This window comes from Octopus bimaculoides, chromosome 2, assembly GCF_046866305.1.
Source record: "Octopus bimaculoides isolate indiv1 chromosome 2, ASM4686630v1, whole genome shotgun sequence".
Classification (NCBI taxonomy): Eukaryota; Metazoa; Mollusca; class Cephalopoda; order Octopoda; family Octopodidae; genus Octopus; species Octopus bimaculoides.
The window spans coordinates 168,319,161-168,391,249 of record NC_142929.1 but is presented as its reverse complement, the minus strand read 5'-3'; the positions used below and the strand labels follow the sequence as shown (position 1 = coordinate 168,391,249).

At 36.5% G+C, this 72,089-nt stretch overlaps 2 protein-coding genes across 6 annotated transcripts; both read left to right on the top strand.

Moving 5' to 3' along the window:
- Positions 1–22,440: 22,440 nt before the first annotated feature.
- On the top strand, positions 22,441–44,453 carry LOC106881526 (uncharacterized). Of its 5 annotated transcripts, none has more exons than XM_089348054.1 (9): positions 22,441–22,768; positions 23,928–25,463; positions 26,682–26,815; positions 27,999–28,117; positions 29,988–30,140; positions 32,585–32,730; positions 34,712–34,866; positions 37,062–37,203; positions 44,317–44,453. In XM_089348054.1, exons 1-9 carry the CDS (start codon positions 22,585–22,587, stop codon positions 44,319–44,321), a joined length of 2,574 nt encoding a protein of 857 aa, XP_089204180.1. In that variant the 5' UTR covers positions 22,441–22,584; the 3' UTR covers positions 44,322–44,453. The 5 variants fall into 5 exon arrangements, with proteins under 5 accessions (XP_089204180.1, XP_014787432.1, XP_014787431.1 ...); XM_014931946.3 differs by having other exon boundaries at positions 22,441–22,831; XM_014931945.3 differs by lacking the exon at positions 44,317–44,453 and adding an exon at positions 37,801–38,807.
- LOC106881522 (alpha-L-iduronidase) lies at positions 44,418–68,085 on the top strand. Its single transcript, XM_089348055.1, has 15 exons — positions 44,418–44,552; positions 45,477–45,620; positions 46,297–46,481; positions 48,747–48,842; positions 49,033–49,247; positions 49,934–50,034; positions 51,736–51,814; positions 52,794–53,046; positions 54,313–54,382; positions 56,285–56,418; positions 57,236–57,357; positions 58,903–59,028; positions 60,725–60,801; positions 64,591–64,700; positions 67,860–68,085. Exons 1-15 carry the CDS (start codon positions 44,431–44,433, stop codon positions 67,958–67,960), a joined length of 1,935 nt encoding a protein of 644 aa, XP_089204181.1. The 5' UTR covers positions 44,418–44,430; the 3' UTR covers positions 67,961–68,085.
- The last annotated feature ends 4,004 nt before the right edge of the window (positions 68,086–72,089 follow it).

Below are 72,089 nucleotides of genomic sequence, written 5' to 3'. Positions count from 1 at the left end.
TTTTACCTGTAGAAAAGAAACACTTCAAAAATAGTTTCTGTGTATCTGTGTGGAATTTATTCAATCAAAGATATTTTCTATTTTACCAGTGTCAAAATTCTAATCAAAGGTGTTTTTCCATAAATGTTTCTTCTTTTTTTTTTTTCTTCTATGTTTGTCTTTTTAGTATTATTTCCTTGAAGTTTGTGAATGTACCCTGCTGCCAAGAATCACACTTAGAATGTGTATGTGTATGTTATTCTAATTGATCTCTGCTGGTATGCAAGATCTTCCAATGCCGGTGCTCAACTTTAGAGAGTTATGGTTAGATTTGTGTATGTTTTTTTTTTTCTAATTACAGACACACTCTCTTCACTCTGTCTTTCCTCTTTTTTTTTTTTAGTAAAGGGGTGAGCTTTAAGTTTTAAATTTCAAATTCATAAAACCAAAATATATGCCTAAATAGAAACAGTACAGTGGGGATATAAAAATCTGGAATTAAAATTTTAGACTTAGACATTTATTAAAATATAATTAAAACTATGAAATTGCTTAATAGCTCAAATTAAAATGTTTATTGAACTTTAGTTTCTTCTCTGTTATTTTTATGTAAACAAAAAATGAGGTATCAATTAAAAAAAATTAAACACGTGGTTTCCCTAGTGTTCACAGCTATTACAAGGGAGATAATTATTTCTTCATAATATTTGTTGGGATTAGAAATTTGAATTGGGAATTAAGGAGTTATAAGGAAAAAATGCATAGAATTCACATATTTAATTTTTTTTTTATTCATTTACTCAATATGAAATTCTTAAAGTTTCTGGTCAGTGATTATCATGTGCAGCACTATTTCCTTATAAACCTTGAAAATAAATCTTTCCCCTTGATATATGTGTCTGTGTTACCATGTTTACCTGACACACGACAAACTCATATTAGCCTATACACACTTGTAACACAGTAGTGTATTGAACACTTATTTTTGCACCACAAAATAAACAAAAACAATATATAAATATATATGATAATTTAGAAATTTAATTCAGTATCTAAAGTAGAGTATTTATTTAAATTGAATACATATATAATGTATAATTATGTTAAGTTGAAATTATATTACAGATTAAAATAAAATTTATAACCTTTTTACCATTTCAAGTTATTTCTATCACTAAATTAACTGCTCATACTTTTGTTTAATGTCTTTACACACATGCATATATATATATATATGCGCACGCACACACACACACACACACACACACACACACACACACATTGAATGTTGTACAACAGGTATGGATAACTTTTTCCAAGAAGTGGACCACATGAGACATAGCTCATCACCAGGTGGGCCACACTATTAAAAAAATTCATGGTAATTTTTCGTTAGGCATGCCATTCAGAAAGTAGGGTGGGTTGCAGTTTGCCTGTAACTGCTCTACATTACATGTATTGAATATACTATTCAGTACCATGTTTAATTATATAAACAATGTCAAACCAAATCATATATTCTACACACACATGCAAACACAATGGCATTCCAATTGACCACAAAGTAATAAAACCAACCTGATGTATATGTTAAATTTGTGTACAAATGTGCCAGAATTTTAAAGGTCTTCCATTTCTCTAGTTTTCTCTTTGTCCTATTTCCTCTAAGTTCATGTGCACCTATCTGTAACTTCTGTCTAATGTGTTTGCTCTTGAAGTCTACCCAATAGTTATTGTTTGTATGCATATATCTACATTTGTAAACAAGTTCACAAACTTCAGCTTTGTCGTTTTTTTGTGTGTCTGTCTATCTGTCTCTCTTTATACATCAAACATGCATGAAGCTTCATAAAATAATAAAGATATAGTTGTGGAAAAATGTACAACTTGATAGTAGATTTTGTCACAAATTTTCTAGTTTTTGTGTTGTGTGTGTGTGTGTATGGCTGTATGTATGTGTGTGTGTGTGTTCATATTTAGTCCAATCCTGTCTAGTATGTACAGTATAGAAAACCCTTTTAGGTTGGTATATCTTAAAAACATTAGCAATAACTATTAATATGGAAGTGTTTTATCATCTTCCTGTATTGTATTAATGTTATATGTATAGTGTGTATCTTCTGTTACTGAATTTTTTTTTTTTAATATAAATCTACTTTGTGAGATATATCTAAAATGTAAATATATCTCTTGTAACCTACATCCCACACTTGTAATATATTAATATATTTTGGTTGTGAATTTCCCTGTGCCTACAAGATACTGAAAAAAATGTTTTAGCAATTAGCTATGCATCAGCCAGATTCAGATCATGAAAGATGTAGTCCTTACATCTAGAGCCTCTTTTTAAATTGCCTTGTTAACAGCGAGCTTCTGCTTTGACCTATGTTTCTTTTCCTCTGTTTATCATCATTAATTTTCAGCCTGCATCATGAATTTTCTCTCCCTCAACCTAATCAAAAATTCTTTTTAAATATAGATACACAACTTTTTTGCAACTTTTTCTATTTTTTTAAAGGCCCACTTGTATTTAATTTTAATTTTCTACAACTATTGAAATATGTATACCAACATGAGATGTAATTTTTTTTAGTTTGTAACTAATATTTATTTAACTTCTAGTAGTTAAATAATTGTAAACCTTAGACCAAAATGGAGTTTTCATTCTGTTATTTTTGTAATATTATAAATAACAGAAGCTGGGCATATTTCATCAAACGGTTGTGTCTTGATTGCTCTTTTCTATACAAACTGATATAAAACTGAGCATGAGCTTCATAAAGATTGTTTCTTGTACACTGAATAAAATAAACCATGACATTTACTATTGTTGAGAGGGTTTTCAAATGAACCTGTATTGCTGCATGATATACAGTTTACTGTAGAGGCAAGATAGCTGAGTAGTCATGAGTTCAAATCCTTTGCTTGTATTTCATTGTTTCAGGACATTTTATTGCATATTATCTTTGTTTGAGAGAATGTTCAGCCTCTAACCAGAGTACATTAGCTGAGATTATGATTTTGGTTATGAGTTGCAGCCCATTCCGTACATAACGCAAATAAATAAAACTATGTTGTGTCATATCTCAGAATGCCTGTGAAAGACATATCACTAATGTGTTGCTGTTATTCTCTCCAGTTCAGTATAATGTTTCACAAATTATGGATTGATTTCCTCTTCCTTATCTTTTTAACCATATTCTGGTTACTTCAAGCAGGAAGGAGACACCACTATCAAATATCAGAATCACTGTGTTACCATATAGAGTCCACGTAGTAACTTTCATCTTCTTATTTATCACACATAATCAAGTATAACTTGGTCGCTGAAAAAGAATTTTTCTTGAATTATAATGAAGAAACTTCAATTATGTTTTGCTGTTTTACTTGGTTGCAAGCCAAAGTGCCAACACAACCATGACCACAGCTATTGCAAAATATTGTTGGCAGTCCTGGTTCCAGCTTTCCTCTTCTTACCATTTCATCCAATTTGATTGCAATTTTTACTCCTTTATAACCTTCTGCCATAATTGGCCAACTGCTTCATTGACACATCATAAGATGACATCCTTTTCATAAAGTTTCTGGTGTTCTTTTCTACAGCTTCCACATTGCACCTCATTATAAAGTACAGCCTTAGTAATCATTGTGTCCTCTCTATGACCTTCCCAGTGCATCTGCAATTCCAGCAGGATAAACCAACACTAGGTTTATTTGTATGCTGGTGTAGGAAGCAGTTTATCAGCTTTTCATTGTGTTGATAAAACAATGTGCAGGTCTCAGCAGAATACAAGGCAGGCTAGTTCTACTGCTCAATATACTTTGTACTTTATTGCCAGTTTTGTGCCTTGTTGCTTCTACAACTAATTTTGGAGCTTTCTGAACAAGAACTGCCTGGTTATTTGAGCAGGATCTTGGGCAGCTACCACACTTTCATCTATCCACAGCCGTCACACTCACACTGCCAGTGTGCAGATTTCCAACCAGCAGCTTCTAGCTACTCGAGACTGATATTATTACCATTTATCTGTCACCTCTGAATGTTTAATGTTGCATGAGGATTGAAGGAGTATCTATATCTGCTCATGACTACATGGACACCTAAAAGCATCAAGCAAGAAGCACTACTACCAATATCAAAATTGCTGTTACTATAATCACCTCAAAGCTAAATTCTTCTCAACAAATTCTAGTAAAAACAAGGGTAAATCTTAATTCCAGGAAAGTATATTAAAATTGGTGTGAAAAGAATTCAACACTAGACTATCCAAACAACACTAGAGAATATTGCTTCATGATGTACATAATATTCAATAATATAAACATTTCTTCTTACAGAGAGAGAGAGAGACCCTAACATTTTTATCAGGAACTATAAAAAAAAAAAGATAGCAAAGTTTATAGAAATGTACAGATGATTTAACTAATTCAATGAAATGACTATTTTATTAATTTGAGTGGATGATAGAAAATGTTAGCCCTCATAGTATTTGAGCTCAGAAAATGAAGAGGCAAAAGAAAGGCATTTAGGTTAATGCTGTATTCTATAATTCCACTATCTTCTCATGAGCTGTAATGATTTAGTTTCAGACAGACAAATTTGAAAATTCATCATGTGCACAAACATGGTTTTGTGGTTAAGAAGCTTGCTTGGGGCAAATGTTTTCTACTATTGCCAGCAGTTGACCAAAGATTTTATGAGTGGATTTGGTGGAAGGAAACTGAAAAAAAGCCTGCTGTGTGTATATGTATGTATGTGTGTATGTATGAGTATTTCCAATTGTCTTCATGTGCTTTTCCTGGTTGTAAACGATAGCCTTACCATTAATGTCGACAGTCCCATTTACTTGCAGTCCACCACAAAAGTAATGTCTTGGCTGTTCAGTAGAATGGGGGATTATTACTTTACTAGGAAACAGCTGGGGCTTGGCATAAGGAAGAGTTGCTGGTTGTAGAAAACTGTCACAAGGTACACTTATCTGACCCATGTAAACATGGAAAAGTAGATATTAAAATAACGATGATGATCAGTTAAATATTGCACAAAAGGTATGAAATTAGCGAAAAAAAATTCAATTTTTCTTTTCTCACACTGCCTTCACCATAAATCATAAAAGTTTCAGACTTTTTTTTTTCACTCACTCAACACATCTATGTTGAGCATCAAAACAATGGTTGAATAACTGGATATCTTTCGTTAAGCCAGGCTTACTATATACAATCAAGCCTCTCTCAGCTGGATGACTTCTTGAGAGGTCTTCAAGGAATATCTTGTCAATCAGTTATTCTCTTTAATCTCTACTTTCATAAAATCCATCTTAAATACTACCTCACATGAGTTAGCACTTATTAATTTGATTCACCCTCATCCTACTAGGTCAGTATTCCCAAAACGGATTGAGAAAATTCTGGGGTTCTGTCAGATAAGATGTGTTTTATAATTTCTTTTAAAGGTATATACCATTTCAAAACAATGTATTTTATATGAATGTGTTCATCGTCATCATCATTTAGCATCTGTTTTCCATGCTAGCATGGGTTAAATGGTTTGACTGAAACTGGTAAGATAGAGAGCTGCACTAGGTTCCAATCTGATTTGGTATGGTTTCTACAACTGGATGCCCTTCCAAACCGCCAACCGCTCCAAGAGTGTAATGGGTGCTTCTTATGCGCCAGTTACGTGACACTGACATTGACCATAACTACGATTTCACTTGGCTTGACAAGTCTTCTCACTTCTGCATATTGCCAAAGTTTGATGTTATTAAAATTAAGATGTGTGTTACATAATTTTAAAAATGTTACATAAGGGTTCCACAATAAAATAACATCAGGACCCAAGGCACTAGATAGTGTTGTACATCAACTCCAATTGTTTTAACCCCTCATAAGTAAATTTGGGAGATCAAAATGGTGCAGTAGCCCTTCATATGTGTGAGCGCATTTGCACAACTCTGTCTCACACTACCTGACAATCAGTATTGATTTGTTAACATTCTGTAACTTAGCAGTTCAGCCGAAAGAGACTGACAATATAACCACCAAAATTAAAATAAGTTCAGGGGTTCATACAAAATTTTGTTAAAATTTATGAGCAATAAACTGGTTATGCTCAAAATATTTTTGATAAATTTTTTAATACAATTCCTAGTAATGTTTAATTACAAAACTGTAATAGGAATTTTTAAACATCGAATGGCTACGAAGGACTACTCGAGTAAAACAGGAATCAAGGGAGTCCATAGGTTTAAAAAATGGTTGACAACCTCTGAACTAAAGTCTTCAAGGATGTGTCCTAGCATGGCCACAGTCCAATTACAGAAATCAGTGAAAGAGTTTTAAAAAAATATGTGCAAGAAAGAATATATAAAAAAATACTCTCGAATATTTGTTAAGGAATACAATCAAAATTTGATTCTGGAAATGTCAAGACCACTACATATCTCCAATTTTCTACAATGTTAAGCAGATAAGACAAATACTCAAACCTAACTTTATTATATCCCCTGCAGTGGTTCCAGTACTAGTTAAAAGTTAATCAAACTAATGAAAACGGAAATATTGAAATAATTTTTCATTACGCATTAATCTTTATCGCATTCTCCCATCTTAAACAATTGAACTCCTTGAAGTGTACATGTGTGTGTAATGTTCAGCAACTTAAAGTGCTATTTCAACGAACAGGCAAATTCAGTTCAGTCGACTTTCCACTATTGTTTGGCCAAGGTCAACTCAATAGAGCAGACCTTTGATCAAAAGCATTCCAGCTACGACCATCCCATATTTTTAAAGTTATAACTAAAATTATATTATTCACAGAGTCCTTTCCTGATTTAAGATAATATGGAAACTTAGCTGCTCTTTCCAGCAAACTAGATGACCATTCAGAGGCTTCTTCGTTGACTCGTATTTGTGATATAGTCTGATTTCTCTTTGCATTTTCTTTTCAGTTCACGGCCATAATGCAGGAGCTTAGCATAAGATTGATACGCTCATTTAAGACATTTAAAGATTTGTGTCCCAGCATGACTGTATTGGAACGTCGCGAGGAAAATGCCTTGCAGTATTTGTGATGGTTGAGGTTCAAATCCCGCCGACACCACCTTCGCTTTTTATCCGTCTGGGGTCGGTAAAAAAAAATGAGGGACCACCCTTCGGGAAATTGTTCTGTTTGACGTGTCGAAGTGGGTACCAATCTACAGAAGTCCGTCATCGACTAAGCCCTCCCCTCAAAACTGTTGTTGTTCCTAAATCAGAAACAATAATCATTTTTTTAAATATTTTTTTCGGAAATATCAAAATGTTCCACTCAATAACTTCCACTTTAAGTGCAAAAATCTTTATTATATTCAACTCTAGAGATACTATGCTGTAAACACCGTTTTCGTTCGTAAACGTTATTTCTGTCAAAATAAAACAGATCGTAAACAGAAAGACAAACGTTAACTGTGAGATAGAAAGAGAGACAGATAGAAGAAATCAGCTAATGAGGAAAAGAAAGCCATTAAACCTGATACCGCAAGATAGGCAATACGAAGAGCTGCAACTCTAAAATGAATGAAACAAAAATAAAAGTAGAATAGCAGTGAAAGCGGGGGGGGGGGGGTCGGAGATTTGATAAGATAATAAAATTCACTCTTCAACAAAATATCTACGTTATATTTTGGTTTGTTTGCAGAAAAAAAATTACAGTAAACCTAATTATTGTTAAAATCCCTAAGTATTTTATATTCACTAATAACATTAGTGCTGTTTTGTAACACGATGTGTTAGAAACACCGAAAATGTTTATTTCTCAATTGACAGATGACGATGTGAATGCCCGGCAGCATTTCTCTCTATGTTATGGACGGAAATTTCGATACCTTTATATATATATATATATATATATTTCGGATTTTCTTTTCCAGTTCCAAAATTTAGACCAGTAAAACTTGAGAAATTGTCATTAACCATAACAAGGAAGTGGAGAAACAACGAAAAAAAAAAATTCTAAAAATTTTTTTAAAAACTGAAATTGAAAATCCAAATCGAATCGAACTTAAATGTATTGAAATTTGAATTTGAATCGATAAATTCCAGTTTTTAATTAATTTCAATTCCAGTTTAAATTTAAATCTAAAATTAGCTTTATTTTTTTCACATACTTTTAACTGTGAAAATGTTTTTAAATACCTTTTTAAATGTTCAAATTAACTAAGCTGCTTTAAAAACATGGAATGAAGAGTACAGACTCTCTCTCTCTCTCTCTCCCTCCTGACTCTATTAAAGAGGTCCGTCGCTAGATATATACATAAATTATATTCTTTAATTGACAGAAGCCAGTAAGTAATATTATTTCCAATCTGTTTACTTGGATTTCTTATCTGTTCTTTCATTTGCCTCTCCTCTAGATTGCTTAATCCATAACGGAGTTGAACTGTTTATTACATATATTTGTTTGTTAATCATTTTACTGAATTCCTCCGATATTTTTAAATATGGGGCGTCACAGAACTAATGAAGTATATTCCTACTTCACAATTGTTGGTTCTCACGAAAATGCAAAAGCGGCTTGTAATGTAATTGGTTGCACGATGGTTTTGAGACATCCTTGTGCTACTAATCTAATGAAACATCTGGAGAGACACCATAAAGCAGAATTCGAAATTCTTGCTAGAAGACGTGAAGCTGCAACGGGGAAAAGATTACTCCAGCTGGACGACAAAAAATCTCTTGATCACAGTCAAGCTAAAATCGCAAAAAATATCCATGACATATATTATTCAACAATAAACATCCCAATGGACATTAAAACGTTTAACAATGCTATGATTGAGTTGGTGACCCTGAATGGGAGACCTTTTTTTGCAGTTGAAGATAGTGGATTATGTAAATTAATTGATCCAATTAAACGAGCACTCAATACAGTAATGGATCGGAAGAAAATTTCAAATTTAGTTGATGAAAAAGCTGCAGAAATTGTGAATCAAATAAGTGGAGAACTGCAAAACAGAATGTTTTCATTGAAAATTGATATCGCATCTCATCTAGATAGATCTGTGCTGGCACTTAATGCCCAAGTCATTATTAAAGACTCTCTTCAAATAAGAACATTAGCAGTTACAGATTTCTCATCAGCTCATACTGGTGAAAACATCAAAGAAATAGTTATAAATGTGTTATCAAAATACAACTTGAGTTTAAATCAAGTATATTCTATGACTGTTGATTGTGCTAGAAACGATGACGGTACTGAAATTGCTAGTGAAGAAAATTATATAAGCAAGGTGGAAGATATAAAAATAGGCAGTAGTTTTTTTGTGAAGTGTGCTGCTCACGCTTTACAACTTGCAGTAAAAGATGCTCTAAATGGAGAACTGTATGCAAACACTATAGCCCATGCAAGGAATATTTCTAAAAAGCTTTCCACTCCAGTTATAATGAATATTTTAAAGGTGCAGAAATATCACATGCCCATTGTAGACGTGGTGACAGGATGGTGTTCGACATATAAAATGATTAACCGTTTAATGGAACTCCGGCCGTTTATTGAAGAGTTTGTTGAAATAATTGGAATCGATTTTAAGTTTTCTCTTAAATATTGGGTAGAGTTGCAGGAAATTATGCACGTATTAGAACCGGCTAAAAAAGCTATAGTAAGATTGCAAGAAGAAAACTTGACTCCCGGGGATTTCTATAAGGTGTGGTTTGTTTGCAAAAGTGAAATTTCAAAAATCGATTGTATGTTGGCTTACAACATCATAGAAGCAATGAATGCTAGGGAAAGTGAACTTCTTAAGAATGAAATAATATTAGCATCATTATATCTAGATCCAAGATTTAGTGTTATGCTATCTGAAGCAGAAGAAGAACGAGCAATAAGTCATTTGATCAGACTTAATGGAGCTTTAAGTGCAATGCACCCCAAACCAGAACTTGAGGTAGTTTCAGAACATATGGTATCTGCTACAACAGAAGATGAGTTGGAAAACATGCTTAGATTTGCTGCACAAAGCAAGAAAAGTTTAAATGCCACAAAAAAATCAATCTCATCTTCTCTTAGGGATTTTTCAAATACTGAAAGAATTCCTGCAGATAGCTGTTTAATTTCTTGGTGGAACACAATGAAGATAAAGTATGAAGACTTGTACAAATTAGCTATAGTTGTGCATGCTGTTCCAATGACACAAGTCAGTGTAAAACGGCTATTTTCTATTTTTGAAACTATTTTAAGTCCCCAGAGAAACAATTTAATTCATGAAAACCTTGAGAACATTTTAATAGTTCATTCTAATTTCCACATATAAACTTGTATAATATAGCCACATAAACTGTCTTAGTGTGGTTAAATAGGAAAAACTCGAATGAGTGATCCATATAAGTTTCATTCAACGCCAACTGCATCAAATCCTCAAAGCAGACCTACTTACCTTACGAATTAAGCTAGATTCACTTACTTTTTATAAAATATCTTTCAGTGAGGAAACAAGGTATTTGTTTCTTTTAAATTTTACTGGTGCAAAGTTAATGGTCACTTGGTTGTTCCATTAAAAAATATTCATTTTTCTGAAAGTTATGACCTCCCAAAGTCTGGGGGGTAAAACCCTGTAGTTATGCCCACCTCCCAAAGTCTGGGGGGTAAAACCCTGTAGTTATGCCGTTCCATGCCCTAACCATCAATCATGTGCACCCTCATCATAAATCAACTGTGAATCTTCGTCATAGAATCGCGTTCATTTTACTGAGCAGTATGCACGAACAATATTAATGACTAATATTTATTCAGTTATCCTGGGTCTAATTCAACCAATAGAGAGTATACGGAGGAGTTTCTGAAACAACTACTCGTTTGTTAGACCCTTAACGGCGGAGGTGAAGAATACGTACACCACCCATTTTCGGCGTGACAAAACCCTACACCGGGTGTACGTATTCTTTACTTTCGCCTTCTTAACATTTGTCATAAGTAGGGGGGGGGGATTATCAGGCACACCGAGAAAAGATATTTGTTCCAAATATACACCTGTGAAAATGATACCGAATCTCTGTCTCTCTTTTTGAGGCATTTTCTCTTCCATATTTTTAAGAGGTTTTTTGGGGGGTCTGACGATACGCCATAAAGCTAATCCCTTTATGGACGGGAAACCTAAGGTAATCCCGTAAACTGGCCTTCCTCATTTTTAATATATACTGCTCTACATCTTAGAGTGTGCTTCTTTCGGATCTATGCTTTTTACAGACTATATATATATATATATATATATATATATATATATATATATATATATTGAGGGTTCCGAAAAAAGGAATTAGTAAAAATTATAGTTAAACGGGTAGGCGTCTTATATTTGATTTTCCACTTCAATATTGTTTTACAAAATAAAGACAAAGGGAAAAAAAAGGCAAAAATGAAGAAAAGAGGAGAGGAGAAAAAGAGAAGAGGGGCAAAACACCAATGCACTACCAAGTGCTTCAATTGGTCACACCTCACATGATTCAACAAAACCTACTGAAGCAAGCCAGCACGCAGCATTACCACAGGCGATCTGGAAATTAAACATTAGAATCGAATGAATAAATAAAAAAAATCTATACACAGAATTAAAGCCTAAGTCAAAACTGAAATCGTTTTTCGTGGTTCAAGTCGAAACTTCAAATTTCAATTTCTAGTTCGGGTCAGTGGTTTGTTATTGTTTTAGAAACAAAACACCTTTTTTTCTGAACACTGAATCAAAACTGTAAAAGGCGGTTGATGCAGGAATATGCTTAATCGAAACTTTTAATCCAGTACTTTTGGTTAGAATAAACAGGAGTCTTTTGAAGATTTCGGTTCGGTTGTTTTGAAAAATCAAACTTGGTTCGGTTTATGTAAATGATATCCCGAGCCTCTGAGCTATCGTACAAATGAATTGTACATAGTTTAATCTAATTGTAATAGTTATGTAAATGTTTTCGTATTTGATGTATCAAAAAGCAAATTGGAAATAATTATGCAATGAAAAAAAGACAACATTAGTTTATATCATTTCGACAAGTACGTGAAACAGCTCATGTTTAGGTTTAATTAGACCTCCTCAGCTAGGTGTCTTCGTATTCACCGAAATGATGAGAATCACTCAGTCAATATGCAATTTTTAACACAAGTAGACGTCAAAAATTAGCATGAGATTATTAAAATAATACAAGTGATTAATCTAATATTTTTCCTCACCACATACTTATTTCTCATTAGATTTTTCATGTTTATTAAGATTGAAAATGTTGACACTAAATCAAATGCGGAAGGTGTCTCAGTGATGTTTTACAAATTTGTATTAAAGCAAACAATGTCATTCCTCAAAGGTTATTCCCAGTGTTTCGATGTAGCAATGCTACAAACATTACTGAAAAAAAATTTAGTTTAAAATATTAAATATTGTGCACGTTTAACAGCCCGCATTAGTTACTTTCAGATATCGGATCCCTGGTGAATTTTGTTTAAGAGTTATGTCCCTTATAACATTTAACATAACTTCCTGAAAACGTTTTTTTGTAACTAAAAAGGAATTTTAGAAATGATATTCTTTATTTGAAAATAGTTTTCCTTAGCATTTCTTTCGTTAAATTTCTCTAAAATGAATGGCAACAGATCTGGTTGTACTTTCAAACGGCTATATTGTAAATCAAAATGATACCATTGATTTCAAGCATGCTTAGGAGTCTATCCTACTTGCATATTGGTACTCCTAAAGAAAAAAATATTCATCTGCAGTTGTATTGAGGATATTTCAAAGATCAGAAAAAGATATAGATGTTAAAAAAAAAAAATAGTCAGGAATATATACTTTTCAAATAGTCAAGCAAGGAGAACTGGATTTTAAATTTAGTTACCTTTTGTTTCTTCTTCAATAACTCTATGTCTGATTAGTGGATCAAATTATTTAGTTTGGTTATGAGCTAGTAGATGGATGGTTTGCAAGCAGGCACACATACACACAAATACAATTTAAACATCTATCTTGTCACAGTCTGAGTCATTTCTTATCTGGAGTTACTGCCTTTCTAGTTGGATCGGAAGACCATATCTTGGTTTATTTTCTATGGCTAGATACCCTTCCTATTACCAACCACTTTTCAGTTTGTACTGGGTGCATTTTATCTCCCTCTCTTTCTATGTATGTATGTACACATGGACACACACACACACACATTTCTTAACTCAATCATTAAAATCACTAAACTACCATTTACGAAAATAAAAAAAATCCTTTTAAAAGAAGTTTATCACAAAATTTCTCTTTAGAAAACTTACAAATGAATACCTGTTTTTCTGTTAAATTTTAATAAGTTACTTTCTTTACAATAAGAAATGCCATGTATCTATCTACCTGTCTATTTTTTATTGTTTTTACCTTAATCTCTCACCCAATATACACATAACCTTGATAACTCACTAGCACTGTTTCTTCAGTTTCCTCTGATAAACATGTAATTTTTTTAAAATAAGCAGCGATCAGTGACAGCATTCTATCACAGTCTTTGACCTCAATTTCTCACCCTCTCCTTTGCTCTGTCTGTCTGTATGTATGCATGCATGCAAGTATGTATGTACACAGACATATATATATTTATCAGTATAATTGTTAAATACATTAAGCTACTACTTTCAAAAATAGAAATTTTCTTCTTTTAAAAGAAATTTGTTACAAAATGAAAAGGGAAAGGTTAACTCTCTATTCTTTAAATTTCTCTCAAAGAAACTGTTGGATAAATATTTTTCCTCTGTTAAATTTTAATAAGTTATCTTTTTTTACAGTAAGCAATACCCTGTCTCTTTCTCTCTCTCACTGTATAATATATATATATATATATATATATATATATATATCACTGCTTTTATTTTGGTCTTTGACTCAATTCACAAATAACCTAGACAATTCACAGACACTATCCAGTTCAGTTTCTCTCATTTCATCATTTCAGAAAATACTTGTATTATTATTTTCTTACAGCCATTTTGAAATTAATTTTATTATTAAACAGTTTGTCAGGAATGAAGAACATATACAAGAGGATCTCACAGACATCTCGATTATGAAAATGTTAACATTGTACTCACACAGATTGTTTGATTGTTATAATTTCCTACCTGTGATTTATTATATACAGTGTTGTATATAGAAATAAAAGCAGTAAAAACTAATATATGTATTTTGGTTTCTTAAATGTTTCTTTTATTTCAATAGTTTTACTTCTTTACTTAACGCTTTCTTGAATTTCAATGAAACAAAAGTATTACTTATTCTAATTCTCTTGTAATGTGATAAAATCTATTAGAAAATCTTTTTTTTTTTTGTTATAAGTTTACAACCACTCAGTTAACTGTACTGGTAACTGCAGTGTTAAATATACATGACCTTGACCTTCAATCTAATTATAGCCACACCACACCATTATCATTTAATCATTGGTTTATATATGCTAGAGTGTATATCTGTTTGGCATACTTGGTGACTTGTTGCAAGTTAAACAATGGATGATTTGGAAGACCAATATGTTTGTGTGGAATTCTGTTTCAAACTTTAATGGAAACTCTTCTAATGTTGCAACAAGCCCATAAAGAGGATTATTTAAGCCTTATTGAATGTCATGAATAGTACTAACATTTCAAATTATAAATAACATTCATCTAAGCCAATTCCTAATGTGGAGGACCTGCCACAACAATGGACAATGATGACATGAAAAAATGTGCTGTAATCAATGAAAGTTGTTGCCTGCCTGTCTAGGAAGTTTTTGAAGGAGTAGGCATCTTTAAAAGTTCATACTGTCCTATTTTAAAAGAAAAATCAATAACAGTGTGGGAGTGTGGTAAGAAATTTGCTTCTCAAACATGTAGTTCTGGGTTCAGTTCCACTGCACAGCACCTTGGGCAAGTGTCTTCTCTTGTAGCTCCAAGCTGCCCAAAGACATGTGAGTGGATTTGGTAGGTGCAAACTGAAAGAAGCCTGTTGTGTATATATATATATATATATATATATATATATATATAAATGAAAAATGCATTAAATACTTCAAAATATGCATGTAGGACAGACACCAGAACCCTAATACTTCATCAGTTATTGACTGAAAAAATACTAATACCTAGTTTCATGCCTTTAACGATAAGACTAGGGACTTCATATATCAGCAGCACCCACAAGATTTGCAGAGTATATGGGCTCAAGCAAACAAAATAATACAGGGTGGATGTACAAAAGTAAACCACAGTAATTTGAAACAATAGATGAAGACAGTAAATAAATAAATATAGCCTTGGGGCCAGATATAAGAATGATGGATTAATGCCTGTGAGAAATCCTTAAATGGATATAAAGAACAGAATTGGGAAGAGAAAAAAAGAACAGAATTGAGAAGAGAAAAAAGATTGACCAGCACGATAAACATCCAGTGGCAAGAAGACAGAAGATAGAAAAACAGTCAGTGGTCACATGTGGGTAGCAGATAGAAGGGAAGGAGGGAGAAAGAGTGGCATAGAGAGAGAGAGAGAGAGAACAGGAGAAGGAAGGGAGAAAGAGTGGCATAGAGAGAGAGAGAACAGGAGAAGGAAGGGAGAAAGTCTGAATTATATTAGAAAAAATATGATTTAGAGTTTTAATTATCAAGTGGAGAAATATTCTGTGAGTTTAAATGATCTGACTTAAAATAAACTTCCTAAGTTAAATAAATGTTGTCTAACATTTACATGCAAATAGAAATAATAACTAAAATTTTTGAAATGTGATCAATGTAGATATGAGTATAAACTTGAAAATATAAAAACTTTTAATATCTACTTGTACAGAGGTTGGACAAAATAATGGAAACACCTAGCATCATAATTTTGAAATATCTATAAAACTGTCAAAAGCTTGTTTATTTTTATGTTTTTTTATTTATTATTAGTGTTGCTTAATATATTTTGCTAAAATTGCTGTTTCTTTTCAGATATAATCAGAAAAAGGTAATTAAAATTCATTAAAATGACAGATCTATCGGACTCTCAAAGAGGTCAAATTGTTGGTGCTCGTATGGCAGGTGCTAGCGTAATGAAAACAGCCTAAACATTTGGTGTATCAAGAAGTACTGTCTCGAAAGTAATGATAGCCTTTGAGAAAGAGGGAAAAAAACCTCCTTGTTGAAACAAAACTCCGGAAGAAACCAAAACTTTCAGATAGGGGCTGTCAGATTCTTACATGAATTGTTAGAAAGGATCACAAAAGTACAGCTCCCAAAATTACTGCAGAGCTCAATGACCACCTCGAGAACCCAGTTTCCACAAAAACTGTTCATCAGGAGCTGTACAAAGCCGGATTTCATGGGAGGGCTGCAATCAGAAAACCACTACTTTTAAAAACAAACATTGCAGAGCATTTAGAGTAGAGTAAAAACCTACAGAATTGGTCCCTAGAGCAGTGGAAGAATGTTATTTTCTTGGACGAGTCATCCTCTACCTTATTTCCAACCACCGGCTGAGTATATGTATTGAGACAGCCAAAAGAATCATTTGACCTAGACTGCCTTCTTCCAACTGTTAAACATGGAGGAGGATCTGTGATGATTTGGGGGACTATATCTTGGAAATCCACCAACCCAATGGTTTCCCTTCATGGCAGAATTAATAGTCAAGACTATTTAAGCATATTACCTGATCAAATTCATCCTGTGTTTGCAGAACTGTTTCTGGAGGGAAACGCAATCTTTCAGGATAATAATGCACCAATTCAGACACCTAAAGTTGTTACTGAATGGTACGAGGAACATTCTAGTGAAGTTGAACATCTTATCTGGCCACCACAGTCCCCAGTTCTCAATATCATTGAACATTTATGGTGCATTTTAGAAAAACAAGTAAGGAGTTAATATCCTGCATGATCATCATCACTACAGGAACTGGAGACTGTTTTAGCTAAGAATAGACAAAATTTCTTTTGGAAACAATTCAAACTTTGTACGAGTCCATACCTCATAGAATTCAAGCTGTAATAACTGCCAAAGGCGGTTGTACTCCATATTAAAATAAATCTGTTTGAAATTTTAAGGTGTTTCCATTATTTTGTTCAACCCCTGTATATATATATATATATATATATATATATATAAAATGATATGTAATTGTAAGATTCTAGGATCTAGGTATAGCAAGTTGGTAATCTTGAGCAGTCTGTAGTAGGTATAAAAAACAACTTTCAGGAACAATAATAGTTTATTTGGCATAGAAGGTTGTAAGTTTTTCCCATATTGAAGTTCAATAAGCTGAAAAAAGTTATTTTATGGTTCACACCACATGAGAAAGGATCCAAATGGCATAAAACATATACAATGCCATCAAAAAAAAAAAAAAAATCCTGATGGAATAGGAGACTTCAGAGGAAATATCAATAAAAAGTTTATAAAGAAAGACTTGTGGGAACACCTAACCAGAGGGATGGAACACCCGTCCTGACCACAGGATTGTCTTTCTCACTTCCCTCTTTCTGTCAAACATAGCTTTACTCAGAATTGGCTGCATACGTACATGTGACCTGGTATTGCCTTGAAGGAGGACCACCTGCTCAATGACCTCACATCACTAAACATAATTGTAGGGGTCATCAGTGAGATCATAATGCTGATTTTTGGTAGATATGAGGTCCACCTATCACCTGGGATGGTAGGAGGAGTTGCTGTGTTGTTTTGGAAAAGTTTGGATCTCACAATATGGACCATCTTCTAGTAGCCATCTATGATCTACCAGGGTCCAGGCAGCCTGAATTCTTTAGGCATCTGGAGTGTTTCACTGGAATGTTATGTTTCCTAGAGTTAGAGGGTGATAAGACTGGTATCTTGGATGTACACTTGGGGTGGATGGGCCTAGCCAATAGGGGATAAGTGTGCAAAAGCTTCAGAAACCTGCTCAGACATTTCTAGCTGCCTGATAGATACCAACTGGATTTCCTAAATGTGCCAGCATGGACATGGACAAACCACATCTGCTCATCCATATCATATCTAGATACAATATTCCGTAGGCCATTAGATAGGGATGGTATAGGTTGTTCACAATTTAAAGTCATCAGTTGCACAGATCACAAATCTGTTAACTGTATTGTCAGCCTATATGCTCCGTAAGTAGGGACCTGATTATTAGTAGCTGAATGCATCACTCCCAGCTTGCCAAGCTTACAGAGAAGCAAACTAATTAAGTGAGCGTTGTATGGTGCAATCATCAACAAAAACAGTAGCATGACCGAAAAAGGGCAATTGGAGTAGAATCAATAAGGTGTAGTATTGAGAAAATAGATTAGAGGGCGAACTTAGGTATAAACTGAGAAGAGGCACTTAGGAAATGTATCGCAGCTTGAGGAAAAATTGACACTTGACTAATTCTTTAACTCAAAGCACAAACCAGTGTTGTCAGAGATAAGACATGTGCTCTAAAATACGAGGGGGCGAAGGTTATCTGGGGTCAGGACAAAATCCCGCTCTGGACTATGTGAATAAGAGGAAGACCATGGAGGAATTTCTGAAGGGCATAGGGTACAGCATCAGGTTGTAGTAAAATGAACTTTAAATAAACTTCAACATTTAATGACGTTTCCAATATTATGTTTGTTTAAATTGTTCTTTTTATTATGTTTATTCTGCTCATTTTTGGGATTGGGATTATTATATCAATATCTATAAAACAGAAGATGTTTGTGTATGTGTGTGTGTGTGTACGTGAATGTGGTTTATGCACGTCCACAAATTAGCACGCATGTTGCTCCAATTTTAGAAGATTCGGAATGACCCTATGTGCATTTTAGTGAACTTTCTCTCTCAGAGGTACCCGCGTATACCTGTAAAAATCGATAAACTTTTACCAATTTTGAAGTTTGTTGACATGGCGAAGTCAAATCTGTGCGTACGCGCTGATGTAGAGAGAGAGAGATAGAGAGAGATTGTATGTTTGTGAGAGGGAGGGTGAAGGAGAGATTCATTTCTTTGCCAGCGTCTGTGTGGTAAGCAGCAATCAAACAGGAAAAAATACCCTCTCTCTCTCTCCCTCTCTCTATCTCTCCCTCCCTTACATACACATGCCAGTTATCTCTCTTTCTTTCTTTCTCACACACACACACACACAGCAACATTACACACAAAACACATGTTGCCAAAAAGAAATAGACGCTATCTTTTTATAGTGAGTATGCCAGACAGAAAGTGTGGTGTGTATGTGAAGTTGTTTTGTTAGTGTGAGAGAGCAGCATGTGTGTGTGTGTGTAATGTTGCTGTGTGTGTGAGACAGGGAGAGAGAGAGAGAGAAAGAAGGAAAGAAAGAAAGAAAGAGAGATAAATGTGTGTAAGGGAGAGGGAGAACGCGCTCTCTCTATCTCTGCCGAATTGATATAAACAAACTCATGTGGTCTGATTTTCACATTTCTAGGTATTGTACCGTAAATCGCCATTTCCAAAATATATTTATTTCAAATCATTTATCCGTATATATATGTAAGGCAAGGTGTGTGTGTTTTGTTGATATACGGGCAACACACACACACACACATACGAACATGTATGCGTACAAAAAATATGTATGCAATTGGTGTACATACGTGCGTGTGTGTATGTGTGTGTTGCTCATATAAATAACTATATATATATATATATATATATATATATAAGTTCAAAAAAACACAAAAAACAATAACAAAAAAACAACAAAGTGAGGACGTGATACGGATAGTGTTATTGGACGCTCGGGAAAGGAAAGAGAGAGTGTATGACGTTTCGGGCAGAGCCCTTTGTCGGAAAGATGGAAAGTTTGGAGAATGGAAAAACGGAGGAAGAGGAAAATGGTACCGATGCCCACGAGGTTACATTGTGAAAGGACCGGAAGAGGAGGTGGTGGGGGAAAAGTTCTTTCTAAGACAGGAGAGTGAAAAAGGGAGATGAATATCTGTGCCTGCGCGAGAGTCTGCGAGTGTGTGTGTGCATGGTTTGGTGGTTTATCTGTTAGTGTGTATGTGTGTGTGTGTGTGAGAGACGTAGTGGAAGGAATTAGTAGCAGGAATAGTTAGTGGATGCTTATGGACAATGGTAAATGGAAGGTCAGCAGGTGGTTTTTGAGTATGTGTGTTTGTGTGGAGTTGTAGGTGTTGGGTACGTGTACGTGTGTGTGTATTTTGTATGTGCGCGTGTGTGTATGTGTATGTATTTGTGCGTGCGTGTGTGTTTGTGTATGTTGTGTATATGTGGGTGTGTGCGTGTGTGTGTATGTGTGTGGATGTGCGTGTGTGTGTGGGATTGTGAATGTTAGGTACGAGTGTGTGTGTGTATGCGCGTGTCTGTATGTGTGTGTCCGTGTGCGTGTGTGTGCGCGTGTGTGTTGTGTATGTGAGTGAGTATTGTGTATGTGAGAGGTGTGTGTGCGTGTGTGTATATGTGTGTTTGTGTATGTGAGAGGTGTGTTTATGTGTGTGTGCGTGTGTATGTGTGTGAGAGCGTAAGGATGTGTGCCAGGTATGTGTGTTATTTTGTGTGTGCACTCCTGTGTGTATGTGTGTGCATGTGTATGCGGCTGTGTATGTAGGCGTGCACGTATATATGGGTGTGTGTGTGTGTCTGTGTGTGTATAGGGCTGTGTAAGGTGTGTGGGGGTATGTGTGCGTGTAGGAAGGGGTGAGATAAATTGTGGAAAAATGTAGTGAATGTAATAACAAGAGAATAATGGATATAATGTAAAGTGGACGAGGGGGGGGGGGTAAAAAAAAGAAGAAAAGTGTTGCATAGTCGTAAAGGGGAGAGTCATAAGGAGGAGGGGGATGTGTTGAGTAGGAAGGGGAAAGATGAATTAAGGTTAAAAATATAGCGCTGTTCCAAGTGGAGTCGCGAGGGAGTGGACCCATGGTGCAGGGCGAGGCCAAAAACGGAGATGTTAGAGGGAGAGTGGTTGGCCAAGTGGAAGTGACGGGCGAGTCCGAACCTAGCCGAACGTCCCTTAGGTGTTCGGTGAAACGGTCGGCCAGCCGGCGGCCCGTCTGCCCCACGTAGAGTTGGTTGCATAGGTTGCATTTGATGCAGTAAATTAGGTTGGAGGAGGTGCAGGTGAAACTGTGTGGAATGTGAAGAGTTTGTAGGTTGATGAAGGGGCAGGTGTGACAGCGGATCTGGAGCACGGGAAGGAGCCGGGTGGGGGTGGGGAGGAAGAGGAGAAGGTACTGCGGACCAGTAGATCGCGTAGGTTGCGGGCGCGTTTGAAAGAGGATAGGGGTGGGTTGGGGAAAATGGGGTGGGTGGTGGTATCGAGCTGGAGGCGACGGAAGGCCCGATATATATATATATATATATATATATATATATAGATAGATAGATAGATAAGATGATAAATTGAATATTAATTCAATTTAAAATCAAGTGGCCTAGCATATAACAAATCTGAAAATTCAGAAAAATTGTATTACACGTGTATAAGGGATGACCACTAGGTGGACATCCAATATGCTAGAAAGAGGTCATCAACGACCCAACCACAAAGAAAAATAATGTTCTCCGGGTTCCTAACCCATGAGCAAAGAGGGGTTAGATGATGGCGGTGGTGTTTTCAAAGGGATGGCATGTGTAACGTGATCACCTCTGCCCATCAAACTCTCAACCCATGCGCTCCAGTTGCAACACTGATTCTGCCCAAATTTGACGTCATGTTACTTAGTTTGGTTTGAAATAAAGAACTTGATTAGCTTAATAATTCCAACTTAATCCCGGGCAAAGCCGGGCTATACTGCTAGTAATTAATGTAATATTGTATATCTTAGAGAAGTGTTCATAAACTCCAAATAATAAGGATAAAACATTGCTTGTTTTCTTCTTATATATATATTTTTGTCCAATTAGGGTTTCGTCTTCAGGTTTTTTTTTGTCCTACACTGAAACCACCTGATCTGTTCAAGCAGCAGAGGTGCACTGACAATAAAGCAAATAGACTAACTACAGGGTGTCCACAAAGACTGGGTACGTGGAGTAAATATAATCATAACATAAACAATTAAATATAAGAAATAGTAATTTCTTAAAGTATGTCTTAATCCCCATGTGAGTACATGAAGTAAATAAAATCATAACATAACCAATTAAATATAAGAAATAATAATTTCTTAAAGTATGTGTTAATCCCCATGTACCCAGACTTTGTGGACACCCTGTACAATGGGCATGTTACTCAAACTCGAGTACATGTGTGCGGCTTTTTGATAGCGCTTCGCTGAAATTTTCTATAAATACCTTTCGAATGGTGTCGATTACGATTATATCAGAATTTAATGTAAAGAAAAAAAATATGTCAGCGTGCACCTATACATACCGACACACATCATATATATATATATCCACAAGAGGAAATTTGAAATTTTGAAAAAAATTATTTGATGTAAGTCAGTATGTAATATGTGGCAACCCTCAATTACATGTATATATATGTGTGTGTGTAAGTGTGTAAACTTACGAAACTAAGAGACGTCATGGGTAAATAGCTTCGTCCGAATTTTGGCGCATCTTTCATTAAATTATGAAAACTGTTCGGTTTTGCTTATAATGGTGACATAAGTTGTTCCTTAGGAAAATGTTATGTAACGTGTCAGGTGAATTATGTCAAAAGAAAGCAACGATGACGATCTTTGGAACTTTATACCGCTTCGTCGACGGAAAACGAAGTCGTTACATTCAAGCATTAACAATGAAACATATTCTTATTCTCAAAATAAAGAGAAAACTGCTAATTATTTAGGTCCGAAACTTGAAACATCCAGCTTTGGAATTAAAAAAGAAAAAGGTATTGTAAAAATTGAACCAGAAAGTTTTGTGGCCACGAAGAACGTGTCTTGCAAAGTATCTGGTAAACATCAGTTGTTTAACCCTAAACGCCTCTTTTTTTTGGATATCTACGAATATTGCTATGTGTATTTTTTTTTTTTTGTGTGATTTGCAAACATTTTGGGTGCTAGTGCGACACAAGGGTCCTGAAATGTTGACTTAACGGGTACTACTAAAGCAGCACGGTCCCGAACGCGCAGTCGCGCGTCCGCACTAGCTAGTCGTGAATGGTCGATCCTAACCCTAACCCTAAACACGTATTCATTTGCACACGCTTGTTAGGGTTAGAGATAGGGATATGGTTAGGGTTAGGATCGACCACTCACGACTAGCTAGCGCGGACGCGCGACTGCGCGTTCGGGACCGTGCTGCTTTAGTAGTACCGACTTAACGATACATGGGGCTCAAACTAAAAAAAAAAAAAAAAAAAAAAATTACGAAACGTATTTAGTTTATTGTTTTCTATCCTATATCAATAAAATGAACAAATATAGTAAATTTTGTAAAAAAACTAGATTAAAAACAATCAAGAATTCACAGAGGATATGGTCGGACCCCTTGTATTATTAAGTCAATAATTCGGGACCCTTGTATTCCCCTAGTACCTGATTTGGTTAATGTTTAACTCCCGGTCACCGAAACAACGACAAAAAAAAATGTAATAGGTGTAAAAGAATGTGTATCCCAAGCCCCAGGTACGCTGCCCTCATCCTAATCACCCGAAGGCCGGGCAGAACAGATCACCACAAGACAAAAAAACGCAATAGCAAGACTCGCGATACCATACTTGTGAGTGATCTTGAAAAGGAAGTCAGAGCTATCAAAAACATCAAAGCGGACCCTAAGGCCGTCTATAGATATGCGAAAGAATCTGCTTCAGTGTGTTACAAAATAGGACCGCTTCTAGATGAAAATGGCTCACCAACTGCGGACCCCAAGAGGATCAGTGAATTAGAAACCCTGTTGCAAAATGAGTTTTTAGCCACTCACCCATGCCTTTCTTTGCCTATGCAATAAAAGTTTGCTTTTAAGGAATTATTTTGTTGTGGAAAAGAACTGAATGAAATTCTCTATTGTAGATGTATTAATCTTTTTTTTTTTTCTTTTCTATTTTATAGATGATGAGTATGACTCTACCTTTGACGATTTCAAAGGATCAAGTAATTTTTCCACACTGGTTAAAAATTCCATCAACCTTAGTCAAACATTTAACAAAAGCAAAATTAAAAATGAAAAGAATTCAAAGTCTTTCAAGAAATCACCAAGTAAATTTAAATCTACATCTAAAGTTAGGAAGAAATTGTCTCGAGGATTGTCTTCACTGTCCCTGTCAACACAAGCAACATTATCAATTGAAAATAAAAAATGGATTATTACACCTCCTAAATCAAGTGGTTATAACACTTCCAAACAGATTACACCTACAAAACCTTTATTAAAATCTCCTTCGTGTAACTCTGTGACTAAAACTCTATCTTATTTTCACCGTGATAGCTTGTCACCTCATACAGTTCAGAAGCATCTTAACACTTCACCAAAGATATTGAATGCATTGAACAGTGAAAAAAATTTAACATGTCAAGTTGAAAAAAATACCGTTTGTTCTACTCAAGCAGTTGGCAGTGGCATTTCATTAGAAAATGTATCTAACTCATTAAAAAGGAAAGAGTTGAGAGAATCTAGCAAAAGACAGTTATTTTTGTCAGATGACTCTGATGATAATGGAAGCAATAAAAGTGTTTCAAAACTTTCCTCACCAGCCATTTCAGATATTGCAGAAACTCAAGACTTGTTTACACCAACAGAAGAAAAACTTTCAACGTTTGCATTTTCTGCACAATGTTCATCTGATACTGAATCATATGAAGATAGTGATTTTGTTTCCCCAATGTCAGTTCCTGACTCACCATATTCCACTACTTCTACTATAACTTTTGATATCCAGGCAGATAATTTCTATAACATTTCTTTATCTTCATCTCCTGTTAAAGATGTTAACACAAATCTTCCTTTTTCTGACTCTAGAGTGATATGTGAAACTCTGACAAAATCACAGAAAATAAATGAATTTTCTTCTTTAAAAGATGATGACAAAATATTCTCCCAGATTGTTACTGTCAATAATAAAACACCGCTAAAGAAAAAACCTTTGGTCTCTCAGAAGAGGGTAACATCTAAAAGTAAATTACAGAAAGCAAATTTCTGCTCACCAAGAAAACCTTGTTCAACTTCAAAGCAAACTAATTTGTATAAATTTATGAAAACTAGTCAGAATAATCAAACCTCCCTCTTATCTTTTTCCCAGTCTAATATTTCTTCTAAGGAAATTAGCAAATCTGTGTCAGTTCCATTTCAAACAACTTGTTCAGGAACAGTCAACAAGTCTTCAGTTAATGAATTTTTTCTGGTAACAGATGACACAACAGTAAAAAAATCCCCTTCTTGGTCTTCCTCAAAGGAAGAAGTATCAAAAACTGTTCTATCTCTTGACCAATTCAAGCAGTTATTTCACAAACCACCTGTAAAACAACAGGCTGTTACCATGGAAAGTTCAACCCCAACATCATCATCATTACCAACACTACCAGTCAGCAAAAACTATCAGGAGAGAAAATTTTATTTTAGTGGATGCCCATTCTACAAGAAAATACCAGGTTTTCCTTTTCATTTTCATATATATATTTTAAAATTTGGTTATCTTTTACTTGTTTCAGTCATTAGACTGTCACCATGCAAGGGCACCACCTTGAAGAATTTTTTTGTCGAATGAATTGACCCCAGTACTTTTTTTTTAAGCTTGGTACTTATTCTATTGTTCTCTTTTGCCAAACCATTAACTTGGTGTAAACACACCAACAGTGGTTGTCCTGATTGTCAAGCACTGGTAGGGCACAAATACAGACACACAGACATACATAATGGGCTTTCAGTTTCTGTCTACCAAATCCACATATAACGCTTTGGTCAGTCTGAGGCTGTAATAGAACATACTTGCCCAGGTGCCATGCAGTGGGACTGAATATAGAACTATGTAGTTGGGAAGTAAGCAGTTCTGGTTGATTTCTTTCTGCATCATCATCGTCTAATGTCCTCCTTCCATGCTAGCATGGGTTGGACAGTTTGACAGGAGCTGGCCAGGTAGAAGACTGTACCATACTTCTGTGTCTGTTTTGGCGTGGTTTTTTTTTTATGGCTGGATGCTGTTCCCAACACCAACCACCCTACAGGGTGGACTAAGTGCTTTTTATGCGGCACCAGTACAAGCAAGGTAAGTTTTGGCATGGATGCTTTTGCAAATGCCAACCGCTGCACATAAAATACACCATTTCGAGCGTGGCCGTTGCCAGTACTTACTGACTGGCCTTTGTGCCGGTGGCACGTAAAAACACCCACTACACCCTCTGAGTAGTTGGTGTTAGGAAGGGCATCCAGCTGTAGAAACTCTGCCAAATCAGATTGGAGCCTGGTGTAGCCATCTGGTTTCACCAGTTCTCAGTCAAATCGTCCAACCCATGCTAGCATGGAAAGCAGACGTTAAACGATGATGATGATGATTTACAGTGTGGACTGGATGCTTTTTAAGTGGCACCTGCACTGGCGGGGTCATCAAGTAACTTTGCAAAACAAGGAATTTTTTTAGAGGGGAGGGGGCATTGAAGGAGGTGATCTTGTGCCAGATGATGAAAGGTTAGAGTGTGACAGTGACAGAAACAGATGTCTTACTGTAGAGGAGGTACATAGTTACTCAGCCAGAGAGAGAGAGAGAGAGAGAGAGATCTTCTGTTTTTCAATTCAGTTGACTGTGCCTCCCCATTTCCTATAAACTAGCGTCCATATGCCAGTGTAACAAACCATTATTTTAATTATTTCAGGTACAAGCATCACTGTTGATGCCTTCAAGTATGGAGTCATTCAAGGGTGTTGTGCATATTTTCTCACACACTTTCATTATGATCACTACCAAGGCTTAACAAAGAATTTCTGTCAGCCGCTTTACTGTAGTGAAGTAAGAATCTCTTTTTTTTTTCCTCTAAATATTTCTCAACTAACAAGATAAATTCCTAGCCATTTGAGTCTATAATCATTGTTTAATTCCCAATTAGAGTTATTCTATTTTTTCTGTTTCTACAATTGGAGATGATACAAATATTGTAACTGTATTTCCTCCCATATTGTTGCTATTGTTGTTGCTGTTGTTTGACCTCATGTCATCTCTGATTTAGCAAAACTGTAATCAAAAATGTTTCAGCTATAATTCTTCTAATTTTTTTTCAGTTATAGTGTATCTAAGCATTTGAGCAAGACATTAAACTGCATCTGGTGGTGAGGCTCCAGTTTGAGAATATGGAGTTACCCCTTAGTCACTACTACTCCCATATCTGCTGTGGCCCAGGAGGGGGTGATACAGTCAAGGGCCCCAGTTATGGGTCACCTAGCAAAAGATGGTTCTACGGCTAAGGCATACAGAATTAGGTGAACTGACTCTTAGATATGTGTTTCACAGGCTCACTAGTGTATGGACATGCCCAGATGTCATGTAAATTGGTCCCTGTGCCTAAGGACTAAATAGCCCTGTACCTCAAAGATAAGCTTGGAAAAGGAGGAGACTAACAGAGTAAACTGTAAATAAACTTACAGAAGGCAGTGGAAGATGGCTGCTGTATTTTTCCTAAGAAAAATCCAGAATACTCAGACTTTCACATGGAAGTTCATGATCATGATGCTTGCAAAACATATATTGCACATGAGAGAGATAGAGAAGGGGTCGGGGAGTATTTAAGACTACATCATACAGGTGTTCTTTTTTAAGACAATATTGGTGTCAATTGCAGTTGTTTTTTTTTTCCATACTACAACCTTTTAAAATTTGAATATGGCTAATAGAGGCCCACTCAACCACCCAGTACTACTTTTGTGGACAGGCTGGGATCAGTGAGTCTCGGGTTGGGAACTGCTGATACAGAAGCTCCTTCACTGACTTGTTGACTACAGGTTCAGGAATGAACAACTGGTGTTTAACCATATTCTGTTGAAAAACAAAAGTTATGTTTTGATATTGGATGCAAGGTGGGTAAGTTTTTATATTTTGATCATATGTATACCCTAATGCATTATATTTCTGAACTTTTTTCTTGTAGTCTTCAGATGAAAATCACTATTCTTAAGTCAATTTTTCTCTTCTGTTTTAGGTTACTGCTAATTTAGTGAAGTTGAAGATTGGTGTATCTAATAAGTACATTCACCCACTACCTTTATATTGTCCAGTTATTGTAGAATCTGTTGAGGTCACTCTGATGGATGCCAATCAGTAAGTATTAAGAACACTGATTTTCTTACTTCTATTGTAGCAGTAAGCCAACCAAAGCTTTCTGTGTGGATTTGGAGATAGAAACTGAAAGAAAGTTCATATATGCTTGACCACTAAATCCACAAGTTTTTTTATTCTCTCTGTTTATTTTCTCTTATTCCTTTCTGTTGAAGAGTGTAGGCTCGAAATGTAAAAGACTTTTTCACTTCTCTGAGCGTCTAACTAATACACCTGCTTCTCCCACTTCTAACTAATACACCTGAATTCTCCCTATATGTATATATATATATATATATATATATATATATATATATATATATATATATATATATATAGGTAGATATTTTTTTTGTGTAACGTAATAGTTTAGAAAAAAAACCATTGGTTTCATATCTAGTGTAAACTAGACATCTTTTCAGTTTCTGTAAAGAATAAGCATTCTCTGCAAAGAATATTTTTTTTAATGTTTATATATATATATATATATAGACAGACAGATAGATACACACACACATACACACACATATATATATAGATACACACACTTTCTTTGTATCGTCTATCTGAATGTTTTGTTGTCCCTTTTTTGTATCACCTACTGTCTGGATACTTTGCGTTCTTGTCCCATTTTGTATTTTATATATATATATATATATATATATAGCGGCATACGTACACTTTGGTCTCTTATATGTAAGTATATATTTATCTAAATCTTGTATGACTATTCTTTCTTTCTATCAGCCCTTTCACACTTATTTGTTCATTCCACTCTTCGTTCTTTCGTTCCCTCTCTCTCACATTTCCCTACCTCCTCTTCTTGCTCTCTTTCCCTCCTCTTTTCAGTTCAGTGTGTCCCTGTCATTTTTTTCTTGCCCCCTCCTTAATTCTTCTGTCCCTCTGCCTCTACCTCTCTCCCTTCTCTCCCCACGTGACCGGTGTTCGGCCAAGCCTGATTGTTCTTTCTTGGTTTGGTCATCGTCCGTGCAACATCTATATTCATCCCTGTGCCTGTGAAATCTTGTATACCTGCCATAAGGCTTTATTTCCACACATGCCATCTTAATTTAATTCATCCTTAGTCAAAAGACACCTGTTGTTATGTCCTGTTATTTGTATTTGTGTAACATTCTCTGTTTTTTTCCATTCTTGTTTTCGTATACATTCGCTGATTTCTTCCAAGGAATCTAATGCGCTTAGCTTAGTTTTTCCTTGGGGCTGGCCAGATTGGACCAATCTCGAGTATAACCAGCCAGAATTGCAAAGATAGTCTGGAACTCGACTGAGGAAAGAAAACTTCGAATGACCCATCCTTGTTTTCTTTGTATCGTCTATCTGGATGTTTTGTTGTCCCTTTTTTGTATCACCTACTGTCTGGATGTTTTGTGTTCTTGTCCCATTTTATATATATATATATATATGTATATATTCTTCCTTATTTTTTCTACAACTACCATAATTAATTCTGTTTTTCTGAAATCAACTTTTATGCAATTGCGAAATATATCTATTTCAAGAAACACTTCAAATTTTGTCTGCTACTGATAAACTTCTGTACTTTTCCTATACCAGTAATGGTTAAATTTGTCTAATCATACGGTTGCATGTAGGTATTTGCTACTGATGATGATCAAAGAAACAGAAATTTGGATTTAGCATTTCCACTGCTGCTGCTAGATGCTTTTTGTCTGCTACAAATATAGCTCTGTTTTTTTAGCATTATATGTCAATATGAGATTTTTTCTTGAGATGAAGACTACATATTCCTGGCTTTCTGCAGTATATCCAGGTTAAATAAGATAAACAGAATATTTTTTTTTTTTAAATCTGTTTTCTCTTTTTAAAAATGTATTTTTCTTTTTATTTCAAGCTGTCCAGGTTCTGTTTTAATTCTTTTCAAATACTCAGACCAAAGTAAGCAGAAAGTTGTTTTGCATACAGGAGACTTCCGAGCTGATTCAATCATGGAAAAATACGATGCATTGCAGAATGTCAAAATCAATCAGTTATATTTGGATACAACGTAAGTTTGTGTTCTCTCTCTCTCTCTCTCTCTCTCACACACGCACACACAGGGTGAGAGTGCATGGCCTAGTGGTGAGAGTGTTGGACTCATGATTGCAAGATCGTGATTTCAATTCCTGGAGTGGGTTTATGTGTTGTATTCGTGAACAAAACACTTTGTCTCATGTTGTTCTACAACACATTGACACCTGACATGTGTGTGGTACATTGTGCATCTGTGTTGATTTGCTGGTGGGTTGGGGGATATGAGCTAATGTACAGCACAAACTTTTGATCACTATAAACAAATCATTTTGTGCATGTTGTTCAGCAAGAAATTGCAGAGCCATCTTTCTTGGACTATGAGAGACTACTATCATATATGTACACACACATTCATCAGTTCATAGAGCTCCTACATCCTGATACATCTAAGTGATCAGTAACTCCAAATATATAGACTGATAACTCATCTAACGAATGTCAGAATGAAAAGCTGCTGTATGCAGCAGAGGCTTCTCCTCCTCTCTTCCATCCTTCTTCTGATACTTACATACAAAATCCAAACAAAACACATACCTAATTATCTCAACATCATTTAACATTGATGTTCCATGCTGGCATTGGCTGGAAGCGATGGATCCAAGGACTGCATCATCCCTGTCTGTCTATTTTGGCATGGCTTCTACAGCTTGATATCCTTCCTAACACCACCCACTTTACAGCAATGTACTGGGTATTTTTTCTTGTCCCACCAGCACTAGTGAAGTTGACATGCAGATTGCAAAACTACAAACCCCAGAGAGATGTGGATTTGTGCTTGGATATGAATGGTTAAAGTATGTGAGAAGGAGCCAGATAAAGAGGCTGTGTGACTCCTCACCTTTTTGAAGAAATGGTGGGGATGATCAGAGTGGAGAAGGGAAGAAATAAAAACAGTGATGAGGTGTCTGGGTGGACCTTCAAGGTATGAAATGAGTAGAAATGAATAGGGGTAGAAGAACCAGGAGTATCGGTGGTTAGAAGCTGCAAGAGTGTGAGGAAGAGTGAGAGATGACAAATGGGTGAGGAGTTGGATATAATGAATGAAAAACATGTGTTGAATGGATGATAAGTAAGGATGGTAGGTAAGAGTAGGTGACAACTGCAGAGATGGAATAGGGTTGAGAGTGGGTTTAATGAATGGTGGATAAGGGGTGGGGGTGAAAAGTAGTTGAATGTAATACCCATACAATAAGCAGATAAGGCATGAGAAAGACGTAACTAGTGACTTTGGTAGGTTGTGAGAGTGGTAGGAGAGGCATAGTGTATGGGGAGAGTGTGAGACATGGTGGTGGGGAAGGTGAAATGATTTGGTGGCTCGGGCAGAGAGGGGGTAAATGTAAAATGTGAGTGGAGGACAGTATTAAGGGTGGGAATTGATATCAGATGAGATGATTTTGAGTAGTGAGAAAGGTTAGTGATATCATGGAAAAGCTACAGACAGAAAGATGAAGGGAAGTGGAAGTGTCTTGGAGAAAACTGGGCAAAGGGCCCAGATGTGCATTCACACAAACACAGTGCTTCTAGCTCTTAGTTTCATTGAGTTGCGTGGGTCTTCTCAGCATATTGCCAGTCATTCCAGTCTCTTGTCATCTCCTTTCAGAGGTTCAAAGTCCTGAGATCACCCTTCACCACTTCATCCCATATCTTCTTTGGTCTCCCTCTTCTGCAGGCTCAACCACATTAAGTAATCAATTTTTCTTTATGCAGCTGTCCTCATCCATATGCATCTCATGTCCATACCATTGCTGTCTTCTTTCTTGCACCATACATCTGATACCTCTTATGCCTAGTTTTTCTCTTACTGTATTTATACTGTCTTTCAGGCATACTTACATTAGACATCCAGTGGAGCACGCTCACTTCATTTTTTTCTAGTCTTCTCAAGTCCTGTGTTCAAGGCCCATGTCACAATCATGCAGTATTGCAGTTCTACCACAAGAGTCTTGCACTCTGCCTGTCATGCTGCAGGAAAAGATCTTTGTTGACAGCAATCGTAGAAGTTCCCTGAACTTTCTCCAACCTGTTCTTATCTGGCCACTATACTTTCAAAGTAACCATCTTCCATGCTAATTATCTCCTAGGTAACAAAAGATAGATGTTCTAGTGAGCCATCCAGGCATTTAAGAGAATCTTTTTTCTGCTGGGTCACTCTCCTTACTAAGCAGGCTTGGTATGGTTGTTGGTTTAGTTTCTGACAAAGCAGAGTGAGTTAGCCCAGAGTAAAAGACCAGCACACAAACCAAAATTAAGTTATAAGGGCTGTTTCAAGACCACTAGTAAAGCTCAAAACTCAGAATGTAAAGAGATGTAACTAAATTGGTGCAAGGCATTTTAAGACTAGCACTCTATTGATTCTACTGTCCACTACACTTCAGAGATTTTTAATAATGACATATTTTTTTAATTCAATATTTGCAGGTACTGTGATCCTGACTATATGTTTCCTGAACAGCAAGAAGTGTTGGATTTCTGTGTTTCTCTGGTGAAATCCTTTCTGAAAGAAAATCCCCAAACTTTGGTTGTTGTTGGGACTTACACAATTGGGAAGGAGAAAGTTTTCCTTGGTAATTTCATGCATATTATTTCATCATCATCGTTTAACGTCTGCTTTCCATGCTAGCATGGGTTGGACGATTTGACGGAGGACTGGTGAAACCGGATGGCAACACCAGGCTCCAATCTGATTTGGCAGAGTTTCTACAGCTGGATGCCCTTCCTAACGCCAACCACTCAGAGAGTGTAGTGGGTGCTTTTACGTGTCACCCGCATGAAGGCCAGTCAGGCAGTACTGGCAACGGCCACGCTCAAAATGGTGTATTTTATGTGCCACCCGCACAAGAGCCAGTCCAGGGGTACTGGCAACGATAAGTCAAAATGTTGAAGTGTATCAAGTGTTAAACATTCAATTTCTAGTTTGAGGTTTCCAACTTACTGCAGGTAATTTGTTGTGTTTCTAAATTGGTCACTTTTTAAGAATAGGTATTAGATCATTATTTAGCTGGGGAGTTGGGTGGCCAGATGTTAGGGGTGATGTGGTTGCAGAAATTGTCTGACAGCCATGACTGGGTTCTCCTGCTTGTGTGGCATGGTGCAGAGTCCTGTTGCCAGACATAGGGTCTTCCAGCAGCCACCCTCTTGACCCAGAGCAGCACTACCTCCTCAGGGCACTTGATGTAGGCCTCCATGTTGAGTGTGAGGCCATGTGGGAAGATGAATGGAGGCATAACATTGCCATCATTAGTGATCACTCCAAACACAATGATGTTGACTGGATGTTTGATTTTCATCACTTGGTACATGAAGCCCAAACACTGAAATGTTTGTATTGGAGCTTCCAGTGTGAATGCCAAGCAGTACAGCATGTTGTTTCCAAATTTCTGGCAGAGTGGATTGTGTCATGGTGCTATTTTTCTCACAGACAGTGTCCAACTGACCCTACTATACTGTGTAGTCAACAAAATAAAAAAAGAAAACAATGCGCCTGCGTGAAATTAAAAATATAAAATGGCAGCAATTTATCCACCGCACCCTATATATTTTTAACATATAGCAGAAGCAACAGAATGACTTAAGGCTGAGAGTATAAAGTTTGATAAATGCTAACACAAGAAACTCTTGGCCCTTGAGTCACTCTGTTACTTCTGCTATATATTAATAAAAATATATAAATACTCATGTTTTGAGTTCTGTTTTTCTGTTTGCATCACCAAACCTATGTATATGTGTATATAAATTATCTATTATTGCTATTTTTCTATATGTTATCATCATCATATGTCCTCCTTCCAAGCTAGTATGGGTTGGATGGTTTGACAGGAACTGACCGAACAGGAGCCTGCACCAGATTTCTGTGTCTGTTTTGGCATGGTTTTTTGCAGCTGGATGCTTTTCCTAGCACCAGCCATCCAGCAGAATTATCTGAATATTATTACCTCAGTATTACTTTGCTGCTCTTAGAAATACTCCATGAAGGTTGATGTTCTTTAAGAAACTAGAACTAGCAGATTAGCTTGCAGTAATAACTATATGTACCACAGAACTAACCTATCTAACTTCTGTGTCTCAGGGTAATGTTCCCATTTTAGGCTTGATTATCTTTTCAGCTGTGATCAACATATGTTTGGTTAGTTGTCTTAGGTGTTTATCCCTTAAGCATTTGATCCAGTCCAATCTCACACCTGCCATAAATGGTAATTCTAAAAATATACAAACAGATCATTGAAATCTTGAAGCTACAAAATAATGCGTGATTAATTCAAAACAATATGAATAAATAAGCTATACATTTGACAAACAAATCTGAATGTTAGAGGGTTAAGAGTTATTGGCAGAAAGGTTGAGTAATTGATTATTCAGAAATCATTAATTAATATGCAATATTAATTGATATAACTTGCTGAAAGAAGAGTAGATTAAATGGTAGTGTAGAAGTGTCATATTTCAAGATCAAATGTAAATTCTATATTCTGTATAAGGAATGTATTGTTAAGTAGATTAATGTCATGGAACACTGTTACTGTATTTTATGTATATTCCCATATTCAGCTTTAGCTGAGGCTATTGGAAGCAAAATTGGTGTGACACAAGAAAAAAAGAAATTATTGGACTGTCTTCAGAGTCTTATCATGGATAAGTTACTGACATTAGATTTAAAAAGCTGCAGCATCCATGTTGTGAAAATGGGAAACTTGAACTACAAGGTAAATACATTTTATTCATCTTGACATTTTTTGTATCTTCCACCATTGTAAATAACAGAAGGTACAAGGAATTACATTATATTGCAAACCCAATCAACTATGTTAGCTTGTTGAAGTATGGATTATTTGAATAATAATAAAAATAATAATAATAATGATGATGGTGATAGATTGTTTTGATTTTTAATCTATTACTGATTCGCCATTACTTGTCTAACTGCAGTTTTCTGCTGCTGTAATTAAATGAGGGCAGAACAACATGTTTTATCATCTTTTCTGTAATTATCTTTCCTCTACCAGGAACCACTTCATTTGACACCCATGTTATTCTTAACATTATCCCACCTCGCTCATATTTTACAATGATCATCCACCCTTCTGTGCTACCAAATTATCTCTCCTCCTTTTCCTCTGAACCAGTTCCTGTTGCCTTGCCTATATCACCATACATCTCTCACTCTCCCCATGCACTATGTCTTCCTCTTTTCTCACACTCCTATAACTTACCTCCCTACATGTCATATCTCTTTCATCCTTCTATCTACTGTTTTATTATTCTGCTGCTCTTCATCCTTCTGTACTACCAGTCAGCACCTGCTCTCCCCAAACTTCCCTCCAACACATAATCATCATTGATCACCTCTCCATCATTCATGCATTCACCCCTCTAGCCTACTCAATGTTTAGTCATCATCAACATTTCATCCAGCTAGTATTTGTCATTGCTTCTCCCCATCCAGCCCTTGTTCATCAATCAGTATATTTACACCTCTATCCATCTCCGTTTGCAATTTCTGCCTGCTCACTCTTCCTGTTCTTCCTCCAGGACCCCCCCAAGTGCTTTGTCACCACCTTATTTATCTATCTTCCCAGTTCCATACCCATTACTCCCACCTCTTGTAATAATGTGAGCAGCCATGTATCTCCTCTACAGCAAGAAACCTGTTTTTGTCCCTTCTTCCATACTCTAACTTTGATCATCTAGCATAGAGCTGCCTTTCTCTCTACTGTAGCCCATTCAGTCAGAGATCTTAGTCTTGAAAGCTACATGGTAACTTCATAAGTGCTGATACTATGAAAAAAGCACCTGTAATCTCTATAAAATAGTGTTAGGAAGAGCATCTAGTCATAGAAATCATGCCAAATCTGACATTGGAGCCCAGCACAGTTCTCTGACTCATTGGGTCCCTGATGATGACAGTGAAAATGTCATAATTTTTATGTTAATATTGGTCCAATGAGCATATAGATGATAATGATGTATCATCACCTTCATCACCATCCAGTGTGGGAAATAATTTTTTTAAAGTAATTTAGTTAGAGGAGGAAGGGCAGCACCCACGACCATCTTCAGAATCTTCTTGATTGGTGGGCAGAAGGAAGAAACTTATTCACATACCAGCGATTTGATTTGAATGCTTGTAACAAGGCAGACTTTGTTAAAGGTACCCAAAGATGATGAATTATGTCTTTACTACCTGAAAATATTTGTAAAGCCTATTCAAGTACAATATTTTAAATGCAGCTTTAAAAAACAACCCCCTCCCCCCCAAAAAGCAACTAAGGAAATGATAAAAAAGGTAAAGATTAAATAAATGACTGAGGATTTTTTTTTACCAGGAATTATTAGTTTGTGCTTGTTCAGAGAGAAATGGAAAAATGCAGAAAGCAAGGCACTTGACTGTTCACTTCAGTTTTTTTGACTTGTGAAAAACATTCATATATTACTATTAAGTGGTAGCTGTATAAACAAATGCTCAACAAAATTTATTTATACATGCATGCATGCATGTATAACAGCAAAAATGCACCCCTTTGACAGCATCAGTTTTCGTCTGTGATTACATCTTTTGCCAATATACTTTGATAAAGAGATATACATATTTAGTGGGCTTCTATACAGTTTCCATTTACCAAATTTCACTCTGAGGCAATAACAAGAAACACATGGTGCTGTAGAAGCATCTGTTTGCAAAGAAACCCCTTAACTACACAACTATACTGTTTGAAGAATTCAAGTACTTTTACACTCAGTCAATTATCCACAACTGAAGCATTCGAAGAAATTAACATATTTTTTGCAAGAAATGTGGCATATTTGTAGACAGGTTTTGTAATATGACAATGCTATATAAAAATATCAATACTAACATATTCATTTATTGTCAACTTTTTCTCTGTTTATTTTCTTCAAGAATCTTAATGAACATTTAAAGAGATATGAAAATTTTAACCAAATTCTAGCATTGAAACCTACTGGTTGGACTCATAACAAAAACAGAACTTCCCTCTTTGATATCAAGCCCTCTCTGAAAACAGATACGATTACCATATATGGTAAGTTCTTTGTTTTTAACAAAATATATCACATATTACCACAGGCTATGTAGTTAGAAGATTAGTTTGTGACCATCTATCTGCTTCTGGTTTTGTTCTTGCACTGAGCTTTAGGCAGACATCTTCTAGTATAGTCTTGGGTCAGTCCAAGCCTTCTTATGAATGAAACTGGGTAAACAGAAATTATTCAGAAGTGAAGTTGATGGATTGTACTTGTTCTTTAGTTGCCCAGTTTAACACTGTCACTAAGCCTTTGAACTAAGTCTCCAATTTCTTCCTTGTCTTCCATCAGTTTAGGTAGTCCTATGTAAAAGTTATCAGTGCTACCTTTCCTTCTTGGACTAAAATATTTATGAAAATAAAATTTCCATTACAATTGTCTTAATTAACATTGTAAGTTATATTTTTGTAAAAATAGTTAAAAGAAATAATGCTGATGTGTTGTGAGAAAGGAAATTCTAACATTGAGGGCAGAATCTTTTAATTTTGTTAAAGTAAATATGATTTAGTTTAATCATATTTAATTTAGTTTTTTAAATAAGGTTTTAATTAAATAATTGAATAATTTTTAAAAATTTCTGTTTGATTTAATTTTAGGTATACCATACAGTGAGCATAGTAGTTTTTTGGAATTAAAAAAATTTGTACAGTTTATTCGACCTGATAACATCGTACCAACTGTAAATAATGGCAAAGCTGCATCCCGGCAATTTATGCAAGATACTTTTAATTCTTGGCTTTCAGAATAATTGTGTGCACTGTGATTGGAATCAGTCTGTGGAATTGTTATCACTTTGATTTATAAAGTTAGAAACATTTTATATATTACATTAATATATTTTTTAGGAGGTCCCATGAAATACAAAAACAGTTTTTTAAAGAATTATTTATATTTCATTACTTTATTTATTTTTTTTTTTAAGAAATCGGTATACTATGGATGGTGCATTACCAGAAGTGCAAGAACCATAGTTTATGAAAGATTGTATTTTGTCATATATCATAACATTCTGGGTTCAAATCTCACTCGTGTTAACTATGCATTTCATCTCTCCAGAATCAGTGAAACAATTGATTCAGTTGACTATATTCATCGCCAACAAGTTTTACACATATGAAATCAAGTTTACCCGAAATTTTATTTCTGCAAGAAACTTTGTTATTTTAGTTGTTTTGTTTTTAAACTAATTATTGATTGTACACGTTTTATGTATACAGCATATACACAGTCATGTGATTGTATAACACAAACTTGCAGACACTGAAAGGCTAAAATATTCACTTGAAATCTCCCTATAATTGAATAATTAGATACACACTCATCTGTAAAAGCTATCTATAGCTAAATTGAAAGGGAGTTGGTCAAACAACTGAAGGATTGATGGTTTGCTTCACATTGTACAGTGTCTACAACCAAGATAGGCGGTTTCTACTATTTGTTTTAAACTCACTGTAAATAGGTTGTTGTCCCATTTAAAAAACTGAGTGGCTGTGTGGTAAGTAGCTTGCTTATGAACCACATGGTTCTGAGTTCAGTCCCACTGCGTGGCACCTTGGGCAAGTGTCTTCTACTATAGCCTCAGGCCAACCAAAGCCTTGTGAGTGGATTTGGTAGACAGAAACTGAAAGAAGCCCATCGTATATATATATATATATATATATATATATATATATATATATATATGTGTGTGTGTGTGTGTGTGTATATTTGTGTCTATGTTTGTCCCCCCAACATCGCTTGACAACCAATGCTGGTGTATTTACGTCCCCGTAACTTAGCGGTTTGGCAAAAGATACCGATAGAATAAATACTAGGTTTCCAAAGAATAAGTCCTGGGGTCGATTTGCTCGACTAAAGGCGGTACTCCAGTATGGCCACAGTCAAATGACTGAAACAAGTAAAAGAGTAAAAAAAGAGTACTTATTGAGTTACTTAGAGGTGCCATCCACATGAAAAGCAGTAGTTAAATTAGTGTTTATTTAATGGAGACCACTAAAATGCTACGTAGCAATAATTATGTAGCTCAATGACTAATATTATTTAGTAATTTTGGTAAGTATGGGAGATAATTGCAGATATGTTTTGGTTTTATATATCCTCAGTATAGTTAGCATGTTCACATGGTGGTGTGATTAAATTTTCAATTGTGTATCATTAAGTCAATATGGCTGTGAAGGAAGGCAGAAATTTTATGTAAACCAGACATGAAAATAGGGGTTCAATGTCTAGTGTATTTAGTGTAGAGTATAGACCAGTGGTCTCAGTCAGGGTCTATATGAACCTTCGGGGTCCATGTCAGATTTTATTGTTAAAATTGATGTGCATTAAATTGGTTATTCTTCTACAGTACACAAGATATTTTAGCAATTTTTTAAATACAATTTCTAATAATATTTAATTCTAAAAATATAATAGGATTTTTTAAAGCATCAAATGGCTATGAGGGTCCAGTAAAGTAAGAGAGGAATCAAAGAGGTCCACAAGCAAAAAAGGTTGAGAAATGCTGATGTAGACAGTTAAGATGCAGTATTACAGATTTCCCCAACCATATCAGGGAATCCAGATAAATGAGATGATGAATTGAATAGGTTGTTGCACATAAACTATCACCCGTAGCTCATAATCAGAACCTGTTTCCAGCTTCAATATCCCAGCAAGCTGAAGTGGCTAGTGGACACTGATCTGAGTTAAAGCATTGATCTCATGCCTATTTTTAGCAGTTATGTGAACTGAAGCAATGCAGGATAATGTATTTTGAAATAAAGAATATAATGGCCATTCATCTATTTCTTTCTTATATAATTTCTTGTGGGTTCCATGTTGTGGGAATGGAGAATGTTGAAATAAAAGAAATCAATGTAAGTTGTAATTTAATCTGGCAAAATCAAGATATGATAAATCAATTTTTTTTTTTTGAAACTGAACATGTGTAGAATAGACAATGACTGATTCTGCTGGTTGATATTATGAAAATTGCTACCAAAAAAAAAAAAGTGTTTTCTACTATAGAATGGAGCTAACCAAAGTCTTGTGAATAGATTTGGTAAACAAGCTGAAAGAAGGCAATTATGTATAATATATGTGTGTATGTGTATTGTTTCCTTGTCTTGACAGCATGTGAGAGTTGTAAAGAGTGTCACCATCATAGTGTGGTTCATTTCCAATCTATGAAAACACATCTGGCCATAGGGGAAAGCACGTTAGGGTTTCAAGCATGGAAAGTGGACATTAAAATAATGATGATATATCATCATCATCGTTATGATCGTTTAATGTCCGCTTTCCATGCTAGCATGGGTTGTGGATCTATGAAAAAGTTATTTTGTTTAACTCTATTTTACCTGATTATTTTATTTATAAATTATAACTGGAAATAAAATTTATATGATTTTTTTTAAGTATTTGTTTTCTGTTGATTTTGTAACTCCACATGCTTCTTCATCTTTGTTTTAGGTTTATGAGAAAAATATACTGTATGTAATTGAAATTCTTGTTTTATACTTTAGTATTAACTGCAAATAGGTAAGTTGTTAAGGAGCATGTTTCAATCATGAGATCCTGGGTTTGATTCCATTGTCCAACATCTTAAGCAAGTTTCTTCTACCATAGCCTTGGGTCAGCTGAAACCTTATGTGTTGAATTGGGTTGCTGTTCATCCTTACATCAGTGCTAAATGAACAGACCTATGATCAGTTGAAATCATCTCATCTTTTCCTTATGTGCAGGAAACTCAGGATCACATTCTCCAATGAGTTCTTTTTTAAAACAGCAAGGCAGCCAAATCCCCGTAATCACACCCTAGTAATAGAAATTCTCTTAGAAAGCATGTCAAATGTATTGTACTGGTAACTCAGAAAGCCACTCTTGTCCTTATCAGATACGGCCTTGCTACTTGCTTGAGGAATACATTTAAGCTACAGGTGTCTGTTGGATACTCAGCCTCCTAAACTGTAATATAATCCTATTGATCAAACAACCGTATTCTCATTCATTGAAAACAACACTCATTAATTGCCAACATTAATTAAACAATTGACTTGACCTCATATAGTTAAAGAACACAGGCAACATCTCTTCATCTTTGAGAACACAAACTAGGAAGTAAATGCAAAAATAATTTATTGTTAGAATGAATCCTTGCAAGTGGGAAGAGACTAGTTTGTTTTTTTTCTTTATTTCAAAATGGACCCCTTCCTTATGCCTCTGAAGAATCAGTCATATTTTGGTGACATGTCAGCCAATACCCAATGACTAAAGTCATGCAAAGTTTTCTCAGGAAATATTCATATACATCAACAAATTTTATTTTCTATGACTTTTGTATCCGTTATCCATACAAAAAGTAGCATAGGTAAAATGTGTATTCACTTTTAGAATTTTAGTAATGCTAATGAACATGAGATAAGTATTTTCTGATCATAGTTTCTAAACCCTTTCATTACCATATTTTTTTTTGAGATGCTCTGTATTTCTTTCAATTGATTTTTTAAATATATATTGGCGTTAGGAAGGGCATCCAGCTGTAGAAACTCTGCCAAATTAGATTGGAGCCTGGTGTAGCCATCCAGTTGCACCAGTCCTCAGTCAAATCGTCCAACCCATGCTAGCATGGAAAGCGGACGTTAAACGATGATGATAACAAAGAATTTAGTTAAATAACTTAGTTATCATTAAGCTAGTGTTAAGAAAATAAATTGTGACTAAGGTTTGGTGGAAGATTTTAATTCAAAACTTATGAAAACAAGACATTTGTACTACGGAGCCAGAACCGATTTCAACTGGGTTGGTAACGAAAGGGTTAAAATTGGTAATGCATATCTTTACATCACACACACGTGTGTGTGTGTGCTCATTGCATCTGGTCAGGCATTGAATCTAATGATGGCCGCCTTCTTCATTTGCGGATCTTTTGATGATTACATCCCAATCTGTTATGTACAACTTCAGTCGCAGGTGTGCCATGAAGAAATTTTGGGGGAGAGATCAGGAGCAACTTGGCATACATGCATGCAATATGTGGTAACTGGTAGTCTTCTACTCTGGAAGGGTGGAAATTACCCCTCTTCAAAGTGATCTTCAGTTGGTCTTTGAACTGTTACTTTGATCCTTCTTTTAATAGTTTACCATGTTGTAGCTGGATGTAGAGAATCCTACAAAGATAGTTATAAGCCAGGAATATGCACTATATGTCAGCTATCTCAGTTAATGCCTGTACAGTATGGATTCATTGTAGATATCTTTATAGATAGCCCTATTTCAACATTTGACCAAAGGATCTGAAAGTCAAGGCCCAGCTCTGGTTTTAATATGTTAGCTGTATGGAGTCAATATTGCGCACCAACACAGGGGAGTGGAAACCCTAGTGACTTCTATGCTGGTGGATAGCTGAGGTGAGTGCAGCAGAAGAGCAAGAACAGTGGAATTATCAGTGAGTTAGGAAGCGGTGGACATTCTTTGTAAGACTGAAGACAAGGATTTCTATACAGTATTTGATAGCATGTGACAGGCAATCAAATGGTTCTGGAAGCGTGAACCTTCATAAAAATTTTTTTTTAAATGCTGAAGAATCAAATAAGTTGCTACAAGGTCTCTAGGAGTGTGGGTGAGAGATAAGTATAAAAGGGAAGTGGAGAGATGTGTTGAGGAAGGTATTTTAATGTCTTTGGGGGGAAAAATGGAAGTTTGGTGCTGCCACTAATGATGGTTGTTCAAACCAAAAAAGAATGAAGTTCAGCTACAGTTGAATTTTTGCGACTGAACTCTGTGTCAAAGATCATGCTAACAGTCCTCAAGATGATACTGAGGAAGGTAGTCAGAGCGAAAGGATCCACTGAATCCTACATAGATGACATGATGATGGAATAGACTGTGGTGAGGGCAGCAGAGGTTGTGGGTCATCCAAAGAGATCTGGGTTGGCTGTGAAACAACCAGAATCTATAGTGGGAGGTGTGTTGGGATTGGAGCTGAGGAAAAGCACGTCAGGTGAGCTGGTGCTTTGGAGAGGAAATGAGACCCCAGACTTGAGGGATGATCTCATTTGTTGTGCACTGTTTTTGATCTGTGGGCGATTGGTTGGCCTCCTACTGAATTGTTAGATGGCTCCAAATTGCAAGTAGCAACTTGAACAGGAGACAGAACGTTAGAGAGCAGACAGCTGGAATAACGATGGGTATCTTGGAGAGAGTGAGAAAATAGGATCAGGAGAGAGGAAAATCGTATGTTCCTACATCAAAGAAGAATGTTGGTTGGTGTTGTGCTTGTAGCTGTTCTGGAAATAGGAGAAGTTGAGGCAGAGGATGCAGCCTGCCTTTGAAAGACAACTGCAACTATATTAATGTAGCTGAACTGGAACAGCCTTTCTGAAAGAGTTCATAATATAAAATATATAAATAGATGCATATTTGTCTGACTTCCCTAACTTATAATAATCAACAGATGGTCTCTATGTAGTCACTTGATCTGCTAGAAATAGCAGCCAAAACTCCCTCAGATAACATCGTACATTCTTAAATAAGAAAGGGACACATTGGATAATGTAGCCCTATATATCCCTAAAAATATAGGATGGTCATAACTTGAGCGTTTTTGATCGTAGGGCTAATCTGTATCTAAGCAATTTCAACTAGCAGTGGTGTTGTTTTTCTTTCCCTTGTGCACAGAAATAAAATAAAAGTATGAAACTATCTTATATTTTCGAGTTAAAAACCTTGTCAAAATAACATTAAAACAGCTTTTCCTTTGACGTGCTAAAAATTAAATTATTTGAAGGGAGTTAATTCTGTAATTAGTTCCCTTTAAGCTAATTAAGGGTTTATAACTCTACACCAATACAATGTTAAGGGTATATAACTTTTACCATCATTAACGGAGATTGTTTTGGTGACATTCGTTTTGTTATTGTTTTCCTTTCTTCTACTTGGAATTGTTCTGTCGATAGGTTTTATTGACAGAATAGAAAATCAAGCCTGCGATATATTTGTTTTTATTGTTTAACTCCACAGCACTCCTGATCGAGCGAATTTATGATCAAAGACATTTCGTTCGTGATTGTCCTGTCTTATTTTTTTAAAATCAAATTCTATCTAATGGGTTCTTCTTTTCTTTAAAACAGATTAAGGTGCAATGCGAGGGAAATTTGGCTAATATTTCTCCGATTTAGTGGCCACGGAGAGGCATTCTCTTTGGCTCGGATGTGAGACAGTATTGTTAGTCGGCGGAGATAAAAATGCGGTTGCGTTATATTTTATGTTTTATCTGGCCTCATGTCTTTGGAACATACTTTGTTAGAATCGATTCACGGAATTCCAGTGGACCTTTGAAACATTTCTGGCGAAGTACGGGCTTCTGGTAAGCTATTGTGTTCATCTCTTGTTCTTATCAATGATTGTTTTGTTGTTGTTCTGCGATCAAAGGCATTCCAGATGTGATTACTCCGTCTTTTTCCTCCAACATAACCAGAAGTACATTATCCATTATGTCCTTTCATTTTTCTGAAACGATAGGATATAATTTGAAGGAGATTTACTTGCTGTTTCTAGCATATCAAGTACCCACGTAGAGAATCATTGTAATTCCTTTCAGCTGGGTTGGTGACCTGACACAGTGTCTGATTTGGTACCGCTCTTCATTCCTTAGCTGAAATATTTATTGCTGGTCATAGGGATACTTGGTGTTGACTATTTACAATTAATAACATTAATAATTATTGACAAGGAGAGAGACAATTGCTCTGAAATTACAGAAAGATATCTGTGTGACAGCATGCAGTCAGCCCAAAATATATGTCAACTGCGCTAATACCTGTGGTGACAGTGGTCCTTGGTTGTCTGCCTTAGGCTGTCTGTGTAAATGTCTGGAACCATCTAATATGTTTCCTTACTTAGTTGCTTCATCTGAGCTATATTTCTGCTCTTCACGGTGCTGGCTTTCCCTAAGTTTTTATTATACCAGTAGCTTATTCAGCTTGATGGGAGCTTGTGTTTATCTCCCTCTTTTGAAGAATATCCCATTCCCCATTTTGTTTCTGTTCCAAATTTTTATAATAAAATGTTAAACCTAGTGAGATAGAAATGAACTTTTTAGTTTATTTGAAGCATTTTTAAATGAATATAAAAAGTCCCCAAACTACCATAATGCTGAATAAAGATAAGAATAAATTTATTCAGAATTGTGGCCCCAACTGTAAGATATTTCAATGATTAGTATTATATTTAATGAAGCAGTATCAAACAGGATAAGAAAATTATGTTTTTTTTTTTTTATATATAACAGCCCTTCGGAACCACATGCAAAAGCTTATAAATATGACACTGGGCCTGACATGAATCAGAATTTGGCCTACATTGGTGCATTACCATTCACTGGCATTCAACAAGTGCGTATACACTGGTTGTTAGATCTTGTGCAAGTTAAAAAGTGAGTTGAATTTTCATTATTGTCTTACATATATTTTTAATTAGTTTGCATCTATTTACCTATTTTTTTTATTTAGAATTGTTTATATCAGAAGAGGAAAGGCTCATGCCCCTTTTCAGGGCCTCCATCACTGGTGAAAGGAAAGTATTCTCAATCTGGAGATTGAGATGTTTTCAGTAGAATAGGCTCTGTTAAAGTTACTTAAGGTATTTTGTAACCAGGCTATGGATTAAGTCCACCACCCAAGAACCATCCACAAGCAAGGAAATCCCTTAAAAGCCTTCTACTTGGTTTCTATCTTCCAAATTTTTCATTCAAGGCTTTGGTAGACCTGAGGCTGTGGAGAAGACTCTTGCTCAAGATGTTGCACTGTTGGATTCAGCCTGAAACTACCAAGTTGTAAAGTGAACCTTTTAATCATGTAGATCAATATGCAACCAAATTTAACAGGGTTTTTATAAGTTTTCTTTAAATATTACCCATAACTATCTAGCTTCCAAATAGAATTCATTCCCCTTTCACAGTTGACTGGTTAACAGTAAGAACAGAAAATGTCAGATTTTCAAAACCTTTTCTATCCACCTATTGTAGGAATCAGTATATATTTACTGAAGACAATATGTATTGGAAAATACTATTTTTCATTATTTGGCTTATATGCAAAATTCTTTTTCAGACAACATCCGCTACAGTATGATTTCCGTTGGCTTGATCAGCTCATTGATAAGCTATATAAAAATGGATTAAAACCTGGGTTTGAGCTAATGGGTAGTTTGTCAAATTTTTTTACTGATTTTGAAAATAAAACTCAAGTGGTTTTCTGGCGAGATCTTGTGAAAGCTACAGCCGAAAGATACATAAGTAAGTACTATTTATGTTTTTTACACAAATTTAAGACAATAAATTCATTAGGAAAAGAAATGAGATTGGAAAGAGAAGTCATGCTTTCTTCAAAGCCATTGGTTACTTAAGTGAAGTGAATTGATTTCAACAAGGAATTGGGAGCTTGATTACAGTCTCAGCTCACCTACGATGATTGTTAGTCAAAAATCACCTAAGGATACATAACTTCAGAGTTAATTTGGAAGAATTCGTGATGGGACAGAAACCATGGAACTAAAACCAAACAATAACACTGAAGAACTTTTCATAATCTCTTATGACTAAAACAAGGGAGTTTATCCATAATCATCATCACCATTTTATGCTGGCATGGGTTAGACGGTTTGACAGGAGCTGGCAAGCGGGAGAGCTGCCCAGGCTCCAGTTGTTTGTTTTGACATGGTTTCTACAGCTTGATGCACTTACAGAGTGCACTTACAGAGTGTAAAAAATAAATAAATAAATGCACCTTTTTAAAGCCTAGCCAGGCTCACGGGCCTGGTTTCGATGGGGTATGCGTTCCCCAGCTGGACGAGACGCCAGTCCATCGCACCGTTACTCATTTTTGCCAGCTGAGTGGACTGGAGCAACGTGAAATGAAGTGTTTTGCTCAAGAACACAACATGTCGCCCGGTCCAGGAATCGAAACCACAATCTTACGATCATGATGCTGACACCCTAACCACTAAGCCATGCGCCTCCACTTTACAGAGTGTACTGGGTGCTTTTTATGTGGCACTGGTCCAGGTGCTTGTAGTGTAGATTCTATATATACATGTATTTGAATGTAGCAGGGACCAACTGACCTTTGGCCGCTGTTTGGATCCCATTGTGTCCACTGCTCTGGTTGGTTGGTGTTAGCGCAGTTTGTCTCTTACTCTGTCGTGCCAACTGATCATGGATAGCCAGTCAGCGATGGGATCACACGAACAACCTTTTTCACACCCTTTTTGAACTGACTGCTCCTTATAAAAACTCAGCTTTTTCCTCATTATATGTCTTTGTTTTCTGACCTTTTAAGGTCAAGCCACTGGTTATGTAGACACAGCCAGTTCCAGTGCCGCCGCCACACAACACACACACACATCCATGCCTGTACACACATACACATTCTTCTCACGACAGCCTGTCTATTATTCTGTATACATGACGCACACAGACACACGTTATTATATCAATAAATCTCTTAATCATTCCATGCAATTATGTCTCCATATTCTCTCTGGCACTTATATGTACTATTCAATTTATATTTATTGTATTGACCGTGTGATGTACTAAAGAGCTATTCTCGTCCCCATGCATACACGGTCCTTACATGCTTTTCATGTGGCACTGGCATGGGTGGTTCTTATGTGGCATAGATACTTTTTTATGTAGCACTAGCACTAACAAATTTATTAACACAAAGGTTGTTTTCTACATTAAAAATTGTTTTCTGAGTGTGAGGTTATTTCTTCGTCTTGTTTCGTAGAAACAACACTTTTACTTTTTACAGTATTTTCATTTTTTTCTTTTCTTTTAATAAGAATTATTATATGATTTTTGTATAGGTCAGTGGTTTCAAACTATTTACTATCACAACCCATTGTGGTAAATCAGCAATCCTCCATAGTGGATTTTAATATTTACATATAAATTTTTTAAATTTTTTTATAAAAAACAGCTTTCAAAAACGTTTATGAATTTGTTAAAATAAGAACAATAATAATTAGTGGAGAACGAATATATAGTGCATGTGTTTATTTTGCAAGAAAGAAAAAAAAGTGACCATCATGAAATATAACAACAACTTTCCCAAAATCTGTTAAAGATTAACATGTAATACTTTTCTTGGGGAAATATTTCTGAGCTTTTGTTTGCAGTTAAAATTGTGTTGTAGACCTTGTATAACAAAGACATTTTACACTTTATCAAATATTTCAAAAGTAAATGGTTTTATTTTTGCAACTGTTATACTGCACTCCAATTTGGGCTGCAACCCATAAACGGAGAACTACTGTAGTAAACTCTGAGAAAATCAACTCTGCAGTTTAGATTTGATTGTTGGTCATTTCTGTTTCCCTCACTCTTCTAATTAATGCCATTAAGAAAATATGAACATCACAACTTCCATTGTAGCTTCTTCTGAAATCACATGGTATCTGTGATGACAGAACGCTAAACAGCTGACTTTATTTATCTTACTATTATTGCATAGGGTAAATGAATATTTGTCTTTTTTTTTCTGTGACTTTATACTAGAGAAATATGGAATAGACTATGTGAGACGTTGGAATTTTGAGACTTGGAATGAACCAGATTGTCATGATTTTGATGCTGTGAATATGACAGTAAAAGGTTTGTGGAGTTTTAAATACATAATCTTGTTTTATTTAAAACAACTTTTGCAGCTCATGTAAAATTGATGAATGTTTTATGAGATTGCAATTCTTCAAAGAATTAAGAAACACATGAATGGATCTGAAGAGAGATCATTGATGACAAATGACAAGAATATGATTTCAATTATTTTAATTTTCTCTTTCAGGATTTCTCAATTATTATGATGCTTCTTCAGAAGGACTGAGAGCAGCTGACAAAAGGCTGATATTTGGTGGACCTGGTGATGGATGTTTTTATAAGAAACATCACAAAGGACACAAGAAATATGCAATTGGTCTTTTAGATCATGTAGTTCATGGCACCAACTTTTTTACAGGAAACAAGGAAACACACATTGATTTTATTTCTTGGCATCTAAAGGTATTTCATGGCACTGGGCTTTTCCTGATAGTTTATTACTTTATGGATTATTCTGCAAAATTCTCATGTTTGCTTTGGCTAAGAACTTAGTAAAATTGATTATTTGATGTGTGCAAGCATATTTAAGTCTTGCTGTGAATTGACTGAAGCAATCAAGTGAGTGAGTGAGTGAGTGAGAGAGAGAGAGAGAGAGAGAGAGAGAGAGAGAGAGAGTGAGAGAGAGAGAGAGAGAATTCTAAATTAGCAATTAAAGTATCAGCAATTTGATTCTTATTCCAGTCCCATAGGCTCTTGTATAGCTGGGTTTTGTGCTCTTTTGCTCAGGCATCAATGTTCACACCTCAAAGAGGTTTTGACAATAAATCTTCAATGAAAGTTAGGGAAGAGACCAAAAAGTATATGAATTAATATATTTGCTCCATATTAACATACTTAGATTTGTGGTGAATGAATTTTAGAGGTAAAAGCCAGAAATGAATATTCTCTAATTGTTGATCTCATGCATTCTCTTTTAGATTCAAAATCCTCTGTGGTGGTTTGCCAAAATATATTTTGATCCATAGGTTTCATGTTGTTAGGATATATATTATGGGACACACTCACACGCCAGCATGGAAAATGAACATTAAATAATGATGATATATGCACACATATCATGTAATTCTAAAATATCTTTTTGACCCAAGGGAGATGGAATGGCAAATCGTATTCTTGAACTTGAAAAACGTCTTTCTGAAGAAATTTATACCAAATATCCATCCTTACAATCAAAACCTTTCTATAATGAGTGAGTAATTTTATTTTCTGTTTTTCATCCATATTTTCTAATCACTGTTCACTGTTTTGAGGGAGCAGGCAGTTTTAAATATTTATATCTTAACCAAAATATGATGGGGTATGTAGTCAGGAGTTTGTATCTTTATTTGACAGCAAAACAAGAATCATGGGTGTCACAGTAAGCAACAAATATGTTAGGGTAACATTGACACTATCAGTGAAGCATGTGTACATCCTCAATATAAAAAATACAATTCCAAGAATTCACTCATTTTTCTTAAAGTAGAATCTTGATGATGATAAAAACTGTTCTTTGATAAAAGAAGACTGGTTGAGTAGAAATAATGATGGACAACGAAGATTATTATGGAGCTTGAATCCAAATACTTGTATGAGTGTTTAGGTGTGAAATTAGGCCTTTATTTTCTCTTAATTCTACACTTGCTTTTTAGTTGGGAATTGGTAGTTGTCTTCTAAGAAGAAGAATTATCTCCGGTCAGCTTAGTATTATAAAAATGGAGCCAAAAACTGTCAACCATTTAGCCCATAGACTGGTTCCCTATTGGTCTGGACTGCTGCAACTACTGTGAAAAACCAATGACAATTATATATGTTGAGTTTGTTTTTGTTTGACCATCCTTCTGCATAAATACAGTCTAGCCTGATTTAATTTTAAACTGTTATTAATGAGAGTTACGCAGTTTCTGAAGATTTGACCATGGAATCTACCAATAATTTTTCCTTATATAATATGGCTTTCATTGTTAATGAAATAGATGTAAGATAATGTAACAAAAAATTTATGAACTAACTCTCCTGTTTTGTTTTGCTATATATATTTGTGTGTATGTACATATATATGTATGTATATATGTACGTACATATATATCATCATCATCATCATCATCGTTTAACGTCCGCTTTCCATGCTAGCATGGGTTGGACGATTTGACTGAGGACTGGTGCAACCGGATGGCTACACCAGGCTCCAATCTAATTTGGCAGAGTTTCTACAGCTGGATGCCCTTCCTAACGCCAACCACTCAGAGAGTGTAGTGGGTGCTTTTACGTGTCACCCGCACGAAAACGGCCACGCTCAAAATGGTGTCTTTTATGTGCCACCTGCAGAAGAGCCAGTCCAGGGGCACTGGCAACGATCTCGCTCGAATACCCTACAAGGCCAGTCAGGCGGTACTGGCAACGGTCACGCTCAGGATGGTACATCTTATGTGCCACCCGCACAAGAGCCAGTCCAGGGGCCCTGGCAACGATCTCACTTGGCTTGCCGGGTCTTCTCACGCACAGCACATTTCCAAAGGTCTCGGTCAGTAGTCATCGCCTCGGTGAGGCCCAATGTTTGAAGGTCTTGCCTCACCACCTCAGCCCAGGTCTTCCTGGGCCTACCTCTTCCACGGGTTCCCTCAACTGTTAGGGAGTGGCACTTTTTCACGCAGCTATCCTCATTCATTCTCACCACATGTCCAAACCAGCGCAATCGTCTCTCTTGCACACCACTACTGACACTTCTTATGTTCAGCTTTTCTCTCAAGATACTTACACTCTGATGGGTATGCACATTTACATTACACATCCAGCGGAGCATATATGTAAATATGTACCTACATATATATATATGTATATATATGTACATATATATATATATATATATATATATATATATATATATATATATTGTCTTCTTGATTGTTAGTGAGGGCGATCCTCTGGTTGGTTGGAGCAAACCTCGGTTATGGCGAGCTGATGTTACATATGCAGCTTTGGTGGTGAAGGTAAGTTCATTCAAATATATTTACGTATATACATATGTGTGTGTGTGTGTATCATCATCATCATCGTCGTCGTTTAACGTCCGCTTTCCATGCTAGCATGGGTTGGACGATTTGACTGAGGACTGGTGAAACCAGATGGCTACACCAGGCTCCAATCTGATTTGGCAGAGTTTCTACAGCTGGATGCCCTTCCTAACGCCAACTACTCAGAGAGTGTAGTGGTTGCTTTTACGTGTCACCCGCATGAAGGCCAGTCAGGCAGTACTGGCAACGGCCACGCTCAAAATGGTGTATTTTATGTGCCACCCGCACAAGAGCCAGTCCATGGGCACTGGCAACGATCTTGCTCGAAAGTCCTTAGACATGCTGCGAGCACAAGTGCCAGAAAGGCGATGTTATCGCCAGAAATTCAGGATATAATGTGTGAGATCTTATATAGTAAAGTAGAATTGTGAGCTCTGAGGAAGAGTTTTGAGGTCTGAATCCATGATGTTCACCAAAGATTATGATGTCAATACTACCACCACTATTGCTGGAGCTATGATCGATTTTACACACATACACATGAAATATTTCTCTCATTGGTTTAATGCTTTAGGAACAATATAAACATTAGACCAGTATAATAGAGTTATCTATGAAAGAATATCCTTGTATTAATCCAGTGTTTCTCAACTGGGGTCCATACAGGATTTTGTTGTTAAAATTTATCACCAATAAATTGGTTATACTTTTGCAATACACAAAACATTTTAATAATTATTTTAATACAGTTCCTAATAGTATTTAATCATAAAAATATAATAGGATTGTTTTAAATGTTGAATCGCTGAGATCCATCTGAGTGAATACGAACCAAAGGGTTCCATATGTAAAAGATGGTCGAGAAACATTATTAATCTTTAACCACTTAAACATACTATGTATTCACTCAGTATGCTTATGCTTTTTTTTTTTTATATATATATTCTTTTGTCAGGTAATTGCCCTCCACCAACAAAGGAAGTTTCTGAAACACATGAATTTCACTTTATTGAGCAATGATAATGCATTCTTAAGCTATTATCCACACCAGTTTACTCAGCGCACTCTGCTTGCCAGGTTCCAGATGAATAACACAAAACCACCACATGTGCAGTTTGTGCATAAACCAGTATACTCTGCTATGATGCTGTTGGCTTACCTTGGCAACAGAAAACTGAATGTCAATATTACTAAACATCATGTTCCTAGTATGTTCTTTCTTACTTTTATTTTAATTTATTATGTAGTTCATATTTGGCTAATTCCTATCTAACACCCAAGCAATGAAGACAGATCCTGTCAGTTGATTGGATTAGAACTAGCTAAATATGATACACACCATGTACAGTGTGTGACCGCAATGTCATTACTTTACTGGCATTGTTTTGGATATTTACAACAAAGTATAGCCACTTATGCACATGTATACATATATATATATCTATATCTATATTTATATATCTGTGTGTGTGTGTGTGTGTGTGTGTGTGTGTGTGTGTGTGTGTGTGGCAACAACATTCTATAAACAAACTTTAATAAACAAATTTTGGAAGTGTTGAATGCATTTTGTATTTTGCAGACAAGAAAGTAAATTTCGAATGCAGTATTGCTGTGAAAACAGTAGAAAGATTGGGTGTTTTATCCTTATAAGACCATACTCTGACACAAGTTCCCCTCCTCAAATGTCACTGCTCCTCTCATAATTTCTTGTCTTGTGAGTTACTTGGTTATCCTGCCAGTGCTGGTGTCACATTAAAAGCATCCAGTCCACACTGTAAAGTGTTTGGCGATTGGAAGGGCATCCAGCTGTAAAAACCATGCCAAAACTAACCTTGCCTGTGCTAGTGCCAAGTAAAAAGCACTGCCACTCTGCAGAGTGGTTGGTGTTAGGAAGGGCATCTAGCTGTAAAATCCCTGCCAAAACAGACACAGTAGCCTTGGGTAGTTTTCTACCAAGCCAGCTCCTGTCAACCATCCTACCCATGCATGCATGGAAGATGAACATTAAATGATAATGATTATATATATATATATATATATATATATATATATATATATATGATATAGGCACTGGTGTGGCTGTGTGGTTAAACTTTTTTCCCAGTCATGTGTTTTGGGGTTCAGTTCCTCTGTTTGGCCACCACTGGCAAGTATTCTCTACTGTAGTCCAGGCTGACCAAGGCCTCGTACTTTATGTGCTTTTTATGTGGCACCGTCACATGTGCTCCTTAAGTGGTACCAGCACAGCTGCTTTTTTTGTGGCACCAGCACCGATAGGGTCACTGAGTAATTTGCAAGACAAAACACCCCTTCAGCTGGGAGAGGAGCATTAACCAAGGTGGCACACACACACACATCTGTTTGTCTGTCTATCTATCTGTCTGTCTATCTATCTGTCTGTCTATCTATCTGTCTGTCTATCTATCTGTCTATGTTTGATGATGATGATAATGATTCATGAGATTTTTTTCCAGATATTTCAACTAACGATTTTGGAGGAATTGGCTCAGTTCATTATCCTGTGGCATCTGCAGTGTCAGACAGGTGAGGAATGACATACATCTTAATGCATATTAGAACATTATGCTACTTTATTGCTGGATGCTTTACATGCACAGTATAAGAAAAAATTGTTGTTTATATCTAGGTTCACTTAAGAGATATGAATGATGAAGATTTTCCAATCATGACCATTCTATTTTTCTAGATTACATTATTCAGTTTTGTCTTTTCATTTTCCAGACAGTAAGCTGTGTTATAATAATAACATTTAGCTTGATTGTAAATCAGCTGAGTCATTAAAACATTATGTGGAATGCTTCACTGTATTCATTTTAATTCTCTGCACTCTGTGTTCAAATTCTGATGAGGTCAGTTTTGCTTTTTCATTTTTTTAAGGTTGATAGTAAGTTTAAGAGTTATAAGTAATGGTTTCACTTCTTTGCATTCTGAGCCATTCTAGCTAAGTTTTAATAGTCAGAGCTAACCATATAACTGCAGGAGCATCCCATCCAACCTTTGATTGACCTGCATGAAAGTCAGACTGCATTCAGTATCAATATTGAGACTTCACCCAACAGTGGATAAAAAACTGCTGGATGGGAAAAAGGCATTATTTTGGAGTCGTTTGATTGCTAGTCTTAATGGGTCAAGCAACTACATTAAGGCATTTTTTTCTTACCTGTTGAGGCTAAAGAAAGGGAAAGAAAACTGACAAGACTGATGCCATTACTGTTCTGTTTAAACAGTTGCAAGTCGACACTTGCTGGAAAGACATAAGCAAGGGAGAAGATTCCAAAGGACCAATGTTCTGAGGAGGAAAGATTGGGCATAGGATTGGTGTGGACCCAGGGGTGAAAATTGGACATAACAAGGGTGATGAGAGGTTTGGGGATATCTCTTTCCCTACCACCAGTCTTGAAAGTTCTGTAAATGGTCATGAGCACTGCTTTTCTAAATTTCATTAGAGGCAGATTCAAGTGAGAGTTAATTAAATATGTACCAATACTGCACTGACATATATAAACAAACATAAGTATTGTGCTTCTGTATCAATAGAAATATGTGTGTGTGTGTGTTTGTGTGTGAAGCACGACCTTCAAACGTTAGGCCTCACTGAGGCAATGACTAATGACCGAGACCTTTGGAAATATGCTGTGTGTGAGAAGACCTGGCAAGCCAAGTGAGACCATAACCTGTGGCTTTGCCACGGGTGTAGCCAGCCCACTTATGCGTGCGTTTCCTTCATTGGACACTAAACTCTGCTTGCGAAGACCTGTTGAGACAAGTGAAATTGAAATTAAACCAAATTCGCGGACTGGCATCCATGCCAACCTTCCTTCATTGGACACTAAGCTCTGCTTGCAAAGACCTGTTGGGGCAAGTGAATTCAAAATCGAACCAAATTCAATGACTGGCACCCGTGCCAGTGGAGCACTAACTGCACTGTCCGAGCGTGATCATTGCCAGAGCAGCTGCCTGGCTTCCATGCCAGTGGCACGTAAAAAGCACTATTTGAGCGTGATCGTTACCAGCATCACTGTACTGGCATTTGTGCCGGTGGCACATGAAAAAGCATTTGAGCGAGGTTGTTGCCAGTGCTGCTGGACTGGCTCCTGTGCAGGTGGCACGTAAAAAACACCATTTGAGTGTGGCTGTTGCCAGTACTGCCTGACTGGCCCTCGTGCCAGTGGCACGTAAAAGCACCCACTACACTCTCAGAGTGGTTGGCGTTAGGAAGGGCATCCAGCTGTACAAACTCTGCCAGATCAGATTGGAGCCTGGTGCAGCCATCTGGTTCGCCAGTGCTCAGTCAGATTGTCCAACTCATGCTAGCATGGAAAGTGGACGTTAAACGATGATGATGATATATATATATATATATATATATATATATATATATATATATATGTATATATATATTCATGTATATATATATCTTATTAGCTTCCAGGTATGTTTATTGTTGTACAATGCCACTGATCCAGGACCAGGAGAGCTAGAAGAGAGAAATATCAAACAAGATGGAGAAAGCGTAGAAGTTAAGATATTCATTGATCCTCCAGTTTCCCAAAGCAGAGGTAAGAAATCATTAAAAAAGAAATAACAAGTCTAAACATCAGATTCCATTATTCATTATTAGAATCATACATTAGAAGTTGTTTGTGTACATGAGAGAGAGAGAGAGAGAGAGAGAGAGAGAGATAGAGAGATCAGAAGGTATAAAATGTAAGGAAGATGAGAAGCAGCCACTGTGATCATGCTGGTGGTGGTGGTGGTGGTGGTGCAGACACAATTCATCCTCATCTCTCTTAAATTAAATCTTAGCTACAAGACTCACTATCAATTACTGTCACTGCTGCTGCTATCTCCACCTCTATCCCCTTCTCTTTCTTCTACAATATAACAGTATTGTAGTTTCCAAGTTGTACTTCTCTAACCAGTCCTTTGAGCTGAGACTGTGTATTGAAACTGAAGTAACTAATCAGTGAACAGTCACTTTAGTCTTTTAAAATCATACAGAAACTTAAAATCTATTATTTATTTATATTTATTGCTTGAAATGTCAGTATTCATATTGCACAACTGCAATCAGGTTACTTGCATTATCCCACTGCAATAACTGCAGTCTGGACACTGACACAATTTCATTGCAACTAAGCAGTTAGAGTTGCAGTGGAACTATGTCAGAGATTAGGTCTTAGAAGTGCAACATAAATTTTGACACTGAGAAATAAATGGAAAGTGAATTTGTATTGGTTTTGCAAGATTCCTGATGTGAAATCGTGTGCTGAATCGGAGATTGTTATATTTCGGGACGATAAATTTTTTTGGGCCAAATAAATTCACGCACTATATATTTGTGTTTTTTTTTTCTTTTAATGTATATTTTTCAAGATCTCTACATGATAATATTCAAGATGAACAACACTTATGGGAATCCTTTTATGCTATGGAAGAAGATGGGTAAACCTTCTTATCCAACCAAGGAACAATTTCATGCTATGCGTCAACAGGAGGTATTTCCTTCAATTACCTTTGTGTGTCTTGTTCTTTTTTAACTAATTTTGCATAAAATAATAACGGTTTCAAATTTTGGCTTGAGGCCTACAATTTTTGGGGAGCAGGTCAGTTAATTACACTGACCTTATTTTATCGACCCCCAAAGGATGAAAGACAAAGCTGACCTTGGCAGAATTTGCACTCACATAAAGATGGGTAAAATGTTGCTCACCATTTTGCCTGGTGTGCAATGAATCTGCCTGCTCACTAGCTTTTGTTCCTACTTGTGATGTTGAAAACCTTTTGAAACCCTGTGTGAAATACTCCCACCAGAAACATGTTCCTTGCAAGATTACTTTGAGGATACATACTTAGGACGACCATGTCAAAGAGGAAGACAGCGAGAACCAGTGTTTGGAATGGATCTGTGGAATATGTACAACAGAATGTTGGATGAACTTCCAAGAACAAACAATGTTGTGGCAGGGTGGTACAATAGTCTTTTTTTTACCAAATGCTGGTTGTTGCCACCCAAACATTTAGAAGTTTTTAAAATATATCAAAAGAGAACAAGCATTACAACAAATATTTGACTCAGTCCTTGACGGGTTTTGCTAAACAGCCATCTAGAAAGAAATATTTAAATGTTTCAGCCCATATTAAAGCTGTAGTTAGCAATTATGAAAACATAAATGTGATACAATATTTGCAAGGAATCGCATATAATTTGCACTTTTAGATGATGATTTAAAACTTCTTAATATATTGGAGAGTGGGGTAATTAACCAAGGTGGGGTAATTGTTCTGAGGGTAGTTGTCATCGTTGGAATCGTCCTAGTAGGGTAATTGTCTTGATACGAAACAGATACATGTGTAGTGGCGCGAAATTATAGCCGCCATTGAGGAAGTACTATTCTGCGAATGCGCAAGGGACTTCGCCACCGAAAGCCCCTCAAGTGCGCATGCGTAGTAAAACTAGTACTTAAAGAGTTGGTTTCACTTTCTTAGATAGTTGAGCGCGAGACCTTCTACGTGACAACACCTCGCTCCTCATCGAAGCACTCTTCACCACGATGCTATCAATATGATAGCTATTTGCTCCTCTGGCATGCATTAAGGAAGCTCGTAATCTTCCAATACCGATTACAAATTAATCAGCAGCTGCTAAGCTGAGTGACACAGGATTTATATAACCAAGCATCATCAAAAAAATAAAACTTATTTTTATTATGTTGTTAAATTGTTCTACTGTTCCTTAATATATAATGCTGTTGAAAGGTGATAGAGAGAGACTAATGTCTCTATTACAACTATCAACTTTTACACATGTTCTTCTTGCTTTACCACAGCCCATATCATAATATACTCAGTCTCCTACACTGCACTGGGCCTGTGTATTGCTCTTAATCATTGAATTGTTAACCTTTTGCCTTGTAAGTTTGATTCAGCAGAACTGACTGGGATTACTCAACAGTATGACCAGTAATTGTAATTTATTTTCAACATGTTTTGTAACTACTCTTTTTTTTTTTTAGACTGATATATTGTTGCTTTATTTACAGGGACCCAATGTCATAGATAAAAGTGTTGTAAAGCCTGGAATTATCACAGTGAAACTACAATCCTTTGTGGCTCCAGCTTTACTACTTGTTCATATCTGTTCCAAAGCACCACACCCACCAGGACAGGTAACCATTACATAGAGATTTTCACACATTATTTTCTTCTCTTCTGCATTATCATCTCAGTGATCATTCCCTAACAGTTGAGGGAACCCGTGGAAGAGGTAGGCCCAGGAAGACCTGGGCTGAGGTGGTGAGGCAAGACCTTCGAACATTGGGCCTCACCGAGGCGATGACTACTGACCGAGACCTTTGAAAATGTGCTGTGCGTGAGAAGAACCGGCAAGCCAAGTGAGATCGTTGCCAGGGCCCCTGGACTGGCTCTTGTGCGGGTGGCACATAAGATGTACCATCCTGAGCGTGACCGTTGCCAGTACCGCCTGACTGGCCTTGTAGGGTTTTCGAGCGAGATCGTTGCCAGTGCCCCTGGACTGGCTCTTGTGCGGGTGGCACATAAAAGACACCATTTCGAGCGTGGCCGTTTTCGTGCGGGTGACGCGTAAAAGCACCCACTACACTCTCTGAGTGGTTGGCATTAGGAAGGGCATCCAGCTGTAGAAACTCTGCCAAATTAGATTGGAACCTGGTGTAGCCATCCGGTTGCACCAGTTCTCAGTCAAATCGTCCAACCCATGCTAGCATGGAAAGCGGACGTTAAACGATGATGATGATGATTGTCATTAAAATCATTATTGTCATTAATTTCATTGCCATCATCTTCACTGTCATTGCTGTCTTATCATCATTGTTATTGTCAGCATCATCAACTCCACTAATATAGTTGCTGTCATAATCATTATTATTGCTGTTGCCACCACCATCATCATCGTCATTTTTGTTGACCCCAGCAGAATTTGAACCCAGAATGTAATAATTTGGAACAAATACTGCTATGCATTTTGTCCGATGTGCTAATGATTCTGCCAGCTTTCTGGTGAGGATAATAATGAAATGTAAGTAGGAGAGACTGGTTGTGCTGTTGTAGACGATGGTGAAGATATCAGTGATGATGATGATTATCATCATCATCGTCATCATCATGATTATCATCACTGATATCTTCACCATCGTCTACAACAGCACAACCAGTCTCTCCTACTTACATTTCATTATTATCCTCACCAGAAAGCTGGCAGAATCATTAGCACATCGGACAAAATGCATAGCAGCATTTGTTCCAAATTATTACATTCTGGGTTCAAATTCTGCTGGGGTCAACTTTGCCTTTCCTCCCTCGTAGATCAATAAAATCAGTACCAATCAAAAGCTGAGGTCGATGTAATGAACTTGCTCCCTTCCCTCAAAATTGCTGGCCTTGTGTCAAAATTAGTAAGAATTTTTATCTTTATTACTATCAGTACCAGGATTGACATACATGTCATTGTTGTCATGATCATTGTCATGATCATTGTCATCGGTCTCACCACTGCTGCTGCCACCACCACTGTCGCCTCCAGTGGAGGGAAAGTGAGCAAGAAGAGAAGGCAAGGAAATGTGAGACAGGGGGAACGAAAGAACGAAGAGTGGAATGAATGAATAAGCGGGAAAGGGCTGATAGACAGAAATTGAGTCATAATGATGGGTTTCTTTCAGTTTCTGCCTACCAAATCCATTCACAAAGCTTTGGTCAGTCCAAGGAAGATGCTTGTTCAAGATGCCACACAGTGGGACTGAACCTGAAACCATGTGGTTGGGAAGCAGATTTCATATTTTTCATGAAACAAAAATGAAATGAAAAAAAAAATTTTTCTCATCCTTACAGGCATCGGCTGTCCAAGTGTATAAAGTAACTTCTAGCCAGGTGTTAGTGGTGTGGTCTGATAAATTCATTGGAACAAAGTAAGTATGAAAGATAGTTATCTGATGGTTATATTTTTTATATTCTTCATTGTATTCTGTAAACTGGAACGCTCCTGTTTACTGTTTGTTACACAGTTTCTTTCTGTAAAAGTTGGGATAGCTTTGGCTAGAACACCTTTAATCTGATTGATCAAGGTAGGCCTGGGACAAAGTAAAAACTGTCAAATAACTCATACATGTGTGGATGTATATATATATGAGTGTGTGTTTCATCATAAAGATACCAAAAGCTCAGGGAGATGAACTAAGGTGGGAAGTGAGACAGGTACTAGAAAAAGCAAAACTTCCCAAACCAAACATCACTAAGGAAGAACCGTTCGCTATCAAAAGACTACAGAGTGACAATTCCGGGAAATGCTACAGTGGTGATGAACAAGTTTGATTACTCGGAAAAACTGGCAAGTCTTATAAGTGACGGTAGCTACAGCAAACTAAAGAAAGACCCTACTTTGAAAACAGAGAGGAAGTTGTCACAGATCTTCATCAAGAACAAGGATCACTTTACACCAATGAAGTACAGACAACTGACTCAACACTACAGTAAACTACCACACATGTACGGTCTTCCTAAGATTCACAAGGATGATATTCCATTAAGACCTATAGTGAGCTGTAGAGGTTCAGCATGTCATCCACTGAGCCGCTTTCTTTGTGGATATAATCAGTCCATTAGCAGGAAAGTCAACATCATACGTGAAGAATTCCACCTACTTCACAGAATTGATCAAGGATACCCCCATTGAATCCAACCAGATGGTAAGTCTAGATGTGATAAGTCTGTTCACCAAAGTCCCAACTGGTGAAGCACTATCGGTGATTCAAGAAAAACTAATGACAGATGCCCATCTAAAAGAACGCACTAGTATACCAATAAGAAACTTGATGGAAATGTTGACCTTCTGTGTAGAAACTACCTACTTCAGTATGGACACATATATCGACAAGAAGAGGGTTTAGCTATGGGTTCGCCATTATCACCGATAATAGCCAATATATATGTAGTGAAACTACCTACCGCCATTAGATACAAAACTGCTATCGCCATTCTTCCCATTTAAATATAAACAAACGCGGACGTAGCGGAAAACATCAAACTTGTCATCACGTGACTGATCATTATTCGAATCGGCAACTTCTTCGAACCGTTCCCGCCAGAACGCAAACTGACCAATCACAACCCTTAATAAGGTCACGTGATAGTGTTTTCCTACTACCATCTTGGAGCCCCCTTAACGCCTTAAATAGAGCAACTCATACCCAGCAAATTGGTCTCGGTTCAGTTTCTCTTAGAGACTGTTCCGTGTACCACACGACAGCAGCAGCAACAATCAGCCAGCGACCACTTCAACAGCTTCGTCCAGCCAGCGATGACCGCCGCCGTCGCCACATCAGCAACAAGAGTCTACGACTACTATCCAGCATCATCGTCATGACCAACACGATTACTACCAAGCAGCCTTTTCACCACCAGCGTCTACACGACTTACTATATACACCAATCCAAACCACCGCGGTACATCTCTCTCTTCGATTCTGTTAGGTGACTCAGCTTCACCACGATAAATAAACAGACAAGAAATCACAGCCAACGACGAACATCTGTATAACAAGAATCACGGCCCAGCATCGATGCCACGACATCACAACTAGTGATCAGCTCTGCCACACACAGCCAACTCACTTCACATACAGACTCATACTAATGTGTACCTAAGAACTGGTATAATTGCTCACGTGTTATTGACTCTCTTTCTATCTGCTGTAATAACTCACATACACACACATGTATTACTCACATACATACTTTTCTTTGTACGACGGCCTGTCTTTGATTATGTTCTTATATGTCGCATTCACACTCTCACACAGACATACATCTTTAACGCTACAATAAATATTTCTGTTATTAATCTTATACGGTTGTGGTCTTTCATTACTGGTCATCTATGTTATCATCGTATAACATATCATGTATATCATCATTTGATATATATATTTTGTGTTCGACCGTGTGACGCGTTTAAATAAAAGGAGTCCTCTATTTTTCCATTCGTCACCATTTCTCCTTTATGAGTTCGCACGGTAGTCCTTACATATACATGGAATATTTTGAGAATTTGGCTTTTGGATCAACAATACTAAAACCAACCCTATGGCTGTGATATGTTGATGACACCTTCATACTCTGGCCCCACCAGGAAGATGTCCAAGTGCTGTTAGATCATGTGAACTCAATAAAGCCATCCATACAGTTCACAATGGAGAAAGCAAAAGGCAATCAGCTAGCATTCCTGGACGTATTAATAACACGCACCAAGTATGGATTCAAGACATATGTATACCGCAAGCCGACCTTCACTGGACGATACCTCAACTTCAACTCCCACCATCCATACAGTGGAAAGAGAGGGATTGCTCAGTGCCTAAAACATCGAGCAATGAATATAAGTAGCAACTGTGATACCCACCACGAAGAAATGATCAAGCTCAGTAACAATCTATTAAGCAACAACTACCCCAAAAGCATACTCTCCACTCCAATTATGAAGGAAAGAGAGGATGAAACCGATAAACTGTCCACAGTCTGTCTACCCTATGTGAAAAACCTGTCCGAAAGGATACAAAAGATATGCGGCCCATATGACATCAGCACAGTATTCAAAAGTAATACAACACTTCACAGATATCTCCTTCGAGTAAAACCACCAATAGAAGAGAATAAGACCAAAAACTGCGTGTACTCCATGCCATGCAGCTGTGGTAGGTTATACAAAGGTGAAACATATCGCCCCCTCAAAATAAGGGTAGAGGAACATTGCAAAGCTGTGACACGGGGAGATATTGATAAATTGGGTATAGCTGATCATGTATGGAAAAATGGAGACCACTTTCCCCTGTAGGATGGAGTTAAAATAATAGACAGAGAACACCACTGGAAAATACGAAAACTAAAAGAAGCAGCACATATGCTAGGACACAACAACCTCCGAAGCAGACCGAGTGCAGATATGAACAGCACATGGGAACCGGTATTTAAGAAGGATAGGAGAATATTAGATTTATAAGCCCTAAAATTCACTCCATAATTGCCCACGGGCATATGGCATAGTGGTTAAGAGCATGGGCTATTAACCCCAAGATTCCGAGTTTGATTCCAGGCAGTGACCTGAATAATAATAATAATGATGATGATGGTGATGGTGACAACAATGACGACAAGGTTGATTTCAAACTTTTGCACAAGTTCAGACATTTATATGAAGTAGATACAGTTAACCAAATGATCTGAATACACTACTAGAGAGACCAAAGTTAAAGCCAACTCCAATAGAGTTGAACGCTAAATTCAAAGACAAAATGAAATATGGCACAGCATTTAGTTTAGGATCCCAAAAGTATTTTAGATATATAACAAGAAATGAAATATAAAAAAAGCAAACAGAAACATACCTTCTTATCTTACAAACATATTAATTTTTAGTTATTACCTTTGAGAAGAAAATTTAGTCACTGGTTAGAATGGTTATAATGATGATCAAAATAAGAGATGGTAGCTCCCACCCTAGCTAGCTTTTGAAATTATGTCCACATGGAATAGTAGCTCAGTATTTTAACCATTCACCCTCAGTTAATTAGTTATGCTATCAATATTAACTTCAGTTAGTTATGCTATCAATAAATGAAGCTGAAATTAGGAGATTATTTCATCTTTCCTTTCCAGAATATTTGAAGTAATTTATAATGTTATATGTATATTTTAAATTTTAGATGCATCTTGCGATATGAAGTAGAGTTATCAAAATCAGACACTGAAAGTCAGTACAGGCGAATTAATCAACAAGATTCTGTGGTGAATTCTTTTATGTTTGTGCCTTCAGGTAAGTGAAATTGTTGGGACATACATAAAGATATTTTAATAATGAGCAATGAGAGCAAGAAGTTTTATAGCTTGAAATCTTGGAGTAGATACTGATCCATAATATTGCAAAATATACAGTTTGGTGCTGCGTGGAGTGTACCTGATTTGTACTTACATATAACACACACATATATAATCCATATATAAACATCCATCCTTTTGTTCATTAACCCAGCAATCACTTTATATTATTCAGTATTTGAATGGATGTTGTAAGTGTTAGAATTATAAAAGTATAAAAGTGTTGTGTCATATAAAAGTAATTAATTTTGTATCCTGATCCTGTCACATTACTGCAATATATTTTACAATGAGATGAAATAAATTGTAGAACTCTGTTAATTATTATGCAAAAGTGCTTCAGTTTGTTATTGTAAGTAGTAGAGTTATAGCATTTAGCTTGTAGTGCTGGGCTCAAATCATCTCTTACATCTTGAGATGACAACAAATTTCTTTTTGATGTGCTTATGCAGATGAAATCATCAATAGTGACCATTTAAAAGCTCAATGAGTTACAAAAATTTACTCATAGTCAAGTGAAAAAAATTAGTGGAGACTACTTTTTTAGTTAACAGACTCCTAGTTCAACTCTGCTCAGACTTTTAGCTTGATGGCTATTGACGAAAAATTTTTGGATTGACCAAATAGTTTCTTCAACTCAGTCAGTAGCTGGAGAGGGTGTGCTGAAAGTGTAGCTGCTAGAATAAGAATAGCCTGGGCAAAGTTCAGAGAGCTCTTACCTCTGCTGGTGACAAAGGGCCTCTCGCTCAGAGTAAAAGGCAGACTGTATGATGCATGTGTGTGAACAGCCATGCTACATGGCAGTGAAACATGGGCTATAACTGCTGAGGACATGTGTAAGCTCACAAGGAATGAAGCCAATATGCTCCGATGGATGTGTAATGTCAGTGTGCATACATGACAGAGTATAAGTGCCTTGAGTGAAAAGTTGGACCTAAGAAGCATCAGATATGGTGTGCAAGATAGACGACTGTGCTGGTATGGTCATGTGGTGAGAATGGATGAGGATAGTTGTGTGAAAAAGTGCCACACCCTAGCGGTTGAGGGAACCTGTGGAAGAGGTAGACCCAGGAAGACCTGGGATGAGGTGGTGAAGCATGACCTTCGAAATTTAGGCCTCACCGAGGCAATGACCAGTGACCGAGACTTTTGGAAATATGCTGTGCGTGAGAAGACCCGGCAAGCCAAGTGAGACCATAACCTGTGGTCTATGCCAGGGGTGTAACCAGCCCACTTATGCATACCTTTCCTCCATTGGACACTAAACTCTGCTTGCGAAGACCTGTTGAGGCAAGTGAAATTGAAATCGAATCAAATTCGATGACTGGCACCTGTGCCAGTGGAGCGCTAAGAGCACCATCCGAGTGTCACCTTACTAGCACTTGTGCCGGAGGCACGTGAAAAAACATTTGAGCGTGGCTGTTGCCAGTACTACCTGACTGGCCCTTGTGCCGGTGGCATGTAAAAGCACCCACTAACCTCTCGGAGTGGTTGGCGTTAGGAAGGGCATCCAGCTATAGAAACTCTGCCAGGTCAGATTAGAGCCTGGTGCAGCCATTTAGTTTGCCAGTCCTCAGTCAAATCGTCCAAACCATGCTAGCATGATGATGATGATGATGATGATGAGTGGATGAATTGTAGTTTAGTCTGGTTTGAGACTTCCTTGCATGCTCTGTCACATCCTCATTGCTCATGATGTAACATTGTATGCTGAGCTGAAAATTTGTAGCAAGGTGCAGTATAGAAATTCATTAGAAAATGGGGTTACATGTGTACTGTGGTCAGAGTGTTTTAATATTTTTAATGTAATAAACCTTAGAGAAATTCATGTAAGTAGTTACAGGAAAGGTAAAGTGGTTGAGTGGATGGAGTATTGAAATACCTATTCATGGTTATGAATCAAATCCACTGCAGGCATTTCATTGTATTTTTGATCAGAACACTTTACTCTGTCACTTCATTTCATCTAACAGTTGAGAATAGGCATTAGATCATTTTGGAATGTAGAAATGTTTAAATATAAAACCACAGTGTATCATAATTCACCTATGCTGCATGGCAGTGAAACATGGGCTCTGACAGCTGAGGACATGTGTTGGCTTGAAAGAAATGAAGTCAGTATGCTTTGCTGGATGTGCATGTTCAACAAAGTGTTAGCATCTTGAGAGAAAAGTTAATAAGAGGCATCAGATGTGGTGTGCAAGAGAGATGACTGTGCTGGTATGGTCATGTGATGCATATGGATGAGTACAGCTGCGTAAAGAAATGCCAATCTTTAACTGTGGAGGGAACCTGTGGTAGAGGTAGACCCAGGAAGACATGGGATGAAATGGTGAAACATGATCTTCAAACTTTGAGCCTCATAGAGGCAATGACTAGTAATCGAGATCTTTGGTGATGTGCTCTGCTTGAGAGGACCTGTTAAGCCAAGTGCACCTGTGCTGGTGGCATGTCAAGAATACCTTTCGAGCGTTGGGCCTCACAGAGGCAAAGTGGCTGAGTTCCTTCCGAGTGTTGGGCCCCATGGAGGCAATGACTGAGATCTTTGGCATTATGTTGTGCTTGAGAAGAAGACCCATCAAGCCGAGCAAAATTGCGGTTGTGTCAGATACTAGTGTCATGCAAATTGGCATCCTGGTGTCACACAAATGGCACCCGTGCTGGTGGCATGTAAAAGCACCCTTTACACTTTCAGAGTGGCTGGTGTTAGGAAGTGCATCCAGCTGCAGAAAACCATGCCAAATCACACTGGAGTCTGGTGCAGCCTTCCAGCATGCCAGCCTGATCAAACTCTCCAACGCATGCCAGCATGGACAATGGATGTTAAATGATGATGATGATGACCTTGACATTAAACCTGAACTCATATTCTGAATCCAGGTTGTGTGATAGCTGCCTATCACACATCAAACTCATTCTTCACAAACATATTACCCTCTCCCCATACACATTTGTGGTCAGTCACAACATACTATTCCCATATTTCCTACATATCTGGGCCATTTTTTTCCTTAAGAGGAAAGTAACATTTTCTAAATGTCATTGTTTGTGAAGATTCTTCACTGAAGTTTTATTTTATTTCATAATTTTTTTTCAGGAAATAATTCTACATTGGTGACAGGATATTACCGTGTTAAAGCAGTGAACTACTGGAATCAACCAGGACAATATTCAAAACCATTTTATTACTCTTCTTAAATTTACTTGGACCTTCATTTTCCCACATTTCTACATTGAATTTCATTGTCCTTACCTCTAAAATTATATTTCAAATGTATGAATAGACTTCAAAATATATTTTCACATTAAAAATCTATCAAAAATAAGATTGAGTCATCTTGCTTCAGATCAAATGATAATGTAAGATGTCACTGAAAATGTTTTAATTATAATCAAATCTGGGCAAAGTTTTTAAAAATATCTTCAAATATCTTGCAGGCTTTAAATATTATAAGTTGACAACCATTGCCTCTGATTTATTGTTCTTGGATGAGACAATTCTGGTTGGACCAATTTATTTAACTTTAGAAATTAGGGATTAAATCTTACAGTTAAAGTTAAGTGATAAGCAAGGTGAGATTTAAGTCTTGAGAAACCTAAGTTTAGCATTGGTCCTATGGTGACCATTATTGAACATTGAATTTTTATTTATTTATTATTCTTTATATGGGAAATTCATCTCTCAAGTATTGGTCCTGAAATGCATTTAAGAGACATAATTATATTTTATATTTTGATCTGAGATGAATACAAAAATGTTCAAAATGTACTTAAAAAAAAAAAGAAAAAAGGCTAAACACTGGTCAGTGACAATATCATTGAAACTGAGTCTCCTTTTCAGAACAATGAAATATTTCAATCCTTAACTGGACAGTTGCTAATTTTATTGCCAAGAGCTAATACGTTCTTAACTATAGTACTGATCAAACATTCAGGTTGATATTTGTTGGCATTCCATCACATATGACGTCGAGGGTTCCAGTTGATCCAATCAACAGAACAGCCTGCTCGTGAAATTAACGTGCAACTGGCTGAGCACTCCACAGACACGTGTACTCTTAATATAGTTCTCGGGGATATTCAGCGTGACATGGTGTGACAAGGCTGGCCCTTTTGAAATACAGGTACAACAGAAACAGGAAGAAAGAGTGAAAGGTGGAAGAGTACAGCAGGGTTCGCCACCATCCCCTGCTGGAGCCTCGCTGAGCTTTAGGTGTTTTTCACTCAATAAGCACTCACAACGCCCGGTCTGGGAATCGAAACCGCGAGTCCGCTGCCCTAACCACTGGGCCATTGCACCTCCACTCAGGTTGATGTATATACATTCTAAACTACATAAAAAACAGTTGGCTAAGTTGATAATATATGAGGTGTTCTAATAGTGAACATCCTGTATTTTTATATATTTACTTTGTCTAATGTGTTGATTTTTTTTAAGATGCTAAGGGAGATTTTGGTTGGCTATTTCTAGCAAGCCAAGCTACTTCCTTGTTGACTTGTCAAAATCTAAGTGGATATCATGGATTAAATAGTGTATGCTGAAACAGTGGTAATACAGTAGTATTGGATCCTCATGCCCAAGAAAAATATAACATTATTTATAAAGCTTTCATTCTGTAGCAGTTTACAATACTGTTTTATTGTTGAGCCATATCACTTTCCTGGTTTCTTTCTTCTACTGTTACTATACTGGTTTCAAATTTTGGCACAAGGCCAGCAAGTTAGAGAGTGGGGGATAGTCACTTAGATTGACCCCAGTACTCAACTGGTACTTATTTTATGAATCCCGAAAGGATGAAAGGCAAAGTTGACCTTGATGGAATTTAAATTCAGAACATAAATGCTGCTAAGCATTTTGCCCTGTGTGCTTAAGATTCTTATTTCTTTACTGCCCACAAGGGGACAAACAAACGGATTAAGTCGATTATGTCAACCCCAGTGCGTAACTGGTACTTATTTAATTGACCCCGAAAGGATGAAAAGCAAAGTCGACCTCGGTGGAATTTGAACTCAGAACATAGCGGCAGACGAAATACCGCTAAGCATTTCACCCGGTGTGCTAATGTTTCTTCCGGCTCGCCGCTAGAGTGCTTAAGATTCTGCCAGCTCACCACCTTGCCTACTGTTACTATATTGGTAAGGTAGCAAATTAGTAGAATTGTTAGAGAATTGCATAGAATGCTTTTGACATTATTTCTGGTTTCCATCTGTAATTCAAAGGTCAAGCATTGTCACATGCTAAATTGGCTTGAGAATTACATAAATGATACATGTCTGTGGAATACTCAGCTACTAACATGTTTCATGGACAAGAACTTAGTGAAACAACTGAATACTCATCAACAAAGAATCCACCATTATCTTTTCTACACCACTCATGCCTAAACTCATTTTATTTTAAGATTTGGAATAATTATGGGCATTCCTATTCGTCTTCAGATTAACTTATATAATTAGCTCAGGAGTTATACAGTTCTGATTTACAAAACATGTTTACCATGTTTACCCAACTAAGAATTCCCAGACTTGATTCAGCATACTCAACACGAGTAACTGTATTAGTAACACTGTCATATAGCTTTAGGTCACTTCTTGTTTTCAAATTATGAAACAAATTGAATCTCATTGCAATAATAATATCAATGAATTATACTTGATAAGTAAATTTTATTCTTGTATCTGTCTACCATATGTATGTGTCTATTTTCCTACTTCAAATGTCACTTTATTTTAAGTAAAACTCAACAGAAATGGTTTTCTTAAACTCAAAGAACCAACTACCCAGTGAAACATTATCACCTGCATTTTTATATATCTTCTTTTTTATGCTGGCATAAGTTGGACAGGATATTTTAAGACTGTGTTTTCTGGCTGGATGCCAACTCTTTTTCTTATCTTTTAAAAGAGTATTTTGAGGACAGTTAAGAGTATAATTCATAGTTTCAGTCAGTTTCTACTTATATAGGTCCTCTAACTATAAATCCAACAGTCTATAAAATCATACATGTAACAGACAAATGCCAAATAAACAGGTTGATTGACCACTCTAAATACAATTCTGCTTGACTAAATTTCAAGGATGATTCTAAACTATGATTAGTCTCTCATCTACATCCACCACTACCACCAAAAACTATGTACATGCTAAAATAGTTGGACAACAAAAAGGTAGAACATGCTTTGACTCACTACAAGATATACAAAAGGGAATGCATGACATAAGGCTCCCAAACCATATTGAATCAATGCACCTTTCAAACGATAATTCTGTGGACCATTCCAAAATACTCTCTCAGTTATCTGATGATGAGGATAGAAAAATGACAATATTTACTTCTTTAACCTTTCAATAAAGTAATTTCTTATGCAGATTTTAACTGAATTTATGTCATTGACCACTTATTCTTAAATCATAGATTTCCTGTATGAAACAAATTTTGGTACAAGTCTACAAATTTATAGATGAGGAAATGTAATAGATTGAATCAGCCCTAATACATGTATTTGAAGGAATGAAGGCCGAGTCAATAACAACATTCTTCAGTCTGTTGCTAGACCATTTGTCCTCACAAGAGCAATATAAAAGAGAATGTATGTTCCAAATTGCAGGCTGCCACAATTTTACATCTATTTATCATAGGGGTACATATTTTCAAGCCAACTGCCATATGTTATGTGACTTTTTCTCATATTTTCTGTAAACTCAGGCAAGTTGAGTACTGTTGGTAGCAGTACAGCAGGAAATAATTTCACATACAGGTGGAATGTTGAACATGGTTATTAATAGTGTACAATCATTCAGAATCCACAGAGAAACAGCTTTAGTTTGGTTGATGACTAAACATAATTCTCTCTCTCATTACTTACATTTCCACACAAATTGTTTCCCCACCCACAAAAGCAAGTTTTTAAAGATTAATGGCTTTTTGAAACATTAACTACCTACTTTATAAAGGAGAGAGAGAGAGAGAGAGAGAGAGAGAAAGAGAGATGAAAATAATTTATTTCATGTAGGATTAAGGCTGCAGTAGAATTGGAACTCACAATGCAATGCTTTAACTTTGCATCAATAAATTTTTCATTTCTTTGATTAGGCACAAGGCTCTGTATTTATGGAGGAGTGGAAATGGTAAGTTCTTGACTTGTATGGGTGTTTGTGCTTTCCCAAAGGATATAAATGAAAAGAGATAACTTCAAATGGGAATTGAAATTGTATTTAAGGATATAATATTTTGTATTATTAACCTAATCCTTAGAGATGAAATTTTGTTTAACAACATTAACATTCACACAATTTATGTTCAAATCCAGTTTAGGATTATGCACA

Excerpts from the sequence above, each read along its gene's own strand:
- LOC106881526 (XM_014931944.3), top strand. The coding sequence starts at position 22,585 with ATGTCAAAAGAAAGCAACGATGACGATCTTTGGAACTTTATACCGCTT. Across the intron at positions 30,141-32,584 it reads CAGTTATATTTGGATACAAC|GTACTGTGATCCTGACTATA; the intron begins GTAAGTTTGTGT and ends CAATATTTGCAG. Across the intron at positions 32,731-34,711 it reads GAAGGAGAAAGTTTTCCTTG|CTTTAGCTGAGGCTATTGGA; the intron begins GTAATTTCATGC and ends TCCCATATTCAG.
- LOC106881522 (XM_089348055.1), top strand. The coding sequence starts at position 44,431 with ATGCGGTTGCGTTATATTTTATGTTTTATCTGGCCTCATGTCTTTGGA. Across the intron at positions 49,248-49,933 it reads TTATTTCTTGGCATCTAAAG|GGAGATGGAATGGCAAATCG; the intron begins GTATTTCATGGC and ends TTTTGACCCAAG. Across the intron at positions 60,802-64,590 it reads GATAAATTCATTGGAACAAA|ATGCATCTTGCGATATGAAG; the intron begins GTAAGTATGAAA and ends TTTAAATTTTAG.